General features: G+C 37.1%; 1 long non-coding RNA gene across 1 annotated transcript; it reads left to right on the top strand.

Annotated features, from left to right (window-relative positions):
- The first annotated feature begins 19,162 nt into the window (after positions 1-19,162).
- On the top strand, positions 19,163-41,789 carry LOC140511914 (uncharacterized). Its single transcript, XR_011969715.1, has 3 exons — positions 19,163-19,265; positions 19,392-19,513; positions 41,627-41,789. It is a non-coding gene; the product is annotated as an uncharacterized lncRNA (long non-coding RNA).
- The last annotated feature ends 30,300 nt before the right edge of the window (positions 41,790-72,089 follow it).

Below are 72,089 nucleotides of genomic sequence, written 5' to 3' on the forward strand. Positions count from 1 at the left end.
AGGTAACCCAGAGAATAACTAGCAACCTAAATGCCTATTTTCTCATCTATAGAAAATTGTTATGAGGATCCACTATCCACACACTGAAGGCATCATTCATAAGGAATAGGGAACAAGTGATATTTTACAGAAGACCATATATGTAATGATACGATTTTTTGAAACATTAAATAGATACAAAATCCCACTGTGTTTATTATATATGTGTGTGTATACATATGTGTGCATGTATTGATTGGGTAGAGCAGTTTATTTTCCCAAAAGGTGTTTTTCTTCCATACATCAAAAGTATTTATATAGAATCACAGACTTAGAGTTTGAAAGAGTCTTGGGGATTGTAATGCCAATGCGATACCCACAGCAGCCGGGGAAGATCTTCCTATTCCATTAACATTACAGGGTCATCTAATCCAGTCTCCTCATTTTATAGATGAGAAAAAGTCACAGAGAAATTAGGTGATTGGCCAAGCAAAACGATGATATATTTTGTAAGTGGATTTTGTGAGGCTTAATAAGGTAACATATATAAAGGTTTTTTTCAAACCTCAAAGAGCTATTTAAGTTCTTATTATTCATATTCTAAATCTAATTTGTCAGAAGTGTAAATATGCAGAAAAAAACTCGATGGTACAATGAATCATGTGATGGACTTGAAATAAGGAAAGCATGAGTTCAAATCTAAACCCAGATGCATAGGTCTTTGACCCTGGGAAAACTGCTTAACTTCTTAATTTAACTTCTTGCTGTCTCAGTTTCCTCATCTGTAAAATGTGGATAATAATAGTACCTACTTCATAAGATTATTTCAAGATAAAAGGAGATATTTGTGGACAGTTTCACAAATCTTTAAGTGCTATATCTACATAAATGTGATTAATATTTTTGAGAGCTGTTCTTTCAAGACCAGCACTAACAACATCCAGAATGGATGAAATCCTTGTAAGCAACCCCCCTTTCTGCGAAATACAAATTTCTCTGTTTGACATTTAACACCCTTCATGATTTGGCTTCAACCTACTTTTCCCACTTTATTTTATATCACCTCCCTCCCTAACTGAACTCTGTGCTCTAGCCAAATTATCCTTTTTCCTGTTCCTAGTACATAACTGTCCATCTTCTATCCGTATGCCTTTGTATTGGCTGTCCGTTATGTCTAGAAAGTACTCTCTTTACCTACACCTCATAGAATCTGTAGCTTCTATGGATTTACCTAAACATTACCTTCTACACATAGTTTTTCCTTAGTCCATTCTCCCTTCTAATACCTCCTCAGTGCAGAGAAGGGAACAAGCCTTTATATAGTGTCTATTATGTGCCAGGCACTAGAGTGAACACTTTTTATAGATATAATCTCATTTGATCCTCACAACAACTTTGAGGTGCTATTATTATCCCCAGCTTACAGCTGAAGAAACAGAGGCAAACGAAGATCAAATTGCTTGCCCCAGATCACATAGTTACTAAATATCCAAGGTCAGATTTGAACTCAGTCCTTCTTATTTCCAGGTCTAGCAGTTTATCTACTGTACCACCAGCTTCTAGGTGCTGGTGCCCTTAAGTAGTGTGCTTGTAAATGTTTAACAGTTACTTCTCAAAAATAGTGACTTACACATGTTTAAATTACCATTCAGTCAGTCAATTGGACTATTCTTTTTTATTGTCCTAAACAGCTCATTGTAATTAATGAATCATGTGATGGTACCGACACATTCAAAATTAAAAGTTTAATCAGCATTATTAACATTTTCTCATCTCTTTAATTATAATGAACAAATTGATAAGGCAAACCCTGAATTGTAGCATTAGCCAATTTCTTAAGTATAAAAGCTCATACTGAAAATTTAATAATCATCTCTTATGGAGAAGCTCCATCTGGCTCTAGCATAACCCTGGACACTGTTCTCCATCCCCAAACCACTTTGTTTTTATGTTGCACCTCTCTTTTATCTACCAATTGTCTCTTCAAAGTGTATGAAATATCCTTCAGTTCAGGGATTGATTTCATTTTTGTGTTAGTGTTCTCGGTGGCTCAGTGTCTGGCCCCCAGTAGATTCATAATAGATACTTAATGTGTTCGGAGCCTATTGATAGATTTCCAGGCCTTTCTCCATTTTTATCCTGCTTTCAATATCTTTTATTGCCAGATATCATGGTTTCTCTCTAGCCTTAGGGGAAGTGGCTCTCTTAATTCATAAGAGGTCACGTGTGAAGGTAAGTTTGCGAGATATATTTTACTGGCAAATATCAATGTCATCAATGTTTGGCTAATGTATGCCCTCACAGAGCAAAGCTTCAGATTGCTGCCTGAAGTGTTCCTAAATTGGTGAGTGCCTCTGGAACTCAATATTTCTGCTCTCTAAAATCACCACCCCAAGTGGCCTTGCCACCACTGTCTGAGACTTAGGTCTGTGGTAAAATGACCACCAGATCATGATTATTCTGTATCATGTACCTACATTTTGGGGGCAAAGAGTTATGATAGAAATGTTAAGAGCATATATTCAACAAAACAGACAAAACGGTCATGGTAATCATGGGAAAGAGGCTCCTTTCTTCTAAGAATGGATTTGTGTCAATAAAAGCAGAGATGTTTGCCCATGTCCTTCAAAGAGCTGGGGGAAGGACGAGGGGTGATGGATGGCGCTTCTGAGTGTATGAGTCCTTCATAGTCACTGAAATGCCACAATCCCTTTTACAAGTCTACTGATAAGCCTGGCTATGTTTAGCAAGTTTTGCCAATAGACTTTATATCAGCAGAACCGAAGTGCCATTTAACACGTTGGGTGTGCTGTCATCACACAATGTTTATCCCATTCCTTGCCCTTAAGCTGACGGCTGATGTTACAGCCAAATACAAATCTTGATCTTCAGTGTTATTGTAGAAGTTTAAAGCTTGCCTACACACACACATACACATACACACACACACACACACACACACACAGAGTTAAAATGTCTCCAATGTAAATAATATACTGTTTTGAGGGAACCAAAGGAAATTAATCTTGCAATCTTTGGATAATGAGAAGTGGAGACTCATTTTTCCCCCCTAGTGTTATCTTAAAGCCATTTGGGATTTTTCTCTTTCCAGCCTATTTGAACTAAAGAATATGGAGATGGGATGAAAGTATTACCATAAGCCAACTTAGACTTTTTTAATTTAAAAAAAACATTCTGGTTTCTCTGAAGAATTCATCCCCAGAGAACAAGTAAACATTACATTGCCACACAATCTTGGAAATTTAAAAATATTGCAGAGAATAGGATGCCCCTGGGAATCTTTATTATGCTATACAAGATTCAAAAGAGTTATTTGTGGAAATTTCAATCCTTGTCAGTTATAATATGTTCTGCAAAATATCCTGCAAGATGACAGTACTCATAAGATGCAGACTGAACCACAGAAACGTCAACAACAAATAGGTTACAACTAACATTTCTGTAGTGTTTTGTGTATATACAGAGCAAATTTATCAGTCAGGTTGTTCTATTTAGGATGAACTAAAGTCAGTACTTGGGATTTTGAAAACTGAATCAGTAGAGGAAGACGCAGGCTTAACAATTCTTCTTAAACAAGTTTTGTTGTCTGCCAAGTGTATGTTAAAATCACACCAGATTCCATGACAGATGTGACCACAGAGACAACTTTATTCAACAGTTTGTTGAGTATTAATAACAAGTCAAGCACAAAACAGAGAGGAAGTAGGTCAAGGTGTTCTCCAGGGTCATGAAAGATGTCCTGTGGAGAATCTAAAAAACAGAGACATTCCTTATGGGTGGTAATATTCCGCAAATATTACTTTTTACATATATCATTGTTGATTCCATTGTACTCTAGAACACCACAGGGTATTCAAAATGAAATTTGGAATCTCTTAAAGTAGTTTGTCCTACTTCATAAAAATCTGGAAAGACTTAGATGAACTGATGCCAAGTGAAGTGAGTAGAACTAGAACACTGTATACTGTAACAGCCACATGGTGTGAAGACTGACTTTGATAGACTTAGCTCCTCTTAGCAATGCAAGGATCTAAGACAGCTCCAAGACTCATCATGGAAAAGTGCTATCCACTTCCAGCAAAAGAACTATGGAGTCTGAATGTAGATTGAGCATATTATTTGCACACTATCTCTCTCTCTCTCTCTCTCTCTCTCTCTCTCTCTCTCTCTCTCTCTCTCTCTCTCTCTCCTCTCTCTCTCTCTCTCTCTCTCTCGCTCTCTCTCTTCTGTGTTTCCTGTGTTCCTCTCATTGGTTCTAATTCTTACGTACAACATGACAAATATGAAAATAGGTTTAATGTGAATGTATGTGGTAAGTCTATATCAATTTACACAGTCTTGGCAGGGAAGGGGAAGGTAGGAAGATAATTGTGGAACTCAAAATCTTATGGAGGTGAATGTTGAAAACTAAAAATAAATTTTAAAAATTATTGTCATGCCAGATAAAAAAAAAGAAATGGTTTGTCCTAACCATCTACACTGAAAAATAAAGTGTATGGGAAAAATTCTATTATTTCATGTTACCATATGAAGTTGGCAGCACACTGAGTTTGTCCATCAATATATTTATTATATTGTATGCTTATCCTTTATCTAATCTAAGTGACCCATTCAGCACAGATATCATAAGACTCTACAAAGCAAAACATTATTCCAATACCAGTTGTGACTTAGCCCTTTTACCCCAATGCTCCCTGCATGTGTGCCTTACATTGTACTCTAAGTCTGAGGGTACTCCTTTTATGGATGCTGTTCAGAAGAGGGGGTTTTGATGTGTTATTACAGTTCCTGTTTTGACATTTCAATAAACGCTTTTGGTAAAAGTGAAGTATACTAACTGTTAATGGCAAGTGCAGTCATGCGTACCCAACCAGCAAGTTCAAGTAAAAGTTTCAGGGATTGCCACTGAGGAGACATTACAGCTGTACAGAATACTGTACAGAATATGATACTATAGCTCCATATTAATAAAATCTATTTGGGAAGTTTAGTTAATCAAGGCATATAATAATGTCTAGCATTTATATAGCACTTTAAGGTTTGAAAAGCCTTTTAAAAGTTACTCTTACAAAAGCCCTGGAGCTCTTAGTGCTGCTACTATTCCTAATTTACAAATGAGGAAATTGAGGTTGAAGGAGATGGAGTTATTTACCCAGGGTCACACAGACAGTAAGTATTTGATTCTAGATATGAATACTCTGTGCAACCCAGGTCCACTGTACCACCTAGCTGTGCAAGCCTTGCCTGAGACAAATGTCTATGCATACATCATATGTAATGTACATATAATAGAAGGAGATCCAAAGGCAAGTACCATGGCACCATAGGGTTCCAGTTTTTCTACCTCTCTGCTATTCATTTTCTTCTTCTCTAATGAAATACAATTCAGTAGAATCACTGCCTCTCCATTCATCCACTGGCTCCCAGCTCCTAATCCAGCTGCAAACCACTTCTTACCCTATAGGCTACAACTCTGTCTTATTTTTTTTTTTGACATCTAACAAGACTGACTGTAGAACTGCACTTGATCACTTCCTTTCCTAACCACTCCTGTACTAAAAAGTGGTACAGGAAGACTCTTCCTGTGCAAATGGCAGCAACTGTGTCTCTCCCTATCCCAGTCCCACACCATCCTATCCTTCTGATGGCATAGATATTGAGTGAACAACTCAGATGGACAAGCAGTCAAGCCAGAAGTCTGTCAGGGGATTCAGTGAACTGGATCACACTTAGAAAAATATGCAGTGTCTTCAGTTTTCTCAAACTTTGGCTGCCACAAAAGCTCATCTTCTTCAATTTGACTCAATTCAACAAGACTATATTAAGTTCTGTCTCTGTGCAAAGCACTGTGCTAATGCCAAAGAGTCAAAAATAAAAAATGAAAAATAGTCCCTACCCCTAAGGAGCTTACTTACATTCTCATGTCAATAGTCTTTCAGTGATGCTACGTGATTGAAAATCATGGAACACCATCCTGGAAGAATGAGAATTGAGGACAATGCAAGAGATAACGGGGAGATCCATGGTAGATATAAGCAAGCTGAAGCATATCAGCAATGACTGTGTGGATACAAGAAGCAGCATAAGAGAAACCATAGCATATTCATAAAATGAGGTGGGTCACTTCTTTTGGAAAGGAAGTGTTAACATATGGGCATCTGAATGCTGTCATGATATCCATAAAAAATATTAAAATATCTATAGGATGACCATTCCTCTTTGGAGAACTTATGGAAAGATACAGACAAGAATCTCAGAAGATGAGGATATTGGATGAGTATTAGATATACTGCTGTTGGTAATACTCACAATGATGAGATCAGAGATCCATTAAAGTATCAAAGAAGTATATATATATGCATGTATGTGCCTATGCATATATACATAGTATGCCTATATTTATATAGTATATATTGGTCCAAGCAAAGGCTTTGATTTCTGCCCACCCCCCAGAAATATCTGGGTTCTATCAAATGTTAAGTATCCCTATGAATATATTATGTTTCAACCCTAGATATTTTTTCCTTTGAGAAAAGCCTCTATGAAGTGATGCCAAGTGAAGTGAGCAGGACCAAAAAAGCAATATGTTCAATGTCTAAAACATTTCTTAAGTCACCAAGCATTTATTAAGAACTTACTGTGTGCCAAGCATTGTCCTAAGCACTAGGGATACAAAGAAAGGCAAAAATAAACCAAAAACACACAATCTCTTCCCTGAGGAAGCTCACATTCAAATGGAGAAGACAATATAGACAGTGTCCCAAAAGTCTCAGACCAATGATAAGTTTTAATATAAGAATAGATGAAAGGTAACCTCAGAGGGAAAGCACTAAGGGGATGGGAGATGGAAGACTCAGAACTGGGAAGGGATTCCTGTGGCAAGTGGGATTTGAGTTTAGTCTTGAAGAAAGCCAGAGGAGCTAGCAGATGGAGAGGAGTAGAAGAGCATTCCAGGCATGAGAAACAGTCAATTAAAATGTTTGGCATTAGGCAATAGTATTTTGTTTGAGGAAGAAGATAGAGGGAAGTAAAGTGTATAAAGACTACAAAGGTAGAAAGGGTCCATACTATGAAGGATTTTTTGTAAATAGTGGATTTAGTATTTGATCCTAGAGGTAACAGATAGCTACTGGAATTTATTAAGTAGAGGGATGACACAATCAGATCTACTCTTCAAGGAGATCAGTTTGGCAGTTGAGTGGAGGGTAGGGTAAGGAGGTAAGGGTAGGAGTAAGGGTGACTTGTGGTGGGGAGACCAACCAGCTGGACACTGTAATAGTCCAGGCGTGAGCTGATGGGGGTTTACACCAGGGTGCGGTTGTGAACCTGAAAGAATAAGGTGATGGCAGTATCTTCAACAATAATAGGAAATGTGAGGAGAAGGGAGGGTTTGGAAAAAAGGTAATGAGTTGGAAATACTGAGTTGAAGTATAACATAACAAAAATCAAAATTGAACAGTATGGAATTATAATGACCAAGCTTGTCCCCAAAGACATAATGAGAAAATGAATCTCCTTCCCATCCTTTCAGAGGTGGAAGAGGGAGGAAGTATCTATGGATATAGGACACTACATATTTTGTCAGACATGGTGATTAGTTTTGCTGAACTGCTCTTTTTCTAACTTATTTTTTTGTCCTTAAAGATACATGATGAGAAGTATCATCTCTGTAGGTGCAGGCAAGAGCAATGGAGGGAGAGTCTCAGAGTCCATGCTCATTCTTGATGCCTACGGAGTGTACACATCAGTCTACGGGGCCCTTTGACAAACCTCATAAACTCATATCTGACCTCCCAATGGGAATCGCCAGTGTCAGGGCCATTTTTGGGGGTCCTTTGTCATTTAATGATGAGAGAACAGTACGTGGTGACATCATTTTGCTTTGCTGTCTATCCCACACCTACTCTTGTGCCCTGTGTATTTGTCACTGAGGACAAAGTCTTTGCTGCAGTTTTTAATATTACCAACAATAAACATGATCAGAATTTTCAAAAAATTACATATATGTGTGTGTGTTATGTAACATGTGGGTATTATGTAATACACATATATATTTTGCCTGGTAGTTATTTTGGGCTTTAGAAACGTGAGTTATATCATTATTAGTTATGTCAAAACTCTTACAAAATAGCATTGGGGTCAAAGAATAAATCAAAGTACAATTTATGATTTTCCAAATTAAAAAAATATTTTGAAAGACATTCATTCTTAAATAGTTCACCATTTAAATAAACAACCCAACATGCGGAAACACTACACACTCTCCTAACTACAATCACCACAGATGGGATTCTATTTATTTAAGAGGTGGCCATGATATAATGGAAAAAACCCTACACTTGAAATCACTTGACCTGGATCAACTTCTAACTTATTAATTATAGAACCACAACAACATCGCCCTGAGCCTCATTTTTCTCATTTATAAAATGGGGATGTTATGAAGAAAGCCCTCCGTAAACCACAAAATACTATAAAATATTCGTCATTATTGTTCATGGACATTAACCAGCTTAAAGTTATTTCGTTTTTCTCTCTAGTTTTCTTTCCTCTTGTCGTTTCTTTAAACCTGTTGCTTAATTATCTATGATAGCCTATTTTTGCTTTCTTCCTTTGGTTAGACTTTGGAATTTTGATTTTTCCTTTCCCTTTGGTTTTATTTCTTCTCCTTTATCTCTATGTCTAAGCGGCTTTTCTATCTGTTTTGCTTTAACAGGTACTTTCTGTTTCACCACTGACTCACTCGGTATTCAGGGTAGATTTGAGTTCATGCCATTGACTCACTGTAACTTCAACTAGTTGCCACATTTAGAAGCAATGCTTCAGATTGTCTCTGACCCAGAGAGGCAAGGAGACAACATCAGTCTAAGCAAATGAAAACCCAAAATACACACTTAGCTAAAATGGGGTTGTAAAAGAAGTTAGGGTTTGTTTTTTTCCTCTAGGAAGTTAAATCGCATATGTCAGGTGATCCTACAGAGAGAACATCTGATTCACATGGAAGGCAGAAGAGGAAGAGGGCTGAAGAGTGGAAAGTGACTGATACATCCTGGCCTTAACAGTTTCAGTCATAAGCTTGCCAATGTCAATCTTTGCTCCGGGGCTGATGAGAGGGTTCCACAGAGTAACTTAATCCCTGGTGTCAGTCCCAACTGTGCATGTCTTAGACTCTCTGGGCCTCCCTTTCTAGGACGGAGGAAGGTAATGGCAATGAGAGAGGTGCAGTAGGACTAGCCAAGTCCCACTTACCAAAACAGAGCTCTGGTGATCTGAGGAGCTCTGCACACTGTAGGAACTGAATAAATGTTTATCGAAAGAATGAATGAATTTCCCTCCTGTCCAGAACCATAACAAGAAAGTGAGTCACTTGCCTCGGGCTCATGAAAAGCTGAAGGAGTACAGAAAAAAAATATATAAAATATGCATCCATTCTCGCAAGCACTCCATGCCATGGGGAAAGAGGGGCCTAGTTTTACATTCTTGCCTTGGGTGCGCAATTAGCTAGTTAGAGAAATGCTTCTATGATTTGACAGGAGTTCTCCTTCAGAACCAGTTACTGCTCGATCTTCTCTTGCTTTTCTATAACTTCCTGTGCTTTCCTGTAGGTTCATTCCTGCCATGTTGAAGAGACTAGGGAAGAACTTCCTGACCTTTTTCATTCCAGTGGCTTAAGTTCCAAAGTTTGCCACAGCACAGATAGGGTCACATGACTGCTGTTACCCTCATCAAGTACTGATAGAGCCCTCTAAAGAAATGGGGATTAAGAGTTTGACATGCTTCCCTAAAATAAAGGCACATCTTTTGCCAACAGTAATATTTTCTAGTAATGTTGTATGACTGTGAGTCATGAAATATTTGTCAAAAAGACTAAAAGAGGAACATTATCCAAAGCATGATGAAGAGACCCATGATGACCAAAAGTAGACCAAACCATAAAACCAACCAAGAATTGTATAGGAATTTCATCAGAGAGATGTCTCAATAGAAAAAGAGGTGGACTAGCTGTGGAAAGAAAAAGAGACAAATAGCCCATTATGTTCCATCTCCCACTTCTATGCCTTTGGCCACACTATACCATGTCTAGAAAGCATTCATTCCCCTATTCTGCCTCACAGAATATATCACTTCCTTCAGAACTCAACTCATGCTGTGTCTCGCAGAAAGTCCATCCTAATTCCTCTAGTAACTAGGGTCTTTCTCTATCCCCTAAAAATTATTTTGTACAAATTTTTTTTGACATGTAAATGTTATTTCATGCTATTTCCTTCTAATAAAATGTAGACTCTTTGAGGGTAAGAACTATTTCATTTTTGTCTTTGTATCTCCAGCACCCTAGCATATAGGCATTTAGTTATAGAATGATGAATGACTTATTGGCATGCATAAAATATCAAGAAAATCCGAGAACTTCCTCTCCCATTAGCATTTGGGGTGAGCTATCTGTGGTAGGATGATGACTCACAGAATATGAGAAGGCAAGGGTGAGCAACAAGATGTATCACACTGAACAGTATACATCCAAGATCAGAGATCTCTCCAAATCTGCTGAAGACTTGAAGTTAATACCCAGCTCAAATCCTGACCTTGATACCTATTAACTGTGGAAATGTTTATTGGATTGGATTCGTTTGGGTTGTCAGTTCACCTGAGCATCAATTTCCTCATCAGTGAAACTGGAATGACAGCACTTTTACCACTTACTTCGCAGGGTTGCTGAAACAAACAAGCTTTGTAAAACTATGCTACCAATGTGTGATTTATTATGATTGCCTGGTTCTAAGGAATTTACAATTTCTTTCAGTCTCACCAACATAGGAACCTCCTAGTAGTTCTTCTTCCAAAGCACACTAGCAACTCATCTGCCTTTTATCATTTTAGAAAATTACTTGGGGCTGGGGGTGGAGCCAAGATGGCAGCATAGAAGCAAGGACCTGTTAGAGCTCTCCCCTGAAAACTCTTCAAAAAACCTGTAAAAAATGACTCTAAAAAAACTTCTAGAGAAGCAGAAGCCACAAAAGTACAGACTGAAGCAAATTCCCAGCCCAAGACAATCTGGAAAATTGACAGGAAGTGTCTATACCATGAGGCTAGGAGTGGAACAGAGTTAGGCAGGGGTGGACAAAGCTAGAACAGGCCATAGAGGACTAAATCGCTGACAGCTGAGGTGGTTTCCAGACTTTTCAACCCACCAATGCCAAAGACAGCTTCAAAGATCAGTAAGAAAAGTCTCTCACCTGGCTAAGAGGGGAGTATGGTTTGGCCCCAGCCCCAGTCCCCACCCCAGCCCCTGGGTGGCAGCAGCCACTACCAAAGAAGAGGTTGCTCTTGGAGACTTTACACTTAATAAAGAGTTCAAAAGTCAAGTAATTTGCTGGGAAAATGAGCAAATGGGGGAAAAAGAAACAGACCATAGAGTCTTACTTTCTTGGTGAAGAGGTATTTTCTTATGTCATTGGTGATAAGGAAGATCAAAACATACAGTCAGAAGAAGACAACAAAGGCAAAGTTCCTGCATCCAAAGCCTCCAAGAAAAATATGAATTGGTCTCAGGCTATCAAAGAGCTCAAAAAGAATTTTGAAAATCAAGTAAAAGAAGTAGAGGAAAAATTGGGAAGAGAAGTAAGAGTGATGCAAGAAAATTATGAAAAACAAGTCAACAGCTTGCTAAAGGAAACCTCAAAAATTCTGAAGGAAATAACACCTTTAAAATTAGACTAACCCAAATGACAAAAGAGGTCCAAAAAGCCAATAAAGAGAAGAATGCCTTAAAAAGAAGAATGGGTGAAGTGGGAAAAGGTCCAAAAGCTCACTGAAGCAAACACTTTGGTAGAGGGACAGGTCAAACAGAGAATAGACTTAAATGGAGGGTGGGACAGGATAGAGAGAAATATAATTAGTTTTTCACAAAATAACTGTTACGGAAGTATTTTGCATCACTATACATGTAGAACCCATATTGAATTGCTTGCCTTCTCAATGAAGGTGGATAGGAATAAGGGAAGGGAGAGGATGTGGAACTCAAAGCTGTAAAAATGAATGTAAGAAATTGTTTTTACATGCAACTAGGAAATAAGATATATAGGCAATGGGGTATAGAAACCTATCTTGCCCTAGAGGAAAATTGAAGGGAAGGGGATAAGAGGGAGGGAAGGGTGATACAAGGGAGGGCAAATGGGAGGAAAGGGTAATTAGCATGAACATTGTCCTTGAGTGCAAGTGAGGGGGAGATGGGAAGAAAATTTGAAATTCAAAATTTTGTGGAAGTAAATGTTGAAACTGAAAATAAAAATTTTTTTCCAGTTTGTTTATTTTTAGTTTTCAACATTCATTTCCACAAAATTTTGAATTTCAAATTTTCTCCCCATCTCTCCCCTCCCCCTGCTCCAAAATGCCATGCATTTTTATTACCTCTTCCCCCAATCTACCCTTCCTTCCATCACACTCCTCTCTTCCCTTATCCCATCTTCTCTCTTTTCTTGTAGGACAAGATAGATTTTTATGCCCCATTACCTGTATTTATTTCCCAGTTACATGCAAAAACAATTCTCAACACTCGTTCCTAAAATTTTGAATTCCAACTTCTCTCCCTTCCTCCCTCCCCACCCACCCACCCCTGCTCAGAAGGCAAGCAATTCAATATAGGCTATATGTGTGTAGTTTTGCTAAAGACTTCCATAAAAGTCATGTTGTGAAAGACTATCTATGTTTCCCTCCATCCTATCCTGCCCTCCACATTTATTCTATTCTCTTTTGACTTTTTCTCTCCCCAACAGTGTTTACTTCTAATTACCCCCCTGCTCTCATTTCCCTCCCATCTATCATTCCCCCTCACATCCCACTTATCCCCTTCTCCCCTGCTTTCCTGTAGTGTAAGATAGATTTTCATACCAAATTGAGTGTGCATGTTATTCCCTCCTTAAGCCAAATGTGATGAGAGTAAGCTTCACTTTTTCCCTCTCACTTTCTCCTTTTCCCCTCCATTGAAAAAGTTTTTTCTTGCCTTTTTTATGACAGATAATTTGCTCCATTCCATTTTTCCCTTTCTCTTCCCAATATATTCCTCTCTCACCCATTAATTTTATTTATTTAGATATCATCCTGTCCTATTCAACTCACACTGTGTCCTCTGTCTATACATATGTGTATAATCCCTCCAACTACCCAAATACTGAGAAAAGTTTCAAGAGTTACAAACATTATCTTTCCACATAGGAATGTAAACAGTTCAGCTTTAGTAAGTCCCTTAAGTTTTCTCTTTCTTGTTTACCTTTTTTATGCTTCTCTTGGTTCTTGTGTTTAAAAGTCAAATTTTCTATTCAGCTCTGATCTCTTCATCAAGAATGATTGAAAGTCCTCTATTTCATTGAATGACCATTTTTTCCCTTGAAGTATTATACTCAGTGTTGCTGGGTAGGAGGTCCTTGGTTTTAGTCCTAATCCCTTTGACTTCTGGAATATCATATTCCAAGTCCTTCAATCTCTTAAAGTAGAAGCTGCCAGATCCTGCATTATCCTTATTGTATTTCCACAATACTTGAATTGCTTCTTTCTGGTTGCTTGCAATATTTTCTCCTTGACCTGGGAACTCTGGAATTTGGCTACAATATTTCTAGGAGTTTTTCTTTTTGAATCTCTTTCAAGAGGTGATTGGTGGATTCTTTCAATATTTATTTTACCCTCTGGTTCCAAAATATCAGGGCAGTTTTTCTTGATAATTTCTTGAAAGATGATGTCTACGCTCTTTTTTTGATCATGGCTTTCAGGTAGTTCCATAATTTTTAAATTGCCTCTTCTGGATCTATTTTCCAAGTCAGTTGTTTTTTTTCCAATTAGATATTTCACATTGTCTTCTATTTTTTCATTCTTTTGGTTTTGTTTTGTAATTTCTTGGTTTCTCATAAAGTCTTTAGTGAGCTTTTGAACCTCCTTTTCCATTTGGCTAATTCTCCTCTTTAAAGCATTCTTCTCTTCATTGGCTTTTTGGGCCTCCTTTGCCATTTGAGTTACTCCATTTTTAAAGGTGTTAATTTCTTCAGTGTTTGTTTGGGTCTCCTTTAGCAAGTTGTTGACTTGCTTTTCATGATTTTCTTGCATCACTCTTATTTCTCTTCTCAATTTTTCCTCCACTTCTCTTACTTGATTTTCTAAATCCTTTTTGAGCTCTTTCATGGCCTGGGATCACTGCATATTTATTTTGGAGGTTTTGCATGCAGAAGTCTTGACTTTTAGGTCTTCCTCTGAAGACCTAAATTGCTCCTCTTCCATCTGAAAGGATGGGAGAAAATACCTGCTCACCAAGAAAGTAACCTTCTATTGTTTTATTCCTTTTCCCTTTTTGGTGCATTTTCCCAGTCAGTTGCTTGACTTTTCAATTCTTTGTCAAGGGCAGGGTATACTCTGGGGACCTGTAAGTTCTCAGTTTCTCCAAGGTGGCACAATCAAGGTTGAGGAGTTTATTGCTCCCCTAGCCTGTGCTCTGCTCTGTGAGCAGGATTCCCTTTCCAGGGCCTCTACTAGCTCCACCACACCAGCCAACAGTCCTCCTCACATCAGTGCCCCCACTCAAGGCTGAGATTCAGATCAGCTGCTCAATTCTCCCAGAGGTTTTAGGCCAGGGTTCCAACAATGGAAGATGCCACTGCCTGGGGCTGGGGCTAGACCGCTGCATTCCCTTCTCACGCAAGTGAAAGAGCTTTCTCACTGACCTTTGGATCTGTCTTTGGCATTTGTGAGTTGAGGAATCTGGGACCTATAGCTTCTGGCTGTTTGAAGCCCACTCCAGTCACTTCCTTGTCATGGCATGGCCCAGGCTGGTTTGCACTCCACTTACTTACCACCTGTGCTGGGCTGCCAATAATATAAAAAAAAAAAGAAAAGAAAATTATTTGGGCAATTAGAAGCTTAGTGAATTGCCCAGCATCACATGGAAAGAATGCATCACAGTTGGACCTTGAACTCAGGTCTGCTGACCTCTAGTCACTATACTCTCTATCACTTTGAAGGGTTTCTAAAACACTGATATATTATTGATAGGATGCCTCAAACATGAACCCTAGGATAGATATCCATGGAAAATTGAATAGCCCAATTATTTTCCTCCTCATAGGGATGGGATTTCTGAAGTGATATCACAATAATGGGAAGATTTTATGAGTTGGTGATAATTTTTCGGTGTCTCCCCTTTAATCAAAGTCAAACAATAGAATCAAGGATTTAGAAACTGAAGAGACTACATAGACAATCTAGCCCAAATTCTTCATTTTTTGGATGAGGCAGTGAGTAAGAGTGATGTCACATACCTAGTACAAGGTTACAAGCAAGGTCATTTGACTTGAAATCCTCCTCTCTTTTCATTGTACATTATTATAACTGAACTCTTGTCATTGGATTCCTCATCTCCTCATTCCAATCTCCTTTGCACATCCTGACAACATGTCCCAAAAGCAAGGCTCAAAAGTGACCAGAATCAACTACTGGATATGATCCTTCAGCAAAAGAATGACAGTTTTTTTAAAAAATGTGCTCTGCAAAATGAATAGTGTGACTTCAAGGTATTTTCCCTAAAGCTCCCCTCCTGTTCTCCTCAGATTCAGAGATTCAGGTCTAAGTGACCTGTAATACAGAGACCATTCTTTACCATTTTAAAAAAATTATGGATAAGCATTTCTATAGCATAGTATAAAAAAAGGTAATTGCTTATGAAACTGGAAGTCTATTATGTACAACTTGTTATTCCTTTTAAACACATAATAAAGTTATGTAAATTTCTTTTTTCCTCTCTCCCTGCTCTAGAGATGGCTACCAGGAGTTACACACCACACACATACACACATAATATACACACACATATGTAAAATCATTCTATACATCTACTTATCTGTTCTTTCTCCAGATGCAGATACCTTCTTCCTTTATAACTCCTTTGTAGTCAATAGTCAAATTGACTTATTCACTTAAAGTTGTTCTTAAAGCAATATTGTTGTTACTAAATACAATGTTCTCTTGGTCAGCTCATTTTTTCTCTTCATTATTTTGTGCAAATCTATCCATTTTTTTGTAAGGTCATTGAGCTCATCATTTCTTACAGCACAGTAATATCCCATCACAATCATATACCACAACTGGTTCAGCCATTCCCCAATTGATGGACTTCTCCACAATTTCCAGTTCTTTATCACCACAAAGAGAGTTTCTAAAAATATTTTAGAACATATAGGTTCTTTTCCTTTTTCCCTAATCATCTTTGGAAACAGATTTAATAGTGGTATTGTAGGATCAAAGAGTATAGACAGTTTAAAAACTCTTTGGACATAATTTCAGATTGCTCTCCAAAACAGTTGGATCAGCTCACAATTCTACTATTCTTTATCTAGGTCTTTCACCCTTTGTCTTCAAAGCAGTGCCTTGGGACTTTTGTAATCTTCGGAACTGCATTATTTGGCTGAGCCAACCTCCTAATGAGATTTTACTCTGAGAATTACTTACTCTGAACCATAGGACTGTAACATTTTTTGCATGTTAGTGAAAGAGCAAGGTCTGGGAGCTTATTCCCATTCCCGTAGCAAGGTAGATGCTAGCCTCACTCTACCCCCACCTTCCAGCATTCTCACACACACACAGACACACATACACACACAGATACACACACACACACACACACACACACACACACAATTTTCTCTGCTTTTGGTTCCCACTCCAATCTAAAGACCAAGAAAATGAATATAAAGAGATTTTGTATTTATATATATAGTTATAGTTATATAGATATATATGTATAGATATAGATATATACATATATAGATATAGATAGATAGATATAGATATAAATATATCACTACATTTCTCTCCCACAGTCAAACTTGGGAGCCTCTGTCCATTTTGACAATCTAATTTTGATAATCTAAGAGCATGTGTATCTAACAGAGTAGTTTAAAACTAGACCTGCTTTTTTCTTGCTTTTTCCTCATCACCTTCTGAGGGAGAATGAAGAAAAGTTCATTGGGTTCTGTTTATTGGTTGGCCTCCTAGGTGCAAATAGAGGATCAGGGAGGTAAGAGCATTTGAACAGGCCATACTTGGTCCTGAAAGTAGATGCCAAGTTGAACTGAATAGGGTTCAACTGGAATGAATATCACCCTATCTACAAAATAGGATCAGGAGGAGGGTAGTCAGTATTTCCAAAAATGCTCTGGCTACAGTCTGGGCCTGTAAGCCTGCCTGGGAGCCTTCCAGCTTGTGTATGGAACAGTTTGTTGCACAGACAAAGATAGTGTCTTTTATCATTTATAGTGCTTCAAGGCCAGAGTTTATAAGGAAACTTCCTTATTAGGAACAAATAAAAATCTTGGGAGAGAGACAGAGAATTCCCTATGAGAAGAGGTATGATGCCATAGTAGATATTTGGAGATAGGCATATCCAAATTCAAGCTAGTGAAGCTGGATGTGGAGTTCAATTACAAGACTGCTCTGTTACTCAAAGGTTAGGATTCCTGAAAGGTATGGAACCCATTATTAGGACCTATATCACTCATTCAGCTGGGTTTGGAATTCACTATTCAAAATTCAAAAGCACAAGGTTTTTAGACTATTTAGGTGAATGACATGGCCATCCATACCTGTGCTTTAAAAGAATGTCACTTTGGCAACTCTGAGAAGGATGGGTTGAAAATGAGCTATACTAGGCAGGATGACCAATTGGAAAGCTATTACAATAGGTTAAGTGACTTGCACATACATATGTGTAAAAGTGCTTTACAAATGCTAGCTATCATTATTACCTCAAAATTTCAAGCATCCTTTATTTTGTTGCCCTATCACAAACCCCAAACCTTCCATGACTTAGGCAGCATGATATAGCAGAAAGGGCACTGACTGGACTCAGAGTAACTAGGTTCAAATCCCACTTTTAATACTTATAACTGGAGGACCTTGGACAAGTCACAGTCTCTCTGGATTTCAGATAGCTTTCTTTCTTTCCTCCTTTTCTTTTATTCAAGTCTTTCTATAAAAAATGACTAATATGGGAATGCTTTACATGATTGCACATGTATAACCTACACTTGATTACTTAATGTCTTTGGGAGGGTGGAGGGCACAAGAGGGAGGTACAGAATTTGGAACTCCAAACTCTAAATCAAAATGTATTTTAAAAAACTTGTTTTCAATCAACATTTATTTTTCTCTTCTCACCTCTTTTCCATGCTAAAAAAAGAAAAAAGAAAAACAAAATATTTGTAATAAATTCACCTAGTCAAGTATTATAAATTCTTATATCAACAATTTTCAAAATGAATATCTCATTCTGCATCTAAAGTCCATCACCTCTCCTGTCAAGTAATAGAGTAGCATCTTTCATTGTAGGTCCTTTGGAATCATAATTGGTCACTGCATTGACCAAAGTCCTTGAGACTTTCAAGGTAGTTTATCTATACAATATTGTTGTTACTCTATAAAGGATTCTGATTCTCATTACACTTTGCAACACTTCATACAACTCTTCCCTATGTACATGACATTTTTAGTTTTACAGATTGTATCTACCACAACAATGCTGTGAGAAGCAGAGTGCAACAGATGGAAGGCTGAGGTTTGAGGAGGATAAATAGTTTGTCCAGGATCACATGGCTAATAAGCATCAGAATGTAAAACAACTCTGTTTCTACTACATGATGGTTGCCTCCAAGTAGAATACTATGTATTCATTAATAAATGGGTTCTTGTTGTTGAATTTTTGGAGGAAATAAAAAAGTTACTAAGTTTTGAACTTTATTAAGGAATAGCCAATGTTCCCTAGCTTCATAACCATGAACAGCAGCCTCATCGGATTTACAGATGACAGAACTGGAAGACATAATCAGCAGAATGACAGAGCCAAGTCTAACAATATGATGATAAGCTAGAATTAAGCTAAATCTAAGAATTTGGTAGGACTAAATGTAAAGTCTTATCCTTGCATTAAAAACAATACCTTCACAGTACAAAGAGGGGGAAGTAAAAATGCCTAGAAGCTTTTGCAGGCTACAAAATCAGTATGAGTCAAGTCAACAGTGTGATAAGGCAGCCCAAAAAATCTACTGGAATATTTAAGAGACCAATAGTTTCCAAGAATAGGAAGGTGATGGCCTCACTGTTTTCTACCCTGGTCAGGCTTTATCTTGTTTTCAATTCTAGGCACCACCACAGCTTAATAACATCACTAAGAAGCTAAAGAGAATCCAGAGGAAGACTTCCAGAGTGGTGAAGGATAACCTTGAGCCCATGGTGTATGAAAAACTGGAGATGACTAGACCGGAGAACAAAGGAGGGGGAGGGAGGAGTTAAAATAAAAGTCTTAAAGTATTTGAAGAGCTTACCATGTTCAAGGGGGATGAGATTTACTTTCTGTTTAGTTCCAGAGGGAAGAACCAGGAGGGTCTTCAAAAATTTCCTAACTTTTTTGGAGAATGGAGATAGTGATGGGGGACCAGACCTGTGATTTCATTGGTATAGAGAACTCCCTCCACCAATGAGTGTAAGTACCTGCTTTGCAATTTATAGTCTTAGGGGAAAACATTCAGTGGTTAAGTGACTTACTCAGAGTCACACAACCAATATAAATCATAAATAAATCTTCCTGACTCTGAGGCTGACTCTCCATCCAGAATGTCACTGGCTACCTTGTAACTATAAAAGCCATCCGAAAGTGGAATGGACAGCTTTAGCTCTCTGTCACTGGACATCTTCAAATAGAGGTTCAGTATATTAAAGAGAGATTCCTTTTCTGGTATGGATTAGAATAGAAGACTGCTGGGATCACAACTCAAATTCTGTGATACTATGATACTAATCTACAAATATTAAGTTATCTCAGAATTTCAGTTATATAGAATGGTATTTCTTTGAGAGGTACTCTGCTCTAAGGTATCTAATATTATAATAATCCTGATTACCAAATCTATTTCATTCTCTTTTTTTCACTTTATTCTCACCCCTATAAACTAAATAATTCATTATCATTTGTCATATTAAAATACTATAACATATGCTCATAAGTATGGACCCCCCCAAATGTATACACAGTCTTTTGGTTCTATTTCTGATGGGCAGATTCCCACTCCTGAGAGGACCCTTCCCTCCTGCTAGCTGACAGTTGCTGACACTTCTTTAGCTTTAGCTAGAACTGTTCTGCTTTTTTTTTAATTTTGTATACTCAAATCCAGATAGCACCCCCCACACTTAAAATAGAAGTAATTTAAAGAGATTGGATGTTAGCCAGACCAAAAATAAATTTCTGAATTATAAAAATGAATATTTAGCTTACATGACTGCTAGGGAGGAAGCAAAAGGGCTACTAGCTACATTTGGAGCAATTAGGAGTCATTTTTCCTCCTAAAAAGTAGAAAGAAAATAGGAGAGGGGGCAATTATGGATTTGCAAAATCTGCTATACATTGCCTGGACAGTTAGAGTAGAATATTAGTATGCCCAGAGGGCAAAGAAAAAAACACCTCCATTTGTCCCTGTATAAAATTTTAAATCAATTCCAATCCTAACATTGAAAAACTGGAAACCTGAACTGATTGGTTTCTATAACCAGGGCCAGAGTTCCATAATAGACTGGAGAAACCAGTCCCTGATGTTTTGGAAGTGTGTGTGTGTGTGTGTGTGTGTGTGTGTGTGTGTGTATGTCAAATAACCCTCTTATCCTCATATAAATGAGCTCCATCTCCATCATCTATCTAATTCCTGGGTTGCTGGAGCAAGAAAGGGAAAGTCCGTAGAGTCTGCCATACCATCCTCCCAATTTTCACAGGGAGTTGGAAGGGAAGAGAGTGGAAAAATGTGGTTGTCCAATGGGTCATAAGTTTATGGAATTCATTGCCTAAAAAGGTGGAATAAGTTAAAAATATAAATGGCTCCCAAAAGGGACTAAGGTCATGGATAATAGATTCATGGAAGGCTATTAAGGGGAACTAGGTATGTTTAGATCTGCCCCACAAAGTGGGAAAGTGAACCTCTGTCCGCTGAACCCTGAAGGGCAGCATACAGCTAAAGGGACCATGATGGTAGTGAAAGTGGTGTCCCATAGGGGTAGAAACATGAACTAGATTTAGCTCTGCCTTAACTTACATTTAATGGAAATTTTAGAACGAAAGTTGTTGAATCTCAGAGTTCTTAGAACGTAGCAAGTGCTTTTTGATTCATTAATTGATTGAACTGAAATGATCCTTCACTCCTCATATTCAGTCAGCTGCCAAATTTTGTTGACTCTGCCTCTGCAATATATCTGCCATCTTCATCTATCTCTAGGCCTGTTTAGGTCTTCTCTTACACAGACAATTCTAATAGCTTCCTAATTCGAGCCCAGCTCCCCATTTCTCCCCTCTCCAATCTGTCCTACACAGAGCTGCCAAAATTATCTTCCCAAGGCATAAGTTTGCCAATAGCATTACCCTGCTCAGGAAGTGATTTGGGTTCTCCATTGCCCTTGGGATAAAATACAAGCTCATCAGCTTCCATTGCATTGCAAAATCCAGTCTCTCCCTTGACAACATCTCTTAAAAATGTTCCTTTCTGTCCACTCAAATAACCATCATCCTAGTGTGGGTCCTCATTACTTCTCCCTCAGACTATGACAACAGCCTTTCCATGGGTCTTCTTGTTTCAAGCATTTCTCCTCTCCAGTTCATCTTCCACACAGGTGCCAAAGTGATTTTTTTAAAACACTATCCAACCATATCACTCCTCTACAGAAGCTCCAGTAGTTCCTTACTACCTGTCTATTAGGCAGTCAGATGGCACAATGGATAGAGCCCTGTACTTCAACTCAAGAGGACCTGAGTTCGAAGCCTGCCTGAAGGCACTAGCTGTGTGTCCCTGTGCAAGCCACTAAATTTCATCTGCCTTAGTATCCCTCAAAATAGGGATAACAACAATATCTAGTGTTGTGAGGGACAAATGAGATAAAATATCTTTTAAAGGGCTTTGCAAATGTTAAAGTACAATATCCATGTGAATTATGATTATTGTTATCTCTGGGATCAAATATAAAGTTTGATTTGGGGCATTTAATGACTTTCTTTTTGCACTTGAGTCTGCTCTCCCCCTCCTCCACTCTACAACCCAGCTACTTTGGCTGTTCATTGTTTCTTACACGCAGCACTCCATCCTCTCTGCTCCATTTCAACGTCTATCTCCCATGACTCAAGTGCTCTGCCCTCTCACCCATACCTCTTAGCCTCTCTGGCTTTCTTCAAGACTGGCTCAAGTTTCACCTTCTTTTGGAGACCTTTGTCAGTCCCCACAGCTGCTAGTGCTCTCCTTCCCCTCTCAGGATAACTCCATCTGCTCTCTAAATATAGTATAAGTATCGACTTATTTACATGTTGCCTCTCCATTAGAATGTGAGGTCCTTGAGGTGATCAGTCATTTTTTAAACAAATTTTTATTAATAGTTTTGGGTTTTGTATAGCACCAATATTTCCCCCATCATCCTTCCCTATCACTTCCCAGAGACTCAGAACATTTAATAAATAATGTTTTCGAATTTTAAAAAAGGAAGAAAAGAAAAAAATTAGCAAAACTAATCAATACCTTTAAGAAGTCTTAAAATATATACAATGAACAATACCTGTGGACCACTCATGAATGCGAAAGGGTGGTTTGATTGTGTCTTTTCAATATCTCTTCTTTGGAGTTATGTTTGGTCTTTGTAATTTGCGACATTCACTTTTTATTGTTTTGTGACGTTTCCATTTACATTGCTGTTGCCACTGTGTGTATTATCTTCCTGGCTCTGCTTACTTGACTCTGCCTCAGTTCATGTAAATCTTTTCATGCTTCTCTGTATTCATCATATTTATTGTTTCTTGTGCCACACGCTAATATTTTATTACATTCATACACCACAATTTGGTTAGTCATTCCTCTAATCAATGGGCAGCTACTTTGTTTCCAATTCTTTACTATCATAAAAAAAATTCTACCAGAAATACTTTAGGGAATATGGGGACCATCTCCTTAACAATGGCCTCCTTGGAGCATAAACCCAAAAGTAGATGCTCTGGATCAAAGGACACATATAAACATACACATATATATGGGTGCATGCACATGTATATGTATATACATATATATATATATGGGGAAAGAAAGATATATATACACACAGGGTATATATCTACCACTGATCTATCTATATATCTGTGTGTATGTATATATGTATGTACACATACAGACACATAAACACACCCTATCTATATATGTAAATACACACCGCATATATGTGTACATATGTGTGTACATGTGTGTGTTGTTTATATACATATACAGAGAGAGTGCATATATTGTGTATATACATACACATAAACACATTCATATGTGTGTATCCATAAATACAAATAGTAATAAACCCTCTAATGTAGATTATATAATATACATGTTAAAAATCACAAATTATTAATGTTATGAAAGAATGATCTAAATTACTAATAATAAAATGAAAGCAAATAAATAAAAGTCTGTAGTTTCATCTCATAACCCACAAGTCATCCAAGATGACAAAGATGTAGTCATTGTTGAAGGAGCTGTGGGAAGATAGCCACATTAGTGCATTACTGGAGTTATGAATCAATATGACTATTTGGGGCAGCGAGGTAGTGCGATGTTGGGTCAGGAGGCAAGAAGACTCACTTCCCTGACTTCAAATCTAGCCTTAGACGCTTAGACACTGACTATGTGACCCTAGGTAAGTCACTTAACTCTACCAGACTTAATTTCTTTATCTATAAAATGAGCTGGAGAAGGAAATGGAAACCTACGCCAGGATCTTTACCAAGAAACCCCAAATGGAGTGATGAAAAGTTGGACATGACTGGAAAAAAAAGGCTACTATTTTGGGAAACAAGTTGTAGTTATTCAGATAAAGTAACTATAATTCAGATAAAGTGACTAAAACCCAAAGTGACTAAAAAGGATATATGTGTATCCTCATATAGTATATATGTGTTTATAGATACATACATGTACATGAGTGTACCAAAATCCAAATTGATTAAAGAGGATACATATATACATATTACATACTAAAGGTGATCTCTATATACTAAAGAACATATATACTAAATATGTGTATATATTAAAGAGGAGATATATATGTACACTACATATAACACATACATTCTCTTCAGTCACTTTATTTGAATTCGAGTACACTTACACATGCAAGTATGTGTGAGTGTGTACAAATACAGACACATATACTTCAGTTTACAAACTCATCCAGCTTCAGGGAGATAGATCATCCTCCCTTCAAATGGCAAAATAAAAAAAAAAGAATGAATGTGTACTTAGAAATAACTGTAAGGTCCTTTCCAGTTCTAAATATATAGTCTCATTTCCCTTCCTTGCCCAAGAGGACACAAAAGGCTTAAAGGTCAGCCTGTTTTAGGTGTTTGTTTTGTATTAAAAGTAGTTCTCAGTTGCATTTTTCTTTGATAAACTCATCTACATTAGGACCAATGGAAATCATCACCTGAGTGTCCAAAAAAAAGCAAGAGTTTAGACTGACAAGTCCTTAGGGTGTTCAGAATATGCCAAAAGAATGTTGGCAATGCTTTCACAAACTTTATCTCACATTCCACTGAGTACAGACTAATTGAAGGCAGACCTCCTAAGCATTCCCCACCTGAAATGGACATACTGAATATCAAGCAAAAAAGATACAACAGATAGAGAGAGAATAGAAACTAAATTCTAAATGATAAATGAATGGATAAAGAAACAAAGATGCAAAGTCATTTCAAAACTCAGCAGGGAAGGATCTCTAAGATGGTCATTCTCACATATCATCATTACCATCATCATCATCATCATTGTATTCATATAAAGCTTTTAAGCTTTTTCATCACCTAATATGTGGAGCTATTTTTCCAACAATATAACAGCTGAAGATACAACTTGACATTCACATCTTAATGGAATTAAGTGTTGTTTTTTCAAATGGTAAATTGAGTGTATTTTTTTAAAAGAATCATGAGTAATTCTGCATTTAATCAGAGAAAATTGGGGGAGAGTCACAACACAATATCTTTCAACTAAAAATGGTTTACAAATGGGGCAGCTAGGTGGTGCAGTGGATAGAGCACCAGTGCAGAAGTCAGGAGGACCTGAGGTCAAATCTCACCTCAGACACTTGACACCCGGCAAGTCAATTAACCCCAGTTGCCTCATCCTGGGTCATCTCCAGTCATCCTGATGAATATCTGGTCACTGGATTCAGATGGCTCTGGAGGAGAAGTGAGGATGGTCACCTGCACAGCCCTCCCTCACTCAAAGTCAAGTGCAAATTATGTCATCATTTCTCTGATGACATGGTCTTCTTCAGCAACGAAGGACAAATACACACCTACAAACCTGTCACCGGGAGAATGAGATACTTGAAATAAAAGATACGCACATGTCCATATCTTTTATTTCAAGTGTATATCTATATACTTTTATTTACCTTTTATTTAAACATCTAATTACTTCAAGTGACATACACACATGTATATGTGTGTATGTATGTATTCATAGGTTGCCATGTTGGATGTAAGCTAGCTGCAGCAGTACAAATGAAGAAATACACAGGACAAGATGTCTAAAGAATATCATCAGAGGAACACTTTGCTATGTGACTGGGTCAAAGTACTTAACCTCTCTGACACTGTTTCCTCATCTGGAAAATGAGAGGGTTGGATGTAGAATACTTCTAACATCCCTTTAAGTTCTGGGTCTATGATCCATCCATGCTTGCCCATCCTACGCAACTCTTATCTACACCCTCCCCTGCATTCATCAAAAGAGTTCTACCCTGAATTCTGGGGAATCTTCCCGACTTTTTGTTACTATAGAGAGTATACCAATGGAACACATGGAGGTCCATCAGCTGTTCTTCACTCTAGTTACTTGATCAACTAATCTCTGCTTTTGTTCAGACACTTCCTTAATTATGTCCTGTCTAACATTACTCCTGAGTAAGTCCTTCTTCATGATAAGTTGCAGCTTACTTGTACCCACAATATACTTTTCCATGACCTCTTGGGGGATCCGCATTTTCAGTTCTCCTTTAGGTCTTCAGAATAGCATGTTTGAAATGGTTACAACCTTCTTTGAGAATCAACTTATAAGACTGCCAACAGATAACTTCTGTCATTGTTGAGTCCCAATTTCCTTGACACGTAGGACCCCTGTAGAGTTTGAGGGCAAAGGCCACAAAAGTGGTTGTGATAAGTGGTCTACTTTAAATGACAGGTATTTTGCCTAGAGTTATCCTGATAGTGAGTTGCCATGACATGGCAACATGTATTTATTAAGCACCTACTAAAGGTATTACTCTAAATCCTGGGCATACAAAGAAAGACAAAAGTCTCTGATCTGAAGGACCTCAATCTCATGGAAAGACAAGATTCAACCAACTATGTTCAAACAAGCTACATACAGATTAAGAAGGAAATAATCAATAGAGGGAGGGCACTGGAATTAAGGAGGATCAGGAAAGACTTCCTCTAAAAGGTGAAGCTTTAGCTGGGACTTGAATGAAACCAGGGAAGCCAGGAGGCAGAAATGATGAAAGAAAACTCTCCAGGCATGGGGCACCCTTACAGGAGAGGAGACTGGGGAGGAGGGGAGAAAGAAATAGGAATGAAACTACAAAAATGCAAGTATTCAACTCAGAAAATTTTTGTAAGCACCTACCCTGTGTAAGGGATAGACTGTAATCTCCTTGACAACAGAGACTGCTGCATTTTGTGCTTTATATATCCAGAACCTAACACACAAGTTCATGGAATTCACAGGTTACTTTCGAGGGATTATAGATAGAAAGAGAGTAACAAAACAGTCTAACCTGGAAATGCTTGCATTCTTCTTTGGGGGTGCAACATACACATGGATAAGCAAATTCAAAATAAATTCAGGAAGGAAAAACAACTAACCAACAGGGGGAATATCATCCCATTGGAAACAGAACCTAAATTGAACCTTGGAAGATGCCAGAGGTAATTTGCTAGCAACAGTAAATTCTCTAAACAGAAATTATTAAAAAAAAAAAAACTTTGTACACAAATGACAAAAGATCCCAAGTATCTTAATATGGTTATCCAAAAGCAGGCAGTCCTGGAGTCACACCTTGCTAAAGAATATTTTATATAAGGGTTGACTCAGTGAAACTGGAGGGAGTTCTCTCTGCCTGTGGATCCTGAGTATGTGTACGATCCTAGGAAAGCTGCACAAATTGTGTTTCTTAAGCATTTCTTAAGAAGCCTTAGGGAAAAGAATGAGGCATGCTTTGTCTTGGGTAACAGAGGCCTTATCTCTTCATTCACCACATACTTCTGCTCTTTTCTCTCCTCTCTGACTTTATTTCAAAAGGGATAAGTTCCCTAAATTTTTATCATTTTATTTTATTTTTGCAGTTAAGTTGCAGTAGTCAAAGAATTTACAACCAAGTAGACAACTTAGTGATGATATATATATATGTGTATATACACACACACATATACATACATATATACACATATATGTGTGTATATACACATACATACACATATACACATGCACATGTGTATAGATTTTATACGTATACATATATATGTAAAACAAGCAATATAAACAGAAATAACAACAAAATAAAACTGATCACTTTGTAATTATAATGACCAAGCTTGACCTCAGAGAAGAAAAAAGAAAATTCATCTCTCTCCTTTTGTCAGAGAGGGAGAGGACTCTGGCTGTGGAATATCGTTCACACTGCCAGGCACAATCAATATTTCACTGAGTTTTGTTAAGCTGGTTGTTTCCTGTTTTCTTAAATCTTTGTCATAAGGGAAAGTTCCCTGGGTGTGATGGGGACACATTTAGAAATGGATGTGATATAAAAGCAAAATATTCACTTAAAACTTTAAAAAAAAAAAAGGAACCCGAGTCATCTCCGTTCCATGATGAAGGCTCAGAGTAAGACTCTGTAGATGAATTACACACTGTACCAGGGAAGGGAGTACCCACCTCAATGAAACCAGAGATTTAACAAAGAATTTTCTTCTTATGAGATCTGTTAGGTGTTTTATTGACAAATTTCCCTTCCTCAGACCAAAGTTCAGGAGATAATATGTAACATTTGCCTCTAAGTTTCAGTTATGAAACTGGAACTTAATCTTCTGGAGTAGCTTTTTCCACCTTAAAAATTTGAGGTGGGGTTATAAAGCCAGACCAAAGAGAAAGGAGGCAAAGGGAGCAGATAGGAAAATTAAGGAGAAAGTCTCTGACCTTTCTCTTTTGCTGGCTGGTGCCTTGTTTGTTAGCTCTCATGTGCCTTAGGCCTCAGTCATGCTCCATATGACCTTTCACTCAAAAGACAGAATGAATAATTAGGTGAGGTGGAAACAGCAAATCAGGGGATCTGTCTTCACACTTTCTGTCCTCTCATTCTTTCTGACCAGTTTCCTTTGCCATTTGGGCCACACAATGTATTGCTAAAAACTTACCTGTTGTTGCTCAGAGAGTAAATTCTAAAAGTCTTTGTATTACAGACTATCCAGGCCAAAAGGGACCTGAGAGATGCTTCAGTTTAACCTGCTTATTTTACATATGGGGATAGAGTCCCAGGAAGCTCTTGGTGCAGCATTATTTCTTAAATGGGATGCAGGAATCTGTGAGAAAATTTGGTGTCTTCTAAGTATCTGTCATAGGTTTCACTTAAATAACTCAAAAGCAAGCTTGTGTGGTGTAATGGAAAGAACTGGGAGTCATGAGAGAGAAGCCTGGTTCTGCCACAATTATCTTTGTGACCTTGAGCATGTCATATCAATAACTTGAGCCTCAGTTTGTCAGTATAATGAGAAGCTTGAACTAGACACTTTTCAATGGTCTCTTCCAGTTCTATTATTATTTGGTTCTATGACTAAGTTTGGTTGTACCACGCTAACATTGTTGAATAAACTAATGAAGCATGGGGGATACACATAACTAGCATGCTATGATTCAGTAATTAAGCTGAATTTTATCCTGCTAACAGTATTGAATGAATGAATAAAATAGTCAAGTAACTAAGTGAAATTAAATTTAATCAATTAGATTATTAACTGAAAACATCCATTGCACATTTACTATGTGTCAAGCATAGTGCTAAGTGTGAGCGAGTATAAACACAAAGCTTTCATTCTAATAGCAAGAGACCATGTACCACTAAAAATATGGTAACCATGTAGGGTACTTGGGTTTGGAAAGTTACAGGGAATCACTCTGGGAATAACTTGTCACACTTTTTCCAGAAACAACAACAGAGTTGATGAAAGTCCCTATAGTGGTTAGGGTGTAGGGTAGGGCAATTTTTTGGAAAGATGTAGGACCTAAAGCAGCATGGTGGCTGGTGAAGAAATGGTCCAGGAGTCAGGCAGGCAGTCTGTCCAAAACGTCTAGAGGTAGTGGACAAGTGAAGCAACTGCCAGCTAAGACAGCAAGGCCCCAGGGTGGGAGTTCCAGAAATGAAAAGAAATTGGTTTCTGAACTGAATGAAATTGGCCAGGAAATCATTGATTTCAAAAGGATCATTTCAATTATTATAAATTATATTTAGTCTGGCATCCATTATTTAAAAGGTGTTGGCTAATCTGGGAAATTCCTGCATTGTTTCTGTTCCAAGTTTCCTATAATGCCTTACCTTCACCATTTTGATTTACAAAATGTTAATGGTACAGTAGGTGAGTTCTTTTACATCTTCTCTTACTCTACCACTTGATGTGAGATGATTCTTGCTCCTTGCTTCCTCTGTCTTTTTTCCATCTTTTAACTACGTTTATGCTTCCTGTCTTTTAGGAATTTTTCAAAAATATAATTGTATTGATAATTTTGTCTATTATAAAGCTGTTACAAACACTAGTACTCTTACTTTTAATAAATTGTGGACATCTGTGGTCTTCATTGTGAACACATTGTGGACTTGAAAATCATACCTCTACTAATATCTCATCTTAGAACTTACCTAAGCACCTGGGATAGCCTCACTCACCATGGAAACATCCTACTGCCCCTGTGGTCTTCTCACCATATAATATAACTGTCAAGACTCATCACCTTAATTTCCCAATATTTACTTCTCCACACCCCCTCCCAGAGAGCTACCCCTATAAAAAAGGATAAAAAAGAACAAATTAAAAGCCAGAAAAACTGACATGTTGAAAGTCTTACATCATTTGGAGTGTTCCACATCCATTGTTCCCTCCCTTTTATCTGTAGTGTTTTTAAAAGTCAATGCTTAACCCTAAGGAATGAATCTCTGATAATGATTTTTAAAAAGAGAGAAGGAAAAAGTTTCACATCCATAGTCTCCTACCTCTGCAAAGAAGCAGGAGAGTCACTTTCTCCTATCTCTTTCTGGGTCAAGCTTGGTCATTATCATTTCACTATATTTCATTAAATGTTTTCTTTTTTTCTTTCTTTCCAATAACTTCTCTTCTAGACTTGTTTCCTTCCTCTTCTCCCTTTCTCTTGAGATTTCACAAGATCACAGAGTCTTAGAGATAATCTAGTCCAAATTTGGTCAGAATGAAAGGTAAGGGGTGGAGATGAGAAAGATTATGCAAGCACTGTGCCTTGTTTCACTCTGCACAATGCCCATATCAATAAATGACTATTTTTCTCCTTCCATTAAATAAAACACCCTCTCTTCTTCAGATAAATTTCCCACCAGTAAAGTGTTTATCCAAAGTCTTTTACAATTTTATGACAACACATAGGACCAGAGATTTCATCCATGTGGATAACTCTATCCACTGACACAGATCACAACTCCGTCACACTTTAGTAGATAGACTAAGAAAGTCACTATGGCTGAAAAATGCTTCTTCCAGGTATCCATTCATGTGATGAAGAGATTCTCCAAATTTAGCTAAGCTGGTCTTCCAATGACAGACATACAGACCTTACTTGAAACTTTCCCAGATTAGTAGAGTTAAGCCCACTGATACAACCTGTTAGACTCCAGGGTTACCTCTACATCAAACTTAGGAACAGGAAGAGAATTCTTCAGAATCAGAGAATCAATGTACAAATTCTGCATCTCTCACTGCATATGTGACCTAGGTCACATAATCTCTTTGGACTTCAGTTTCCTCATCTGTAAAATGAAAGGATTTCCAAGCTCCCTTCAATCTCTAAATGTATGATATCAACCTCATTCAACTTTCACCAAATTTTCATCACATTCGACCTAAAATAAGCTTTCCACAAACCCACCAAATTCTAGTTCTCCTTTCTATTTCCTTCTGTTTGTTTGTGGTTCATTATCACCTAAAGAATAAAATGCTATAATATACTCAGCTGGCTTCTTTTACCTAAATGCTTCCTGTATCCTGATATTTGCTTCAGATTTAGAGACTGTAAAAAAAAAAGGTTAAAAATTATTTTTACATGTAATCGGGAAAAAATAAAGTATTACAAATGCAAAACTAATGTATAAAGAGACCAGGGGTTAGCTAATGATAATAAAAATTTAAATTAGAGCAGAGAGCAAAACATCTGTCTGATTATTAACTGGAGTTTCCAAGCTATCGTGATTGTGTTAATAGCTTTTTGTTCTCTCATAAACTCCATAAAATAGAAAAGGAGATCATGTGGAGCAAAGGGTCATTATATTATCCCTAAGCTAAAAGAGTGGTTGTTGAAAAAGGATGTCACTGATGAAATTTCCAGTGAGAAAGAGGATGGGCAGGAAACAGGAGAATCCAGAGAAAAGATCAAAGCCCAACCATCCCTCCCAGGAGGAGAGAAAAAGACCTGGGCAAGATTCAGTTATGAGGAAAGCTGATGAAAAATCAAGTACCCTTTAGCCAACACTGCTCTCCATCGAGTCACCCATGAGTGTCAGATTTTTATTTATCCATGAACCCCTTGTATCCCTCCAAGTGAAAGGTAAAGTCCTTAAGAGCAGAACCTACTTCCTTTGTTTTCTTTGTACCTTTATATGCAGCCAGTGTTGAATATATTAGTAGTTACTTAATGCATGCTTATTGAATTGAATTAAATAAGTACATGGTGCCTGTTGCACTTCAAGTCAGAAGATCTGAATTCAAATCCTAGCTCTCTTTCTTGCTACCTGTGTGATTTTGGGAAATCACTTGACCTTTCTGATTCTCTATCTCATCTGCTGTGAAGGAGTTGGATTATGTGATCTCTAAATTCTCATTCAATTCTCTATCTACGATCCTCTGATAGTATAAAGAAAATAGTAAATGTATTCAATCCAGAGAAACTCTTATGTTCTTGTTGTTTAGTGAATGAAGTTAAAGGCAGCTGGGAGAAGGAAGATATGGCATGGATAAATGTGGGTGGGGCCAGTGACATTTTACAAACCAAATAGAATTCCTGAAACTGAATGAGTCTTTAAAAAGTATTTACCAACTGGGATACATCTATAATCACTTCCCAAAAAATGCTTACTCTAGTAGCCCTGAGACTGTTCTTGGAAAAGAAACATTAGCAAGCTGCCATCGTTGACGGTGTCTGTAGACAAAAATGTCTGAAAAGACATAGCCAGGAAAGAACCTTGAATATCCTATTCTTCCCCTTGACAAAGAATAAGCACAATCTAGTCCACAAGCCATTCCCATTATCTCAATAAATGCCTTATCCCAAAGATACTCTAGGGATCTCAGGCAACTGGCAGCTCCTAAAATAATGGATTAAATGGGTTATGAATAATAGTAGCTCATATTACTACACATATTAGCTACTATTATTTTGAATGAAGACAGGGGCTCACACTACTGCACATATTGGAAGCTTTTCAGAGTGCAAAGCAAGTGAACGTTAGATATCCTGGGAAATCTGTACCAACATGGGACAAAAGTGCAAAATGGTCATAACGATAATGTTGACAATAATTTCAAGTCAACCGACCCCTCCCGGCTTTCCCAGGGAATCACCCCTGCTCTGGCTTCACTTTCCTCCCTTCTAGTTATCAACTTTTTAGTTAACTAGTTCTACTTTATATAACTTTGGACCTTTGAACCCCTTGTCTTATCACCAGTCTCTTTCCAAATGGCAACCCTGGATAATTCCCACCATCTGCCTTCTCTTCTCCTGCTCTCAAAGCTGCTTGAAGTAAAAGAAATCATACAACCCTGCCAACCAGGTCCACCACAATTTTATATTATCTACTCTCAAATAGATCTTCACTGTTGCACACTAATCTGTTTACTCTTAACTAATTAACTCTCTATCATACTCCATATAGCACCCATTCCAAACTTTCTCTTCTAAAGTCACTATACCATCACCTCCCCACTCCCTTTCAATAGAGGATCTACCTCATACTTCACTGACTAAACTGAGGCTGCCTGTCATGAGCTTAATCTTACTGCTCCCACATTTCAAATCCCTTCAGCATCATCCATTATCTTCTCTATTAGCTCCAGTCTCAGAAGAGGAGGTCTTTCTCCTTATCAATGCTAACCTCTATGTTTGTTCCCTGGAACTCATCCCTTCCAGTTACTTCCAAAAACATGGTCCTTCCGTTATTCCCTCTTCTCTCCCTAATTTTCAGCCTTTCTTTATCTACTGGCTCCTTTCCTGCTTCTTTCAAACATGTCTAGATCTCCCTTACTATTTCCTTCAATAGGCATCCTCTATCTGTATTCCCTTAGTCATATAGAGACTGTCTTTATTTAAAATAATAGTAGTCAACTCCATTTATTCATTATTTCAAGAGCTGCCATGGCCATATGGCCTCCCTAGCATAACTTTGGGATAAAGTATTTATCAAGGTGATAGGAATGATTTATAAACATTTCAGACTATATGTTTACTTTATTTCAATGATTGTCTTTATCCTTTTGCCTCTAATTTCTCATCTATTGTTCACTTCTCAACCATTTGCAATTTGGTTTTCATCCGCAGAACTTTACAGGAACTGCTTTATGCAGGGTAAGTAATAATATTTTTATTACCAAATCCAATAGCCTTTTCTTGGACTCTCCAATGAGAGTTCAAGCTCTCATGACCAGCTCTCCTTTTTATGCAGCTGCTTCACTTTCTTGAATTTAGGCTAAAACACAAATTCCTCAGTTTACTATTTAAAGCCCATCATATTCTGGTTCCAACTTACCTCTCTATTATACCCTATTCCTTCTTACACATTCTATGCTATAGCCAAATTGGACTACTTACTGTCACATATATATCACATTCCATCATCACCTGACTCTATGGAGTTTTATTAAATTGCTGGAATGTTCTCCTTCATTGCTTCTATCTCTTGGATCCCCTAACATCTTTCAAGGTTTAGCTCATGTGTTACCTCCTTCAAGAGGCCTTTCATGCTTATTGCTACTCCCTATTCATAGCAACCCCCATTACTATGTAACATGGGAAAGGGATAGGAATTGAACATCTGATTTCAATAGCATAGGGAAATCCCGAGTAAGGAAACTCACTCTACCAATGCAGTTCATTACATTGTCAAATTTAGGGTCACACAGACATTAGCATCAGAGGTTTGACTTGAACTCCCAGTGCTTCTGACTTCAAGACCAATTCTCTGTTCATTATGTCATGCTACATGAGTATATGTACATATACACATATACAAACATATAACATATTATATGTAATAATATATCCTTCATTAATATATATGGAGATGTATCTCCCTAGAAGAATTTATATTTCTTGAGGACAAAGATTATTTCCCATTTATTTGTGTCTCTAATGCCTAGCAAAAGCTTCTAATACAAAACAGGCACTTAAATTAATATTTTTATAGTCAACTATTCATTACCTTTCTCTAAAAATCTAGGTAATTTTAATGTATCAGTATTCCTTTCTTCCCTCTCAATCCCAACACTGTGAAGAATTCCTTCTTCATTCAAACAGTTTCCTTGTTTTAGAATATTTTATGTAAGAATTTTTATTTTAAGAAGAGTATACTACTACTCAGTACTAGAGTCCTACCATGTTACCTCATCATCATATGGAGATGATGCTATATTCACAAAGTATGTAAAGGACAGTGCAAGCTCTAGCAAGTCCTACCAAAATGTAAACATTTCATTAGGTCAAGTGATGAACTGTATCCCATCCTTCCTAGGAGTAGATGAAATATTTGGAATTCACCATTAGGACAGTCAGGTAGTGAAGAATTATTCTACCACAGCAACTGCTTGGTCATCTACAAAGTTATACAGTAATCTGCATTGGTGAAAAAGGACCCACTCACTGACAAAATCATATGCCTGAGGTATATTGAAGAATCCAGTTCTGCATGAGGGAAAAGAAAAAATAAAAAGGACAAAAGAGAAAGAAAATGCTAACAAGAAGTAGAAATAACCATGCGTTGATGAGATTTCATCTTATGTACTTAAAAAATTACCAAATAACTGGTATCTGGCTGTTCTGTCAAGGGAAAAGATAACAATTTTCATATTGAAGATCAATAGCCAGGATACAGGGAGCAGGACTTCAGAATGATACAGAAACTACTTTGAGCAAAGCCCTCTATGAGAAAATATGAAATCCTCTTATTAGCTTTTTAAACTCTTCATAACCAAGTCCTTTTGGATATTTTCCACACTTCCATACTCTGCAATCTAACCAAAATGACCTCTCCATTCTTAATACAATATTTCAACTCCTGGGGCAGAGCCAAGATGGCGGAGTAGAAAGATGCACATATGCTAGCTTCGAACCCACTGCCCATAAAATATCTGTAAAAAAAGAACCACCGGCGAATTCTGGAAGAGCAGAAGCCACAGAACAATGGAGCGGAGGAGATTTCTGCTCCAGAGAGCCTGAAAACCTCTTGCAAAAGGTCCCTCGAGCCCCGGACCCAGAACAGAGCCCAACCCTGCCTCGGTGGCACGGTGTGGAAAGGAGCGGATCCGAGCAGGCTTCAGGGACAGAATCTTCAGCAGCTGCGTGGGTCCCCCACCCACAGGTGACAAGGGTGGGTGAGAGGGTCTCTTCAGCGGGTCGAGAGGGGTGTGGGGTGGCCCCATAACTCTGGCCCCTTTGGGAGGCAGCAGGGGAGGTGGGAGCAGACCTGGGCTCCCCAAGCAGGCAGGAGCCTGGATCCATTGTTGAAGGTCTCTGCATAAACCCCCTGAGGGAACTGAGCCCATGAGGCGGCCCTGCCCCCACCTGAGCACCTGAACTTAATCTCACACTGAATAGCAGCCCTGTCCCCGCCCAAAGCCCTGAGGTTGAGAAGCAGCATTTGAATCTCAGACCCCAAGTGCTGGCTGGGAGGATCTGGAGGCGAGGTGGGGGTGGAGAGGACACTCAGAAGTCAAGTCACTGGCTGGGAAAATGCCTAGAAAAGGGAAAAAAATAAGACTATAGAAGGTTACTTTCTTGGTGAACAGGCATTTCCTCCCTTCCTTTCTGATGAGGAAGAACAATGCTTACCATCAGGGAAAGACACAGAAATCAAGGCTTCTGTATCCCAGCTCACTCAATGGGCTCAGGCCATGGAAGAGCTCAAAAAGGATTTTGAAAATCGAGTTAGAGAGGTGGAGGAGAAACTGGGAAGAGAAATGAGTGACATGCAAGCAAAGCATGAAAAACAAGTAAACACCCTGCTAAAGGAGACCCAAAAAAAATGCTGAAGAATATAACACTTTAAAAAATAGGCTAACTCAATTTGCAAAAGAGGTTCAAAAAGCCAATGAGGAGAAGAATGCTTTCAAAAGCAGAATTAGCCAAATGGAAAAGGAGATTCAAAAGCTCACTGAAGAAAATAGTTCTTTCAAAATTAGAATGGAACAGATGGAGGCTAATGACTTTATGAGAAACCAAGAAATCACAAAACAAAACCAAGAGAATGAAAAATTGGAAGATAATGTGAAATATCTCATTGGAAAAACAACTGACCTGGAAAATAGATCCAGGAGAGACAATTTAAAAATTATGGGACTACCTGAAAGCCATGATCAAAAAAAGAGCCTAGACATCATCTTTCATGAAATTATCAAGGAAAACTGCCCTGAGATTCTAGAACCAGAGGGCAAAATAAATATTCAAGGAATCCACAGAACACCGCCTGAAAGAGATCCAAAAAGAGAAACTCCTAGGAACATTGCGGCCAAATTCCAGAGTTCCCAGGTCAAGGAGAAAATATTGCAAACAGCTAGAAAGAAACAATTCAAGTATTGTGGAAATACAATCAGGATAACACAAGATCTAGCAGCTTCTACATTAAGGGATTGAAGGGCGTGGAATAGGATATTCCAGAAGTCAAAGGAACTAGGACTAAAACCAAGAATCACCTACCCAGCAAAACTGAGTATAATACTTCAGGGGAAAAATTGGTCTTTCAATGAAATAGAGGACTTTCAAGCATTCTTGATGAAAAGACCAGAGCTGAAAAGAAAATTTGACTTTCAAACACAAGAATGAAGCATGAAAAAGTAAATAGCAAAGAGAAGTCATAAGGAACTTTATTGAAGTTGAACTGTTTACATTCCTACATGGAAAGACAATATTTGTAACTCATGAAACTATTCAGTATCTGGCTACTGGGTGAGATTACACACACGCACACACACACGCACACACACATAGAGACAGAGTGCACAGAGTGAATTGAAGAGGATGGGATCATATCTTAAAAAAATGAAATCAAGCAGTGAGAGAGAAATATATTGGGAGGAGAAAGGGAGAAATGGAATGGGGCAAATTATCTCTCATAAACGAGGCAAGCAAAAGACTTGTTACTGGAGGGATAAAGAGGGGAGGTGAGAGAAAAACATGAAGTTTACTCTCATCACATTCCACTAAAGGAAGGAATAAAATGCACACTCATTTTGGTATGAAAACCTATCTTACAATACAGGAAAGTGGGGGATAAGGGGATAAGCAGGGTGGGGGGGATGATGGAAGGGAGAGCATGGGGAGGAGGGGGCAATTTGAGGTCAACACATATGGGGAGGGATAGGATCAAAAGAGAGAACAGAAGTAATGGGGGACAGGATAGGATGGAGGGAAATATAATTAGTTCTTACACAACACTACTATTATGGAAGTCATTTGCAAAACTACACAGATTTGGCCTATATCGAATTGCTTGCCTTCCAAAGGGAAGCGGTGGGGAGGGAGGGAGGAAGAGAAGTTGGAACTCAAAGTTTTAGGAACAGCTGTTGAGTACTGTTCTTGCCACTAGGAAATAAGAAATACAGGTAAAGGGGTATAAGATGGAGACAAGGGCAGAGAGGGATGATAGAAGAGAGGGCAGATTGGCAGACAGGGGCAATTAGAATGCTCGATGTTTGGGGGTGGGGAGGAGGGGACATAAGGGGAGAAAATTTGGAACCCAAAATTTTGTGAAAATGAATGTTAAAAGTTAAATAAATAAATAAAGAAGGAAAAAAAAATATTCCATCTCCTGTCTCTATGCCTTTGTATTGTCCCACTGCCATAACTGGAATACACTTCCTTTTCATGTCTACCTCAGAATTCTGCCTATCCCTCAAGATGTAGCTCAGGTACCACCTTCTACATGAAGACTCCTGATCCCTTTAATGCTAGTGCTCTCCAAACACACCTCATATTTAGCTATTTTGTATGTATTTAGATTTCTCTTTCATATGTATGTATGTATGTATGTATGTATGTATGTATATATGTATATATATATATAATATGTCTGTATTTGCATTTGTCATCTCTTCCATTATAACAAGCTCCTTGTGAGTAAGGATTGTTTTTACATATATACCCAGTGCCTAACATATTCTTGTTGATTGAAGGATGAAATGTGATAAAGTATGTAATTGTAAAAACTGTAGCCTGACCTATTCAAATGAGTCTTGTGTTGCAAAAAAAGAAAGAAGAAGATAGGAAAGGAAAGGAAGGAAAGAAGGAAGGAAGGAAGGAAGGAAGGAAGGAAGGAAGGAAGGAAGGAAGGAAGGAAGGAAGGAAGGAAGGAAGGAAGGAAGGAAGGAAGGAAGGAAGGAAAATGGAAAAGACATTAATATGAGCTACCACTATTTTTAAGGGAGTCAATGTAATCACCAAGTGAGACTAAAAAAGGCAAGAATAATCCCAACCAGCAAACATTTGATCTACTTTAGAAATGCCAAAGTGTATGGCAGCAAAGGTCAAAATAATTCTATAATACAAATTCATTCATAATCCTTTAGCGAAAATGAAGAGGTAAGATTGCAAGTAATTTTACCTCATAAAACAGTAATAGGAAAAATGAATTTGCAGAGAGCTTAGCATGAGACATATTTAAACTATATTATCCCCAAGATCATTTAAAGATAAAATTGGGAAGAATATACCAAATAAATGAAAAATGTAATAGACCTGTCAGTATTGCTGTAGAAAGCTATTTTCTTCAAAGACATCTCAACTTTTAAATCACAGTTCCCAATGCACTACAATAAGACAAAAACATGAAAAGTGTTTCGTTCAGACTAAGATAAAAATAATTGCAATCCATGTGCCTACTTTCTCATCTCTACAAAATCTTTGAGAGACTAACGTACATAAGCACCAAGGTTTTCATCGATAAAAACAGAAAAAGGAAATAAAGAGTTGTGATTATTGTCATAACAGATTACATTTTTGCAGGTACAAAATTTACTAAAAGTTGGAAAAAATAAAAAAGCATTTGATTCAGTGAGAGCAAAATAAAGTATCTCTCCTAATATATATTAAGATTATATATAGCTGGGGTGGTGCCAAGAAGGCAGAATAGAGGCAGCAACCCAGCCAAACTCTCCCAACATTCCCCTTCAAACAACAAGAAAAAATAATGTGTTTAAAATAACATGTCAAATCAAATTCTTGAGCTGCATTGCCCACAAAAGATTGGAGAGAAACATTTTTCTATCCCAGAATAACTTAGAAAGGTCAAAAGAGAGGTTTGTGATACATGGGCAAGGGCCAATACAGAACACATATGGCAACAACAGGGAAACTACATTCTGCTAAAAGGTACTAGAGACCATGAAGTACTATCAATAATTTATGTATGTGTGTATATGTGTGTATATGTGTGTGTATGTGTGTGTGTGTGTGTGTGTGTGTATACCAAATGGCTGAGTATTTATGTATATATACCAAATGGCAGAGTATTCAAATTAAAGGAAAAATTAAATGAGTAAAAGGAAGAATTAGATAATAAAACTATACTAAGCAGGGAACTACAACTCTTCCCTGTCAGAACTAGATAAATTTAATCATAAAATAGATAGAAAAAAATTAAGGAGATGAATAAAATTTTAGAAACATTAATACAATAGACCTCTGGAGAAAATTTAATAGAAAAAAACATACTTTTTTCTCAGCTGTCCATGGCACCATTGCCAAAAAAAAAAAAAAAAAAAAAAACCTGACCATATATTAGAGCATAAAAACCTCACAAAAATGCAGAAAAGCAAAATATTAAATCATCTCTTTTTGGACCAGAACACAACAAAAATTACATTCAATAAATGACTTTGGAAGCAGAGATTAAAAATTAATTGGAAATAATAATCTAATCCTAGAAAATAAGTAACTCAAAAAATAAATCCTAGGAGCAATCAATAATTTCATTAAATGTAATAACAACAATAAGACAACATATTAAAATTTTGGGGATGCAGCAAAAGCAGTACTTATGGGAAATGTTATACCTCTAAATGCTTACATCAACTGAAAAAAGAGAGATCAATGAACTGGGCATGCAATTTAAAATAATTAGAAAGAGAACAAATTTAAAATCTTCAATTAAACAACAAAATAAATCCTGAAAATCAAAAGACAGATTAGTAAAATTGAAACCAAAATGAATTAATTAATATACAAAACTAAGAGCTGGTTTTGTGAGAAAAACAACAAAATAGATAGATCATTGTTTAATTTGATTTTTTAAAAAGAAGCTAAACCAAATTATCAGTATCAAAAAAAGTAACTAGAGAAAGCATCATCAATATAGATGAAATTAAAGCACTTATTAGGTTCTATTTTGCCCAATTACACACCAGTTATACTGACAATCTAAGTAAAATGAATGAATATTTACAAAAATATAAATTGCTCAGATTAACATAAGAAGATATAGAATACTTAAATAACCTTATCTTAGAAAAGAGAAATTGAACAAGCCATAAACAGCTCCCTTAGAAGAAATCTCCAGAACCAGATGGATTTACAAATGAATTCTACTAGACATTTAAAGAACAAATAATTCCAATGCTGCATAAACTATTTGAAAAAGGAGGTAAATAAGGAGTCCTAACAAATTCCTTTTATGACACAAATATGGTTTTGATACCTAAGCCACAGAGAGCAAAAAACAGAGAAAGAAAACTATATAACAATTTCAAAATGAATATTGGTGCAAAATATTTTAAATAAAATCTTGGTAAGATGATTACAGAAATATATCACAAAGATCATACATTGTGACTAGGTAGGATTTACCCTAGGAATGAGGGGCTGGTATAATATTATGAAAATGATAAGCATAATTGACCATATTAACAATAATTATCAATATTAATAATAATGACTAAATAATAATTATATTAATGACATTAATTATTAATAACTATTATATCAATAGATTCAGAAAAATGGTTTTGACAAAATATAACATTCACTTCTATTTCATTTTATTTTAGACTCAAGGGCCAGAACACAAATACAGAATAGAGAAAAGAAACAAAAACGTATCATAAACTTACACACTGGAATTTAAATACGAAGAAAGAAAAAAACATGCCGTGTGTATAACAGAATATAAGAGAAGTAAAAATATGTAACAATAAATTTTCATTTCAAGAAAGCCTGGATGATAAATAATACAGGTTGTGTTGAGAATTGTCCATCTTTACTTCCTTGTGAGTTTTCTTTTGTTCTCTACTGTGCACTTTTTTACCTTGTTTTCTTCGCCCTTCTCCCACTCCCACAGAAGGCTACAATAAAGTTTAGATGTTTCTCTATAGCTATAGACATATAGACATACACTTTCCCAAACATATTCTACTCTTGATCTTGGTTTTTATGTTTGTGCATTTCTCCTGTTTCCTATCCCTCCTGCCTCCTCTCCTTTACTTCTATGTACTACCTTGCCCTCTTATTACTTTCCTACCCCTCTCCAAGGATCCCTTCCCTATCCTCCCACAAATCTAAACACACTTCTCTACCCTCCTTTTACCTCTTCCCTCATTCTCCTCTCTAAAGATTCCTCCCTTGTCCTCTCCCCACTCCCTGTGATCCTATGTTCTCATTTCTTCTGAATTTAAAAGTCTTTTACACTCTTCTAAATATATATATATACATATATATATATATATATATATAATGTATGTATTAAGAGGAAACCCCTTCTTAAACCAATTCCTAATGAAAGTAGGCTGCCATAATTACCAGCCCTCCTCCCCTGTCTAATTCCTCTGTACCAGTTCTTCCTCTTGCATCTCATTTGTATAAAATAATTACTCCTTTAAGCTGTTCCTAAATGGTTTTATTTTTTACATTCATATCTTACTCATACTCAATTCCCAATGATACCCAATCTTTCTTATGAACTACCCAATTATTAATAAGAATCTTAGACATGCACTTTATATTTGTAAAAAGTAAACATCCCTTATTAATCCCTTATAGTCAGGCTTTGGTGTATATGTTATATTTGTCTTGGCTGTTCTATGTTGAATCTTCTATTAAGTTCAGGATTTTTTTCTTTTAAATGATTATTGGAAGGTTTTGGGTTTTTTTTACATAATTAGAATTTCTCAATATTTCTCCCCCTCACAGAAAGCTATCCCATATAGCGATATTTTTCCTCTTTAAAAAAATTTTATTTATTTATTTTTAGTTTTCAACACACACTTTCACAAGATTTTGAGTTTCAGTTTTTCCCCATCTCTCCCCTCTGCCCACCCCAAGACAGTATGCATTCTGATTACCATTTCCCCCAATCTGCCCTTCATTCTATCATACCCCTCTCTTCTCTTAGCCCCACTTCCTCTATTTTCTGGTTTGAAAAGATAGATTTCTACACCCAATTGCCTGTATATTGCATTTCCCAGTAGCATGTAAAAACAATTTTTAACACTCATTTTAACATCTTTGAGTTCCAGCTACTCTCCTTTTCTCCCTTCCCACCCATCCTCACTGAGAAGGCAAGCAATTCAATATAGGTTATACATACGTAGTTACCCAAAACACTTCCATAACAGTCATGTTCTGAAAGACTGACTATATTTCCTTCCATCCTTTCCTGCCCCCATTTATTCTATTCTCTCTTTTGATCCTATCCCTCCTCAAAAGTGTTTACTTCTAATCACACTCTCCTCCCATTTGCCCTCCCTTCTATCATCCTTCCCACCCCCTACTTATTATCTTACCCCCTATTTTCCTGTAGTGGAAGATAGATTTTCATACGAAATTGAGTGTGCATGTTATTCCCTCCTTAAGCCAAATGCAATGAGAATAAAGTTAACTCTTTCCCTCTCACCTCCCCCCTCTTCCTCTCCATTCTAAAAGCTTTTTCTTGCCTTTTTTACGTGACATAACTTGCCTTATTCTATTTCTTCCTTTCTTTTCCCAATATATTCCTCTCTCATCCCTTAATTTTATTTTGTAGATATCATCCCTGCCTATTCAAGTCACCCTCTGCCCTCTGTCTATATGTACATAATCCTTCCAACTACCCTAATATTGAGAAAAGTCTGAAGAATTACAAATGTAATCTTTGCATGTAGGAATGTAAACAGTTCAACATTAGTAAGTCCTTTATGATTTCTCTTTCCTGTTTACCTTTTCATGTTTCTCTTGATTCTTGTATTTGAAAGTCAAATTTTCTATTCAGTTCTGGTCTTTCCAGCAAGAATGCTTGAAAGTTCTCTATTTCATTGAATGACCACTTTTTCTCTGAAATATTATACTCAGTTTTTCTGGGTAAGTGATTCTTGGTTTTAATCTCAGCTTCTTTGACTTCTGGAATATCATATTCCAAGCCCTCTGATTCTTTAATGTAGAAGCTACTAGATCTTGTGTTAGCCTTATTGTATTTCTACAATACTTAAATTGTTTCTTTATGGCTGCTTGCAGTACTTTCTCCTTGAACTGGGAGCTCTGGAATTTGGCTACAATATTCTTAGGAATTTTCCTTTGGGGATCTCTTTCAGGAGGCAATCAGTGCATTCTTTCAATATGTATTTTACCCTGTGGGTCTAGAATATTAAGGCATTTTTTCTTGAAAATTCCTTGAAAAATGATGTCTAGGCTCCTTTTTTTATCACGGCTTTCAGGTAGTCCAATAATTTTTAAATTGTCCCCTCTAGATCTATTTTCCGGGTCAGTTGTTTTTCCAATAAGATGTTTCACAATGTCTACTATTTTTCATTTCTTTGATTTTGTTTTAAAATTTCTTGATTTTTCATAAAGTCATTAGTTTCCATCTGCTCCATTCTCATCTTTAAGAAATTATTTTCTTCAGTGAGCTTTTGGACCTTCTTTTCCATCTGACCAGTTCTGCATTTTAAGGCATTCTTCTCCTCATTGACTCTTTTGTTATTTTAGTTAGTCTACTTTTAAAAGTGTTATTTTCTTCAGCATTTTGGGGGTCTTCTTTACCAAGTAGTTGACTCATTTTTCATGATTTTCTTGTATCATTCTCATTTCTCACTCTGTTTTTCCTCTGTGTCTCTTGATTTTCAAAATCCTTTTTGAGCGCTTCCATGGCCTGAGAAAAATTCATATTTTTCTTGGAGGCTTTGGATGGAGGAGTTTGACTTTGTTGTCTTGTTTTATTTGTCTACTTTGATCTTCCTTGTCACCAAAGTAAGATACTTTTTGCAGTTTTTACTGATTTTCTCAGCTATTTACTTGACTTTGGAGCTCTTTGTCAAGGTAGTTCTCTACTTCCAGTGGAGGTGAGGAATGTACTGTCACCCACTCAAATCCCCCACTATCTATGGGCCTAGAACTCCAGAAACAAGTGTTGCCTCTGCTACTGCCCCTGCCCCTGCAGCTGCTGCTGCTGCCATGGGCTCCTTCTCTGTGGACTCCTCCACCCTCTCTGCCACCCTGGGGCTGGGGCCCAACCATTCTACTCTCTCACACAGGTCCCATAGGTTTTTTCACTGACCTTCCAATTTGTCCTCAGCATTTTGGGGTTGTGAAGTCTGGAAACCATCACAGGTGCCTGAAATTCAGTCCTCCCCCATACCTGATTGGATCCTGTCTGTGCTTGCGTGGCCCACACTAGACTGTGCTCTGCCCCTAGCCCAGCATGATAGACACTTCCTGTGACTTTCCAGGCTGTCCTGGGCTGGAGATTGTGGGTTCTGCAGCTCTATAATTTGTTTAGAGTCATTTTTTACAGGTATTTGGCTGGGTTTGGGGGGATAGCACTAGCAAGTCCATGCAATTACTCCATCCCCCAGTTCAGAATTTTTTTTTAAACTAAGTCTTGAAAGTCTGAGATTTTATCAAATGTTCATTTTTTCCCTCAGGCTAATACTTATCTTCGCAGTATATAATATTTCCTGACTGAGTCCTTGTTCTTCTGCTCTTTGATAAATTGTGTTCCACAATAAGCAGTCCTTTACTATCTTTGCTGCCAGATCTAGTGTGATTCTAATTGTGGGACCATTATATTTAAATTGTTTTAATCTTGATGCTTTTCATATTTTATCTTTGAACTGGGGGTTTTGAAATGTGACCATGATAGTCCTATAATTTTCCTCATGGGACCACTTTTAAATTGTGATGGATGGATTTTTTTTGTATTTCTACTTTCCCCCTTGTCCTAATGCTTCAGAACAATTTTCCTCAATTATTTCTTATATTATTGTATCAAGATTATTTTTGATGATAACTTTCAGTTAGTCTGATTATTTTTATATATTCTTTTCTTGATCTTTTCTCCATATCTGTCATTTCTCTCATAAGATGCTTCACTCTCTCTTCTATTTTTTCATTATTCATATTTTGTTTAATTATTTCTTGATTTCTCATAATTATGCTGGCTTCACTTTGTCCAATTCTAGCTTTCAAGGTTTCATTTCTTCCTTAAGATTTTGGACCTCCTTTTCTAATTGGTTGACTTTCCTTTCCTAACCTTCTTGTTTTTCTTGGATTTTTTTTATCTTACTTTTTCCTCCATGTTTGTCATTTGATTTTTAGTCATTTTAAAGATCTTCTATGAATTTGGGGGGGGGGGGGCAGGTAACCATCTGATATTACTCTTTGGGGGTTTCTTTACTTCAATATCCTCCTCTGAAGATGAACCCCAGTCATCTCTATTCCCATTATAGCTTTCTGTGGTTGAATTCTTTCTCCTTTGCCTGTGCATTTTTTGTAGTAATAGCTTAATTTTTGCAATCACCCCTAGCCTTGGGGTATAGGAAATGATGCCTCTTGCCTCAGATCTTCAGTTCTCCCCCTCTATCCTGGAATTAAATCAAAACCTCCAACCTCCTGTAAGTTCCCGCAGCCAGGGGCTTTCTGCTCCATTGCTTCTGCACTCACCAGATGTATGCTGGTTCCTTCTTGTCACTGCTGCTCTTCTCAGCACAGCTGGATCTGGCATTCCTTATCAGCAGAGGTTCCTTCAATCTTCCCGTGCTCAAAGGCACAACACCCCTTACTAGCTGGGAGTAAAAGTTCCTGTAGCTTAGGCCAACGCAGCTTCTCAAACCAACTAACCACAGAAATTGCCACTTGTTGTTTAAGTGGCTTGTGGCTTGCTATCAAAAACATAACCCAGCCCAGAAGTATTTACTCTTCACAGAGAACAAATCTGTCCTGGGATGTTTCTTCTGATTTTCTCAAATTGTTTCAGGAAGACCCTGATTGTGCCTCTATTCTTATCTATCTCCTCCTACACTTCGTTCACCCTAAGGTGCTATTTTAACTCTTTTGTGGAGGAAAATCTTGACAGTTTGGAATTTTCTAACCTATTCCACCATCTTCCTAGAATCCTCTCACTGATTTCTATTTAAAGAAAAAACTAGAAAAAGATTAGGAATAAATGGAGCCTTTCTAAAAATGGTAAGTAATATCTATCTATAACCATCAGCAAGCACTATCTGTAATGGGATTTAGCTAGAAGGCTTTCCAATAAGATCAGAAGTAAAGCAAGAATGTCCTTGATAACACCATTATTCAATATTATAATAGAAACATTAACTGTAGCAATAAGAGAAGGAAAAGAAGTTGAAGGAATTGAACTGTCATTCTTTGCAGACTGTAAGATGGTATACCTACACAATCAACTGAAAAACTAGTTCACAGTTAACCACTTAAGCAAGGGTGCAGAATATAAAATAAACCCATAAAAATCATCAACATTTCTATATACTACCAACAAAACCCTGCCAGAAGAGATAGAGAAATTTCATTTAACATAACTGCAGACAGTATAAAATACTTGGAGAAAGTATAAACTCAGGAACTATATGAACACAATTACAAAACACTTCACACAAATAAAGACATCTAAACAATTGGAGGAATATTAGCTGCTCATGGGTAAGACCAGCCAAAAAAATTAAATTCCAATTCTACCTAAATTAATTTACCTATTCAGTGCCATACCAAACTACCAAAGAATTCTTTTATAAATCTAGAAAAAATTAGCAAATTTCATCTGCAGGAACAAAAAATCAAGAACATCAAGGGAATCAATGAAAAACACATGAAAGAAGGTAGCTTACCAGTACTAGATTTCAAATTATATTACAAAGTTATTAATCATAAAACTATCTAGTACCAGCTAAGAAATGTGGGTCAGTGGAATACATTAGGTATACAACACACAGGAGCAAATGATTATACTAATCTTGTGTTTGATAAACCCAAAGTTCCAAATTTGGGTGCAAGAACTCATCATTTGGCAAAAATTGCTGGGAAAACTAGGAAACACTTTGGCAGAAACTAGGCATAGACCAATGTCTCACATCATATAACAAGATAAGGTCAAAATGAGTACATGATTTAGACATAAAGGGTGATATCATAAACAAAATGGGGGAGCAGGGAAAATTTTACCTGTCAGATCTATGGAAAAGAGAAGAATTTAAGACTAAACAAGAGATAGAGAGGATCATGGGAAATAAAATGGATGGTTTTGATTACATGAAAATGAAAAGATCTTGCACAAAGAAAACTAATGAACCCAAAATTAGAGGGAAAGTAGGAAATGGGGGGAAATTTTTACAGCAAGTTTTTCTGACAAAGGCCTAATTTCTCACCCATGTAGGGAACTGAGCCAAATTTGAAAACAATGAGAGTCATTCCCCAATTAAATAAAAGGGTATGAAAAGGCAAATTTCAGAAGAAATCAAAGCTATCTATAATCATGAAAAAAATGTTCTAAATCACTATTTATTTGAGAAAAGAAATGTTAAACAACTCTGAGGTTCCCCTCACATGTATCAGATTGGCTAACATGACAGAAAACAAAAAATGACAAATAGTGTGAAAAAATAGGGACAATGATGCATTTTTGATGAAATTGTGAATTGATCCAATCATTCTGGAGAACAATTCCAAATTAGGCTTAAAGGACTAACGGGATGGGGGGAGACAAGATGGCAGAGTAGAAGGGCAGATCTGCTCTAGTTCTCCCCCCAAAACCCTTAACATTCCTGTAAAAATTACTTAGCTTTTCTCACCAACACAATGATCTAATTCCAAAAGACTCATGATGGAAAATGCCATCCATATCCAGAGAAAGAACTACAGAGTCTGAATGCAGATCAAAACATACTGTTTTCTCTTTTTTTTTCTCGTGGTTTTTACCTTTTGTTCTGATTCTTCTTTCACAATATGACTAATGCGGAAATATGTTCAATACTATTGCACATGCATAGCCCATATTAGATTGCTTACCATCTTGAGGAGGGGGGAAGGGAGGGAGAAAGGGAGAAAAATTGGAACACAAAACTTATAAAAGTCAATGTTGAAAACTATCTTTACATGTAATTGAAAAATAAAATACCATTAACTGGAATAATAAATAAAATAACATTAACTGGAAGGAGAGTGAGTGTTATTGTAAAGAACAAGCACAATCCCAAAGAAATATAAGAAGATACCTTCCCTGTACTTTTTTGCAGAGATGAGAGGGCCAAAGTAGTATAACATTGTATACATCAATTGGTTTGGCTGATTTATTTTTTCTTCTTCCTCTGTGTTTAAAAAATATTCTTTTTGAATGCAATGGCTCTCTGGGAAAGAGGAAGGAGAGCAATAGAGAGGAAACTTTAGGTAATGTAAAAATAAAATATTTCAATAAAAAATAAATCTTTAAAAATTATACAAGATTCCTTGATAATTTTAACAATATTAACTTTGTTCAATAATCCTCTTATTAAGTATAAAATAGGGAGATATATGTTTTCTACCATCATTTAGAGAATATCCTACACAGAGACGTTCTGGAAGAAGGCTCTCCAGATGTTCTTCTCTGTGGATGGCATTATGTTGTTTGCCTCAAGCCTAGAATATTATAGAACTCCCTAAATGAGTTTGACAAATACTTCAAAGAATTCAAGTTAACACTCAAAAGAGGAAAAACAAGTTACATGGAGAATGTAAATTGTTCAACAACTTAATTCACTCCACCAGTTCAATCTGTCAATTTATTGAGTTCTTTGTACCAACTACCATGTTAGGTACTAAGAATACAAAGACAACAATAAAATGTGTCTTGCCACTGAGGAGGTTGTGTTTTAATGGAGGAAATGGACTATATAGAATGATATGCAGATGAACTATTTATTGAGCAGTACAATATTTGAGAAGATGGAGCATGAGTTGGGCTCATAATTAAATGAAAGAAAGAGGCTCATAATTAAAAGAAAGTAAGAAAGAAAATTACACAGTTTTGAAATTTTGTTTCTAAGTTGCACCCAGAATTTTTAAAATCCATCTTGTAACACTAATTTTTTCATTTTTTCATATTATATATGGTATGCTTTGTCTGATATTCAAAATTATGGTGGATATAAAAAGTTTTCAGCATATTGTCAGTGACAAATTGTATGTTAGAATTTAGGTAAAACATATCAGAATCTCAGGGCTCTTGTCCTGATCTGTGCCAGCGGCCACTTGTGCAACCTTCAAGATGTCAGGTCACCTCTATAAGCCTCAGGTTTCTCAGCTGTAGAAGGAGGGATTGGATTTAATGCTAACATCCCTTTAGACTAGTCTTAAAATCATCTCATAGCATAAGGATGCTGATCACAACTGTCTTTCCCCCCTTGGATCTTCCTATTTTATACAGTTTTAATTTGGGATTTAGGGAAGCAGGCCAAGTAACTTTGAAAAGCACATCTTTATTTTTACTAACCTCTAACTAATATTTAGCATTTCCTTCAATTATTAATTTTTTAAAAAAATTAAATCACTATTCTGAGAAGGAATCCATAAGTATGATTGGAAAAGGAAGAACAACATTCATGTGTCAAGAGTGTAGGTTAATATACTGCTATTCTGGTACCCACATAATTTCTAAAAAGACTTTCAAGAAGACTTGATGTGTTGTTGGATTGACCTCCCATGGAAGATTTATAAGAAAACATAGACAAAAATCACATACAATAAAAAGTCATAGATAGACTATAATCTATATGTCTAAAGGGAGGACAAACATTGATGAAAACAATATGATGTATGTTTTAAAATATTTAACCATCATTATGGGAACTAAGAGTCAAGGTAACTAGGCATCTCAAAAAATCATTTTTCTTGTTGCCTTTGAGCCCAAAATGAAATCAGATCTATCAAATCCTATATTTAGTTCTCCACATAAAACTCATGAGTCAACCTTCCTATTAGCTACAACTTCTTTGTCTTCTGGTTTCATTTATAGTGAGAATGTCAACATTAAAGAGCTTGGTACTGAACAACAGAATGTTAATTCATTTGTCATTGGAAAAGATCTTACACTTAGGGTACCAATGGAAAAACTGATATTTATAGATTATCTTAAAACTATTTTAAGACTATATACTCTTCACATTTTCCCTATGGAAGTGAGCCACACAAAATTGGGAGCCATGATGATTTTTTTCTTTGTTTCAGAGGTAGACATACTTAAATCATTAATCACATAGTGGCCAATTTGCTGGTTTGACTCACTCCATCCTTAGCCAGACTATTTTTTGTATGCCAGATATCATCTATAGCCATGATAATGTTTTCAGTATCATAATTAATTTCAGGCTAAAAGACATAGCTTCCAGCAAATGCTTTCATGTAAAATAATTCAGGCATGTGTTGTATGCACTATGGCCAAGATAGCAACTGACTTCTGGAATGGTAATGAAATTTGTCCATAAAAGGGCAATTACCCCATGTTGATGGTTTGAGAATTGCTTGAATTCCTCCAGTAGTTTATTTGCTGTCCAATCCCTCCACACTAAGGTTATAATGCAGACCAAATTGGAATCCTGTGTAATTAAATATGCTGTTCAATCAGCTTAAAGAGGTAGTTTAGACAGATGTTTAATAGCAAAGTTTCTAGAGGAAGTGGTACAGCATAATCTGAAATCTGTAGTGGTAGAAAACCCAGGGAATCAGATTAGATCTTCCAAGCTAATAGACAATCACATCATCTTAGGTACCAGGAAAAAGGCTCTGTGCAGAGAAGAATGGTGATACAACTAAGGGTAGAAATATATCATGGGATCACAGATCAAGAATTGGAAGGAATCTCAATGACTACCTAGTGGAACCCTTTCATTTTACAGAGAAAAATAACCACTACAAATCTGAGGTTGATTAAGTAACTTCTTCAAGGTCGCACAGGTAGTAAGCAATAGGGGTGGGATTTGTACCCAGATCCTCTGAATTTAAAGCCACTTGTGTTTATATTGTACAGCTCCAAATCCCAAAGGGGACTTGTAATCCATGTAAATTGTCTATGTAAAGCTATAGATTTACTTTCTCAGCTTTCTTCATTCTTTAGATTAAAGCAAGACTGTCTTTATTGGTTGCTGCATAATTTCATTCTTTAGGTGAGAAGTCTCAAATCCTGAGCAGTGACTCAGAAACATTTGGCATTGTGTGGACAAGTACACCTACACCTTAGTATTGTGGCATCAGCGACCAGAAGCAGCACAGAAACCTCTTTCATGTGTATTAAAAGTAGAAATCACATTTCATATAATGTTTTCTCTTTTTCTAAATCATCCAGTATCTATTAAGAACCCTCTACATGCAAAGTATTACATATTTGACACTGTGTTGTCACAAGGTTGTTGAGAGGAAAGACTTTTGTACAATTTAAAGCACTATGTACATGCAACCATTTTGGAAAACAATTTGGAACTAAGCAAATAAAGTAGCTAAAAAGACTGTATCCTTTGACTCAGAGATTCTAATGGTAGGCACCTATCTAAAGGAAGTCACTGATGGAAGAAAGAAATGAAGGAAGGAAGGAAGGAAGGAAGGAAGGAAGGAAGGAAGGAAGGAAGGAAGGAAGGAAGGAAGGAAGGAAGGGAGAGAGAAAGAAAGAGAGAAAGAAAGAAAGAAAGAAAGAAAGAAAGAAAGAAAGAAAGAAAGAAAGAAAGAAAGAAAGAAAGAAAGAAAGAAAGAAAGAAAGAAAGAAACAGAGAGAGAAAGAAAGAAAGAAGGAAAGAAAGAAAGAAAGAAAGAAAGAAACAGAGAGAAAGAAAGAAAGAAAGAAAGAAAGAAAGAAAGAAAGAAAGAAAGAAAGAAAGAAAGAAAGAAAGAGAAAGAGGGAGGGAGGGAGGGAGGGAGAGAGGGAGGAAGGAAGGAAGAAAGGAAGGAAGGAAGGAAGACCCCATATACACCAAATATTTATAGTAGCATTTTTTGTAGTAGCAAACAACTGGAAATAGAATAAATCCATCAACTGGGGAATGGCTAAATGAATTGTGGTATGTGAATGTAAGAGTATTACTGAGCTGTAAGAAGAGACACATATCATGAATACAGAGCAGCATGGAAAGATTTACATGAACTGATGCAGAGTGAACCAAGCAAAACCAAGAAAATAATATAGACAATGACTACAAGCATGTAAATGTGAAGAACAACCACAAAAGAAGTGAAAACAAATGTCGCAAAATTGCAATGAACAGGCTTAGCCCCTGGTAAGAGATATGAGGAAACATCTCCTATTTTGTTAGAGGAAATGGGGAAAGTGTGTACACAAGTGAAGAACACTACATATAATGTCATATTTTTCCCTGTATTGCTTGGTGATTGGTTACACTGATTTTTCCCCTCTTTTTCATTTTTGCTTTTAAAAGATTACTTATTACGCTAAGGGATGGCTTTCAAAGAGGGTAGAGGGCAAGGGTTAGGAGCGGGGAATTTAGGCTATATAAAATCAAAAAGCTTCAATAAAATGTCTTTTTATAAAATATTATGTAGTTGCAAACTTTTGTGGCTGTTGCCTCTCTCCTACCTGTCTCTTATACCCCTTCTCATTCTTTTAATGCTCCCTCCCCCTCCAGTTCGTCTGCCCTTTCCCTCTCTTCTCCTCCCTTTCTCTTATTAGTTTAGGCAAGTATAAATCTTTTAGGCTTTTTGCACTGTGTCAATTTCTACCCCAATTCTCAAAGTAAATGTGACTCTACTCCACCCTGATCAAGGTCAAAAATAATTAGATGTATGGAGTCAAGTCACAATGAAAAAGTTGAGAAACAGTAGACTAGAACTCAAGACAGAAAAACAGAAAAGGAACAAGGATAAAATATATAAGTAGGAAATCTGATACCTGGGGCAAATTCAATTGATCTGAGCAAAGCAGGAGGTCTAGAGATACTAGAATTGTTAAGCAGAGCATATCATATGGATCATAGAATCATAGATTTAGAGCTGAAAGAGATGTTGGAGTCCATCAAGTCCAACCCCACCATTTTAGAGAGGAATAAAGAAGAAGTAAATAAGAGGTATCAAGTGATTAGTCCAGTGATCTTCACATAGCTAGAAAGTGTCTAATGCAATATTTGAACCCAGGTCTTTGTGACTCCAATCCAGAAGCCCTGTGCTAGTTCCATCTCTGAATAATTATTGAGAAGTTAATACAAATTGTTTAAGCAGGAGGTTTCAAAAAAGCCTAGTTTGCAAGATGTTTATACAGAGCTACAGGGTCAGACAACAAACATTCGTGAAGTACTTTCTATGAGTCAAACAATATGCTAAGAAAGGAAAAAATGTAGTCCCTGCCTTCAAAGAGATCACATTCTAATGGGAGAAACAACTTACAAAGAACTATGTACATACAAGATATGTAAAAGGTAAATGAAAGGCAAGCCCTGAGCTTAAAAGAAAGGGGAGAAAAAAATAATCATACAAAAGCTCTTACTATTGAGTGATTTCGACATCATTTTGTTACCAGAGATATGCCATGACTGGCTTTTCCAGAATAGCTAGTATGGGAAGAAGGCTGTTAATCCCTCCATGATGAAGATTACTGCTAGCTGCTAGGTCTATACTCTTAAAGTCAATGCCTAAAGCAGCTGAAATCGATCCACCAAAATCTGTATACCACACACAGACACACAGACACACACAGACACACACACGCACATACTAACCGACCCAACAGCCTGGGGGAATGAAGAGCCAAATACTTCCCAAAACCACACACCCTCCACCATAACCTCAGTATCCACTGTAAGGAACAGAACATGGCAAGCAAATTCAATTGCTACAATTCAGTTAGTCTAGACTAAAAGAGGCTTCATAGCTCCATTATCCCTAATTTCCTCTTACTAGTAGATATTATATGGGGGATTTGAAGCAACCAAACCATTAAGTACAATGAACATAGACACCTGTGAATTCCAGATTCTAGGTATGATCTAGTTGAGGAGGCAGCCCAGGTGGACTCTCTAAGATACAGTGTGACCACAGGTGCAATCATGCCAGGAAAGAGAGAAGCCTATCTCTAATTCTGCAGGACCTTTACTGACCTATGACCCTGCTCCCTCACCTTCTCCTAGAGGCTTCCTTCCCTCTACCAATCCCTTGGAGACATAGGGTGGTAGAGTGCTGAAAAGTAGAGGAATGTTCATCTCCAAATTACTGCAGGGAATAAATGTGCCACCTGAAACAAAGTATCAACCTGCCCCACCCTAGTTATGACCCTGCCCCACTCCCACCCTCCCACCAGCATAATTATACAGGGACAAGAGACTCAAAACCACATAAAGTAATAGCACCCCTGCTCCCTGAGCATCCTTCAGACTAGCTTTTTTCTCTCTCAGCATGATATCCATTGTTTCTCACAAAATGAATTCTTTCTCATTACCAAAGCTGATCTCTACCTGTCCCAGCACTCAGGCATTAGGCATCTTCCTACTCTTGGATGCCTCTAAATGCCCCTGAGGAAGTGTGAGCGTTACAAATCACTGAGAACAGGACCCCAAATTTCTAAGCAGGGTTTTCCAAAAGAACAGAGGCATCAAACATGTTAGGGGTCATCATGAGACCCCTAACACTCTTGAATGTAGTCCAAAACAGTTAAAATATAACTGGAAAATATTTACCAAAATAAATACACATATAAAAACCCAGATAACATTACATTTCACAATAAAGTCAATATGTAGCCTGTAGGAATCCTGACGTATGGTTGAATGGCCACTATTTCTGTTTGCATTTGACACCATTTTTAAGAGAAATATAATCTTCCCTAAATGCCCAAGAAATAAAATGAAAAGTTTAGTGAATTTCTGTGATGGAAGTAATCCAGCTTCCACTAAATTCCTACTCCAAAGCCTCAGCAGATAAGCCTGGTTTATGGGCTAGGCCAACAGACTATAAGCTCTGGAAGGTTCTTCCAAGCTGAAACACCCTCAAGAATGGGACCAAAGATATTGTAAATTGTATGTGACTCATCTGACGACTACTCCAAGTTCCAAGGAATTCATCACTAGATCGGCTGCAGGAAATTATTATGTATTTGTTTATGCACACATATCTGCACATATAGAAGTGTGTGTGTGTGTGTGTGTGTGTGTGTGTGTATATATATATGCATGTATAAACACACATATTATTTATTTGTATTATTTAAAGAGACCATCCACCAATAAACAGAGGAGTTATTATATATAGGTACGTGTGTGTGTGTGTGTGTGTGTGTGTGTATATATATGCATGTATAAACACACATATTATTTATTTGTATTATTTAAAGAGACCATCCACCAATAAACAGAGGAGTTATTATATATAGGTACATGTGTGTGTGTGTGTGTGTGTGTGTGTGTGTGTGTGTGTGTGTGTATATATATGCATGTATAAACACACATATTATTTATTTGTATTATTTAAAGAGACCATCCACCAATAAACAGAGGAGTTATTATATATAGGTATGTGTGTGTGTGTGTGTGTGTGTGTGTGTGTGTATCTGTAACTGGACAGAATATCCACACTGATGAAATCAGAGATCCTTAAAATGTTAACATATAAATCACTTAGCAATAAAAATAAGAAGAGAATAATCTCAAGGTCGTCACAATTCTCATTTCTTCTTCATTTCAAAGCATTTTCTTGTTTTTATAGAGTCTATAAAAATCCAAGCACAATACTCATATTCCCTTGACAGACCAACTATAGATTTTTTTTAAACTTTGGGGAGAGTGTGGTGGGGTGGAGTAGTGGGGTATGATCTGGTATTCATTTCAGAGGGTTGAACTTCATGTTCTACTTTGGAAAGCAGCACATGGGAGTCATTGTTTAGCATTATTACTTTCAGGCCACAAAAATGTCTATAAAAGAAACCTTATGGGCAGTTTATATGTGTCAATTATGCCAAAACCCAGAAAGCTTTGGAATATCAAAGGTAAGAATTGGACTTCATCACTGTAAAACTAGGAGAGAAAGCAGATATCTACCTGAAAAGGTAAGGGCTCAACTTGTCCAAACAGGAACCTGGGCAAGGGGACAATCACTGGAAATGATTCAGGCAAATCCGGTAAGAGAGCAAACACTAGACAAGAATAGTATTGTTACTGTTATAATGTTGCTGAGTGATGCAAATGATTGCCTTCCCCTTCCTCCAGGATGCTGTATGCCATGTCCCTAAGGAGAGGTTTCTCTGTGCATATAAAGTCACTGCTAGTTGATAAACTGATCAATAGAATCTCAGGAATGCGCTGACAAAGGATCAATTAAAAATATTTGGGGTCTTTTGGTTAATTTTTAAAAATAGCTTTCTAAGAATGTAGATTTAAAGTTCTGTAGCATCAAGGTGATATTCACAGCGCCTACAGCAGCTATGAATATGCCAGCACAGTTTGGAATCGCAAAATATGACAGACTCTCCACATGGAAAACAGAACCAAAACATTTAAAAAACATCAGAAAGTCAAATCCCAACACCAGAAAGCCAAATTCACCATAGTAACCAAGAAGTCTAAACACATTATCAGGCCTTCCCACAAACAAACACTCTCAAGTAAATTTGCCCTTCTCTCACCGACAGCCAGTTACCTGCTTCCTCTCTCTCTCCCAGATCTAACTAGTCTAACCAACTTCCTCTCAGCTCTGCTCCAGCTCTTCCTCTTCCTGTTCCACCCTTCCTGTTCCACCTGTTTAGCAACCTCCTCCCGCTACAGGCTTCATGTGACTCAAACTCATGTGACTTAGACTTCCATGTGACTTAAGCAGGTCACATAGGCCTATTAACGGAAGGAAAAGATCTTCCTATTCCATTAAAAATACATTAATTTCATTAAAAATACATTAACAAAACAAATGAAGGGACTTCAATGGTCATCTATCAAAGATGCTGCATTTGCTTTCTGACCTAGGGGGAATCTATGATGACCAGCATTTCAGGCCAAGTGGGAAGACTGGTTTGTAAAAGGAAAAATCTGAAGAGAGAAAAGAGTTCAACTATACAACTACACAAATTCAGTCTGCTATGAAATATTTTTTGTAAACATATGTTCCCTTCTTGTGCTTTCAATAAGGATGCCTTATTCTTAAAGACTTTGAACATTTATAAAACATTTATAAAAACATCAGAAAGTCAAATCCCAATTCCAGAAAGCCAAAAAGAAGGGCACAGTTAGGTGATACAGTGGATAGAGCTCTGGAGTCAAGAAGATCCAATTTCAAAATGGCCTTGGACACAAGCTGTGTGACCCTGGGCAAGTCACCTAAGCTCTGTTTGCTTTCTAAAATGGGGATAATAATAGTACCTACCTCTCAGTATGGTGTGGATCAACTAAGATAATAAATGTCAGGCAATTAGCACAGTACCTGGCACATAGTTAAGTGCTACATAAATGTAAGCTAATATCAGAGATGAGAAAGTAAGCATACAAGCCAGTAATTATCAAAATCTTCTCACTTGTCTTTTTTCAACTTTAGCAATCTGAGATTTTATCTGAATATTTCATTTGCACCCCTTTTGCAGAAACCTCAAAAATAATCCTTCAATATCTTCTAAGCTCTATTCCCTCCATCACTGACCTTCTCTAGTCCGGTCTGGCTACTCTTTCCATTTTTATCTCCTTCAGTGCTTCCCTCTACAAAACACTGAGGATGGTGATATTAGAGTCCAAATGTGCTGGCTTCTCTGTCATTGATGGAGAAAAGAATTTGCTATAGAAATGTTTTGACAAATCTTTTCCATTTTTCATCTGTTTGCTATTATAGTTTATATTGTTATTATTATAACAATGACTTACTAAATTTAGGAACTTGTTCAAAGTTTATTTAATTATCCACACATCCTTTATATCCCAATTGGTATTGTCATAGAATTCTAGTTGCCAGAGGCCAGTGACTGTAACAATAGCTGATATTTATATAAAGACATTATTTAAAATGTTTTTTTTATATACTACCTCATTTAAGCCTTACAACAGCTCACAAATATGATGTAATGAGATATTATCTCCATTTTACAAATGATGAAACTGAGAATTAGAGAGACTAAGTGACCTCTCAAAGAGTTATTAAATATCACAGACAATATCTGAACCAGTGTTCCTAAGCCCAAGTCCTTCTCACTCTATCAGGTACTGCACAGTGCCTAAGTTCCTCTGTCTCTGCCTCTGTGTCTCTGTCTCCCTTTATCTCTGTGTCTTTCTGTCTCTCTCTGTCTTTCTCCCTGTGTCTGTCTCTCTCTCTCTCTCTGTCTCTCTTTGTCCCTCTCTTCTCTGTGGAATTTTTGTTTTATCATTCCATTGCAAATGTTTAGCTATAATATAAGTCAAATTCATTTCTACAGACTGCTCTGGATATCTAACCACAAAGTTCTTTTTGTATGGCAGGAATGAGCAGACTATAAGATATGACTCATAAAGAACTTTGATATAGAATAGAAGGCAAATAAGTGGTTAGGGAAATATAGGTAAGAAAGAGAAGATGGGTTGGTCATGTGGTAAGGATGAGGAAAGATCTGTGAATAGCCAGACTGGATCACAGGTGTCCTCACAATTTCTAAAGAAATTTGATTTCTGGGGGACAGAGCCAAGATGGCAGAGTAGAAAGACAAACCTGCTCTAGCTGTCTCCCCCATAGCCCTTAAAATACCTGTAAAAATGACTCTAAACAAATTCTAGAGCAGCAGAAGCCACAAAATGACAATGAAACAGATTTCCAACCCAAGACAGCATGGAAGGCTGAAAGGGAAAGGTCTATCACACCAGACTCCAAGTAGAGGACAGCCCAGCATGGGCTTCTCTGAAAGGACAGGACTGGAGCAGATTTCAGGGCATGGAATCACAGGCAGCTGCTGAGGTTTTCAAATTTCTCAACCCACAAATGTCAAACACAGTTTGAAAGGTCAGTAAGAAAGTTCTTTCACCTGGGTGAGAGTGGAGCTAGGTCTGACACCAGCTCTGGCCCTTGGGCCTCAGCACCCAGAGTGAAACAGCTTTGTCCACTTTTGGAGCCCTTGGCCTAAAGACCCTGGTGAAATTGAGTGACTGATCTAGGTCTCAATGCCCAGATTCTCCTCAAAGCCAACAAGGAGAAGAATGCTTTAAAAAAAGAGAATTGGCCAAATGGAAAAGGAGGTTCAAAAGCTCACTGAAGAAAATAGTTCTTTAAAAATTAGAATGGAGCAGATGGAAGCTAATGACTTTATGAGAAACCAAGAAATTACAAAACAAAATCAAAAGAATGAAAAAATAGAGGATAATGTGAAATATCTCATTGGAGAAACAACTGACCTGGAAAATAGATCCAGAAGAGATAATTTTTAAATTATTGGTCTGCTGAAAATCATGATCAAAAAAAGAGTCTAGATATCATCTTCCAAGAAATTATGAAGGAAAATTACCCCAATGTTCTAGAACCAGAGGGTAAAACAGAAATGGAAAGAAATCACTAATCACCTCCTGAAAGAGATCCCAAAAGGAAAACTCCTAGAAATATTGTAGCCAAATTCCAGAGTTCCCAGATCTAGGAGAAAATATTACAAGCAGGCAGAAACACTTCAAGTATTGAGGAAATACAATCAGGATAACACAGGATTTAGCAGCTTTTTACACTAAGGGATCAAAGGGCTTGAAATATGATATTCCAGAGGCCAAAGGAGATAAGTTTGAAACCAAGAATCACATGCCCAGCAAAACTAAGTATAATACTTCAGGGGCGAAAAATGAAATTTCAATGAAATAGAGGACTTCTAAACATTCTTGTTGAAAAGATGAGAGCTGAATAAAAAATTTGACTTTCAAATACAAGAATCAAGAGAAACATGGAAAGGTTAACAGGAAAAAGAAGCCTTAAAGAACTTATTAAAGTTGAATTGTTTACATTTCTACATGGAAAGATATTATTTGTAACTCATGAGACATTTTTCAGTAATTGAGTAAATAGAGGGAATACATACATACATCATATATATATATATATATATATACACACACACACACACACACACACACACAAACATATATAGGTATGTATGAGTATGTATGTGTATATTACATATGTGTGGGTATGTAGATGTACATAGGTGTATGTGCATATACACTTACATAGAGGGCACAGGGTGAGCTGAATATGAAAGCAGAATACCTAAAAAATAAAATTTACTGTTAAGTAGAACGTACTAGGAGTAAGAGAAAAGTAGAGGTAGAATGTAGCAAGTCATCTCACATAAAAGAGAAAAGAAAGAGCTTTTACAATGGAGGGGAAGACTGGGGTGATGAAAGGAAATAAGTGAGCCTTACTCTCATGGGATTTGGCTTAAGGAGGGAATAACACACACTCAGTTGGATATGGAAATCTATTTTACCCACAGGAAGGCAGGGGGAGAGAGAGAGGAGAGGGAAGATAATAGAAGGGACAGCAAATTATGGAAAGGGATAATCAGAAGCAAACATAGTCTCTCACAACATAACTATTATGGAAGTATTTTGCATGACTACACATGTATGATCTATATTGAATTGCTTGTTTTCTCAGTGAGGATATGTGGGGAGGGAGGGAGAGAATATGGAACTCAAAGTTTTAATAATGAATGTTAAAAATTGTTTTACCATGCAAAGGGAAAATAAGATGTCCAGGCAATTGGGTATAGAAATCTATTTTGCCCTACAGGAAAATAGAGGGGAAGGGGATGGAAGAAGGGGGTTAATGGAGGGAGGACAGACTGGAGGAAGGGGTGTATGGGGTGCATGCTGTCCTGAAGTGAGGGGTGGGGACAGATGGGGAGAAAATTTTGAATTCAAATTCTTGTTGAAGTGAATGTTGAGAACTGAAAAATAAATTATATATGTAAAAAAAAGAAAAGAAATTAGATTCCTGTGATGAATATATGAACAGATGTAAATAAGAATCCTACAGTATAGGTAGGTCTAGATCTGTAACGTGGGAGGGAAATGACCAAATCAATGAAATCACAGGTTCATTTGACTATAGGAATAAACTTCTCTCTAAAACAAAAAAGTTCTATTTTTTTTTAATATCAGCGTTCTTTCTGTGATGTTCTAATGCTGTGAGCCATGGAACACTACAATCATTGAAGAAATGAAACTGAGGATAACACAAGAGTCAATGAAGAGTGTTCCCACATTCGCTATGTCTGGGATCAGCAGAACCCAACTAGCTAGATTGCCTAAGGAAGAAGGGTCTTGCTAGCCACAATAGCTCATTCACATAGGCATAAGTCACCCAATCCTTTAATTCTTACTCTGAAATAGTTTTTGAATCCATTCCTTTCTTTCCAATCTCACTGGCATCACCTTCAGCCTGGATTACTGCAATGGTCTGTCTGCTTGTCCCCTTTCCAACCCATCCCACCTATGCCACCTAATAAGTCTTCCTAAAATATTGCTTTCAACACCTTACTTACCTGCTCAAAAAAGCTTCAAAGGCTCCCCAGTGCCTAACAGATAGGGTCTTAGCAAGCCATTTCTGGCTCTTAGTTTCCTAACCTGTAAAATAAAGGGGTTGAATTTGATCCCCTCCATCTCCAAGTTCTGATAAACTCAATAACAATACTAACCATTCAGCCATATCTTTTGGGAACCAACAATACTGTTGGGGTTGATCTGATTCATTTCCCTACAAGCAGATGGAACTTGAAAGCTTTGGGGAAGTAACTTAGTGCCTAGTGGATATGACTGTAGAGAGAGAGTGACTTTCCACTTCATTAGTGGGAGATTAACTTCTAGTGAAGCATCTAATAATCTGTTCCTCCATATCTGCTGCTTTTTCTTCTGGGCTCTTATGTCTTTCCCTTATTTAGCAGCCTTTTATCCTCTTTCCCTATTTCACATGGGTATATTTTGTTCTTAATTTTCTTTCCCTCTCTATCCTCTGAGATCAATGGCAAGAAACAGCAAAATAATCCAAAAAAGAGCTCTTAAAAAAATAGGCCTAGATGAAACTTCAGAAATCATCAAATCCAGTCCCCTAATTTGAGGAAACTAAAGCCCAGAGAGAAGAAATGATTTGCCCAATACCACACAGGTTATAAGGGACAAACCCAGGGCTCCATCTCAGGTGCTCTGACTTTGATTCCATGTTCTTTCCTCTACATTTCATTTCCTCTTTCTTTGTTTTCTTAAACACCAGATGAGGGGAAGCACAGTACAGTGGAGAGAGAACACTGGCTACGTAGTCAGGACTTGCAATCCTATCTAGAAGATTAAGGAGGTGGAGACTCAATGGTCTGTAACTTCCCTTACATTTCTAACATTTAGTGAATGGAATTAACTATGCCTCAGTTTCTTCACCTGTAAAAAATAAAAAGGTTGGACCCTCACAGGACCACAGGAGCTCAGAGTTCTAAATTACCTCAGAAGCTTCCTGAGCTGATTCCTGACCAAGAATCCCCTGTATGATGTTTCTGGAAAGTGGTCTTCCATTTTCTGCTCAGATCTCCAGGGAGGGGAAAATCCAGCACCTTCTGATATAGCCTTTTCCACTTCTGGACAGCTATAATTACTAGGAAATTTTCCTTTACATCAGGGTGATCACTAGTACATTTCTTGAGTCCATAAAACTCATGCTTTGTGTTGAACCCAAGGATGGCCCAATAATTCTAAGAAGATTCCCCAAACTCTTTGGATAGACCACTGTCCACTTTTCTATCATCCTCCCTCAACCCAGGAAAATTAAAATTAATTCACAAGCCACCAGGTAAACACTGATTACTTTCTGGAGTTGTGCCAAGCTGAATAGTTCCATCTAATCCCTTTATCTCAAACTGTGTTATAACGTGAAGAAGAAAGAGGACATTCTGGCTGTGCATAGATATTGACTGCAGACTCAAACGAATTTTTTTATTAGCTTTTGTGCCCATGGAGAATTTACTTAACTTCTCTGAACCTCAGTTACCTAATCTGTAAAAGAAAAGGGATGGACTACATGATTACTAATCTGTTCCAGTTTGAAAACTTGCTGACTATAGCTAACTCTTCAGAAGTAAACCCCACTCTTCTTCCTTCTAGGGCACTCCTTCTTTATAGACTGAAGTTGTTAAATACAAAAATAGTTTAAGACAACTGGTGCAAACATTCAAATAAAGTGTCAGGCATGTTCAATATCAAATCAATTTACCTTTATTGAAGCCACCAGATTCCTAATATTTTTTTTAATTAGTATCTTGTGGAAAATGATGTATTTTTAACTCTTGGAGCTAAGGAAAAGGAAGGGCTAGGATCATATGAACATAGACATATTGTGTAGTGATCCTTGCAAGAAAACAGGAATTTATATCACCATAATTTAAAGATGAATGTTTTGGCAAGAATTACATGAAGACAGTTGGGAAAAATAATGGGAAAGCAAATTCTTTTTTCTAAAATTTGATCTAACGGTATGAGCCATGTACAAATAATCATTTCCACAAAGACAGGAGATAGGCAACTCTCCAGGAAAGGTAAATGCCTGGAGAGATCAAGGTCAAGAGGTATTTTGTTACTGTTGTTAATGAAAGTCTGAGGATACTCCTTTCTATTGGAAAAATAACTAACAGCTTCCTTAATGCTGGCCAGTGGGAGGGCTCCCAGCATCTGTTGCTGATACTCTGCTGGATTTCATCAGAGGAGAGCCTCTGGTGTCAATTTGTGCCATATTTTCCTCTTTGAACTAAATCTTCCCAGTATCTGAGCAGCCTTTGCAAATAGGATAAACTCTTCAAGGTCTTCAAGGTTGATATACTCATCAGCTGGGGAATGACTTAACAAATTATGTCGCTTGAAAGTAATGGAATATTTCTATGCTATAAGAAATGATGAAAGGAATGTCTTCAGAGAAACCTGGAAAAGATTTGTATGAACTGATACAGAATGAAGTAAGCAGAACCAGGACAACAATTTCTAAAATAGAAATTGTAGAGAAAATAACTTTGAAAGATTTAAGAATTCTAATCAATATAATGACTATACATTATTCCACAGAAGTGAGAATGAAGCATGTTAACCACCTCCTAACAGAGAGGTGATGGGCTCAAGATGCAGAATAAGACACATTTTCAGACATAGTTCATTAGGAACTTGTCTTGTTTGACTATGCATGTTTTTACAAGGGGGTTTTTTTGCTGGTTTTTTTTTTCAATTTGGCAAGAAGGTTGGAAGAAAAGGGGATATGAGTACAGAGACACAAAAAATCACTGAAGCATTTTTTTAATACATAGGCAAGAACAGAAGGAAGGTTAGACAAGAAGGACAGCTTTGAAAGTTACATACTGAAATATATATATGTATATATGTTGCATGTATATGTATCTATGTATATGTGCATGCAGGTATATACATATACATTATGGCAAGTTATACCTAATGGAAATTCATAGTTATTGGAACACTGTATATTGTATAAACACACATATCTTACTATAGATCCTCTGTCTTAGACAACAGAACTTCTATTAGTGTTCACTAAACAATGTAGTGCCTTGTTTAATATTCTCTAATCCCCAAATATTGAAAGATAACAATAATAATGGCAATTAATAATAACTGATATTTTATAGCACTGAGATTTGCAATACACTTTCCATGATTTTTACCTTCCAATCCTCACAACAACTCTGTGAAGTACGTACTACAGGCATTATTATCCCCATTTTTCAGATGAGGAAACAGAGACTCAAAACTGATTAAGTGACTTTCCCACAGTTCCTTATAGCTAACAAGTATCATAGGAAAGACTCAAAATCAGATCTCCCTATAAACCCAGCATTTTCCCACTCCGCTGAGCTACCCCCTGTACTAGTTACCTGAATTTCAAGATTTATAATAAGAGATAAATATATTAATTTAGTGAACTCAAGGATTACAGTAAGAAGGTTTTAAGGAAAATGATTTACAAAAAGTCACAGTAACAATTTGATAGACAGGAGATGAAAGCTGAATGATATAACTTAATGCCGGCAGATCCAACTGACAAAACAGCCCATGTGAGTTGCATATGGAAAACTTTAGTGTGGAAAAACAGATCCAGGAGTCGCCAAGTATGCAAGAATACAAGAAACTGTGGAGGATGAGAATCAAGTGAATTAAATCCAAGGCCTAAGATCATCAAAGAAACCAACAACTCATTTGCTTATCAAGATCCTGTAATGATTAGGAGTTGGAAATATGTTGAGGAATTGGATTTTTTTTTCCTTTAATAAATCATGCACTGAGACATGTTCTTCTGAGAATCATCACAAAGAAAACAGAAAATTGGCCTCACAAGAGCCCAGTCACATTGGCTCTCTAGTCTTACCAGACACCTACTAGCTTTATTCCTCTCCTCCTTAGGGACCACACTACTAACATCCAAACTGAAGTAGAAAACTTCCTCGCCCTGAAATAACAATCTTTTTGGTATGAATGGCCAATGGCTCCTTGTTCCCTTAGATTTCAAGGAGGTAACCCTGAGTGGTTGGGGTTAATTTTCTAGTGTTATAGCTCATGAGCCTCCACTCTCCCATGGATTATGAGTTCACATTAATTAACCGGACAGATTCAATTAGCTTCTAGTTAAGATTATTTACTGAAGTAATACAGTAAGACTAAGTGTTATAAACATTGCCAGCCTGCTCCCCCACCCCAAACCAAGGGCACATTCTTCCATATGTACATATTGCTCATTGGGGTAAACTGGCTCAAGCCTAGAGAGCATATGTGCCAGAGGTATAATCAAAGCTCTTAGCTGCTTGCTGGGAATGCTTTTATCTTCTTCATTTGAAGTTCCTCTTAGTCCAAATGAAGTTCCTCTTAGGGAAGGTACAGTTTTCTCATATCTCTTTCTGAAGTCCTAAAGTTATCTTCTTTCTTTTTCTCTAGTTTGTCCTCAGCTCCTGACATAGACATTGATGTCAGTCCATTGCAATTCTAGGGACACTACTGAAGTGTCCATAAGGAAGTACAAAATGTTCCTGCCTTTTGAAACTCACAAGGTCATCTTCTGATTAAGAGAGAAGGTAGGAGACAGAGACACTCTCCTCTTCATTACCAAGTAATTCCTTCCCTAAATCTTGGCTAGAACTTCTTCCACCCACTGGGCTAATCAAACGTCCTAATGTTATTGTACTGGTTTGTTATTTATTTTTCCAATTTCCATGGTATGTGACTAAGTTTCTTTGGCCAATCCCAAAAGACTCTCTGTGTAGTATCATTTCATTTCAACCAATGATATTTATTCCTTCCAAACTGACTAAGAACTTTTAGCACCTAGCTTAATGTCTTTAGCTAATTGGTTAAAAAAAATCACCTGGTAAAGGCATTAAGGCATAAAACATCTTGTCAGTGAAGTGGGATGAGGGTGATTGAGTGACTGATTCAAATAAGCCCCATATTGACTCTTATAATGAAGCCATAAAGTATCCTCCATGACAGCATCAGTAGGGACAGGCATGCTTTCTCGGGAGATGTTTTGTACTTGACTACATCTTTATCATCACATAACTGATTGAAAAATACTAAAGACACAAGATAGCATTGAATTCATTGTTAATTGATATGTTTAGAATATTTAATGGGATAGAACAAAATGCTGCCATAAAATAGTGTGTACCCTATCTGTGCATAACAATTATTCAAAATTCCTTGAAAGGCTCAACAAGGGACAACCTTGTTTGATGACCCTCTGATCACTAATATAAAGCAAAGGTATAAACGAGGAGGCATTTGCCCACCAAAAGTTTTCTCACTGCTTTGGAGGAATCACTCACTGAGTCCAAGTTGAAGAGGAATTTTCTATAGAATAAGAGAAAATACAGGTAAATGAACTGTTTGGAGATGTCATCATGCTAATTCCATCAAACCACAGGATGTTATATGACTTCCTGGATGAGATCCATCATCACCCAAACAAAAAATGTTTTAACTATCCATATAAGGAAAATCAAGTGAATAAAGAATCCCTACTATGAAGGTTATGGTTGTACTTAATCTATAGGGTTCATCTATTGTTTACATATATACACATACTGAATAGATTGTGCAAATGAAACATGAGTTGAATTCAATCAAAAGCCAAAGGAATAAATTAGGAATTTTCAAATTCTGCTCTTAGCACAATGTCTGGCACATGGTAGTTCTTAGTAAATACTAAGTTTTTAAGTGATTGAATAACTCCAGACTTCTTCTAGAAATAAAGGTCTATCTTTTAATACCAATATTTTACTAGTATTGATATATGATTTATGGAACATCACAATCTCCAAAGAAACTAGCACTGCACAGAGGGCAAAGGAGAGGTTCAAGGTGAGTATGAACAGTCTATAACACATAATAAATAAGGAATTATTTTTAAAAGAAGGTGGAAAATCATATCATTAGAGAAATAGATAGGCTGGTCATGTTGGAAGGACAAGAGAAAATCAATGGAGAGTATGAGTTCCACTGGTATCCTCATTGTGTTCAAACTGTATCTTGTGTGTAAAATTGTATCTTGTAAATTTTGTATCTAGTCAATTTTAGCAGGAAATAAGATGGAAAAAGCGAACCTAGAAGTCATATACAAACTGTCCCAAAAAATCAAAGAAGCACAATTTACAAATTATAACATCATATGTTAACTAAAATTCACATTCCGGACAAATATGTAAAATCAAGGGAAATCACCTAGGTGCTGTTTGGCAAGGTTCAGTCCTACAATATGTAATTTCAAGATGAAATCCAGACCTCCACAGTTTCAGACCAACAAAACATCAAAAAGGTGCTAACAACTTTGAGATGATGAATTTGAAGTTTTACCAATAACTCTGAGTACTTTGGATGTGTTAACACTCTGCCCTGAAGGTGGCACAGACAGAAGTTGGTCAATTTCCAAAATAATCTCTATAAAATGTGTCCTCAAGCTCCTTTCCCCTAGGCACCCATCCACCTCCATCAGGTTCAGGCTACTGAGTGCTCTAGTTCATGATTACATGTATGATATTCTCATCCTCTCTCCCACCCCATCCTCTGCCTCATGCTGCCTGCTCTTCTTCAACATCCCATCCCATATTCCCACATCATCCACCTGTGTACATCTCTCATTGCTTCTCTCTGCCTTTACAGGCTATTTTGTCCCTGTACCATCTGTGTTTAATTAAAGTGTGATTGCTGCCCCATTTCCTGCTGAAACAAGGGATGTTTATGGCAGAATCTAAGGATGAAATTATTTGCAGTGTATGTTAAAACGCAAAGGAAGTTTATCTGAGCCTCTGAGCCCAACTGGCTATGGAAGTAGAAACTCTGAAATCTACTTGAAAGAGAAAAGAAATAGGGTGGAACTGAGAATATTTGCTGTCCTTCCTTCTCAAAGGGAATGTGTGTGAGTTTTATCTTTCTCAAAGACTACCATGACATCAGGAAGATGATGATATGACTTGCAATTGAACTGGATTTGATTGAGGGAGGGTTGTGCAAAGTCATCAGCCTCACTTTTAACTCCAGGGCTATCTGGGTCCAATGGCCATATATAGATCAGGTCAACTGGAGATGGCTCAGGATGCAATGGGAGACCTTGGTCTTTTTAAGCTAAGATCTTTCAGAGTTCTCACAGTGAGTGAGACAAATCCCATTCAATGAATAAGGCCTGTTTACAAAATGAGTCAAGGGATGGTTACTTTATTTCAAAAAGAAAAAAAATCAAACTGGGAAGAGAAGAACCTCAGGGTTGCTGGCCCAAAAGAGAAACAATTACTATTTACATTCACTCTGAATCAAAAGGGCCCAAAATATAACCATTAAGTGGTGCTGGGGCAGGGATCTATTGTTGTCCAATCATGAGAGCCCCAGTGAATTGGGTTTAAGGTATGGTCTTTAAGAAAGAAATCTAGCCATTAAAATCCAAGATAACCAGGTAGGTTTAAGCTCTCAAAATTTACCTTCCTTTGGGCAGAACACCCTCAGGTAAGGGAATAAAAGGTGAGGGGGAAGAAGGGGAGAAGGAGAGGAATCCAGGAACAGCAAGAGAGAGACAGACAGACAGAGACAGGGAGAGACAGAGAAGAGGAGGAAGAGGAGAACAAGAACAAGAAGAAGGGGAAAGAGAAGGAGAAGAAGGAAGAAGGCAAAGAGGAAGGAGGAGGAGGAGAAAAAGAGAGAGCAATCCTTGGACATTTCAATAAAAACCATAACTATTAAGTATTATTGTTAACTATGTAACTTTCCTCTCTCTTTTTAACTTTTGTTAAAAAGTTTATTTCCATGTTGGGAAAAATAATATGAGATGTCTCCTGTGAATATCCTATAATTATAGAAGATTCCATGATAGGTGTGATCACAAAGATAACTCTTTTTTATGATTCTCTGATTATCAATATCAAGAAAGAGATAAAATATAGAGATTAATGTTTGCTCACCATTAGTATTTGGTACTGTCATAGAGAATGTCTTCGATGGAGTATCAAATAGAAGAATTTCCTAGAGATGGTTAGCTTCTCCAGGTATGTTTGGCCTTGTATTAATTACTTCAAGCCCCAAGATAGTTTGGGGCCTCCTCGGTGAAATTCCCAGCTATACAAACAATAATGCACAAATAGAAACCCAAAATTTCAAAGGATGTTGGTTGCCAACATCAAATCCCTTGACTTTGTCTATCAGTCTATGTAACTTGAACAGGTGCTAGAGAAAGACAGTGAGATAGACTCAGAGTGAAATCTTCCTAAAAGCACAGATATGACCTTCTAGCTCAAGGTCCAGATAGTCTGAAATGCAGAGTGTGTAAAAAAGAGTAACATGAAATAAAGTTGTGAAGGTAGATTGGAGCCAGACCTTATAGTGATTTAAATACCAGGCCAAGGAGATTGTATTTTGCCCACAAAGCATTAGAAAATCATATAAGGCTTTTGAGAAAGGGAGTGCTATGGTCAGACCCATAATTTAGGAAAATTATTTTGGTAGCTATGTGGAAGATGGAGTGCAGAGATACAATTTATAAATTATTGTACTATTTTAAAGCCATGATCAAAGAAAGATCCTGGACACTGGGTTTTAAGAGTTAGCAAGGAAAACTACCCTGATATCTTACATCCAGGAGGTGAAATAGAAATTCAAAGAATCCACTGATCACATCTTGAAAGAAATCCCAAAATGACAACTCCCAGGAATATTGTAGGCAAATACCAAAGCTCCTAGGTTAAGGATAAAATTTTGCAAGCAGTCAGAAATAAATAATTCAAATATCATGGACCCACAGTCAGGATAACAAGATTTAGGAGCTTCTACACTAAAAGATCAAAGGGCTTAGAATATGATATTCCAGAGGACAAAGGAGCAAGAATTACAACCAAGATTACTTACCCAGAAAAACTGAGTATAATCCTTCAGGGGCAAAATGGATACTCAATGAAATAGACAACTTTCAAGCATTCTTGATGAAAAAAATTAGAACTGAATAAAAAATTTGGCTTTCAAATACAAGACTTCAGAGAAGCATAAAAAGGTAAACAGGAAAGAGAAAGTATAGGGGACTCAATAAAGGAAAACTGCTTACATTCCTACATGGGAATATGATACTTGTAACTCCTAAGAACTTTCTCATTATTAGGGCAGTTAGGAGTGTACATAGATAGAAGGCAAGGGTGTTTGTTGAATATGTTGGGATATTTTTAAAAAAATGAAAGGGGTGAGAAAGGAATGCACTGGAATAGGGGGAAAGGGAGAGGTAGAATGTGGTAAATTATCTCACATAAAAGAATCATGAGTTTTTACAATGGAGGAGAAGATGGAGGATGTAGTGGAATACTTGAACCTTACTCTCATTGAATTTGCCTCAAAAAGAGAATAACATACATTCAGGTATAGAAATCTATCTTACCCTATAAAAATGTAGGAGGAGAAGGGATGAAAAAATGGGGGTACACTGACAGAAGGAAGGGTGGATTGGGGGAGGCAGAAGTCAATAGCAAGATACTTTTGAGGATGGAAGGGTGAAAGAAGACAGGAGATAAACAAGGGGAAATGGGATAGAAGGAAATACAGTTAGTAATTATAGCTGTGAAAAAAATTATACCAAGAACGGAATCAAGTTTATAAAACTAAGAGCCATTCTCCAATTGATACATGGTCAAAGAATGTGAACAGACAGTTTTCAGATGAAGTAACAAAAACTATCTATAATCACATGAAAAAATGCTCTAAATCACTACTGATTACAGAAATGCAAATTAAAACACTTCTGAGGTACCACCTCACTTCTATCAGATTGGCTAATAGGACAGAAAAAGAAAATGACAAATGT

This window comes from Notamacropus eugenii, chromosome 6, assembly GCF_028372415.1.
Source record: "Notamacropus eugenii isolate mMacEug1 chromosome 6, mMacEug1.pri_v2, whole genome shotgun sequence".
NCBI lineage: Eukaryota > Metazoa > Chordata > Mammalia > Diprotodontia > Macropodidae > Notamacropus > Notamacropus eugenii.